This window comes from Hyperolius riggenbachi, chromosome 10 (genome assembly GCF_040937935.1).
Source record: "Hyperolius riggenbachi isolate aHypRig1 chromosome 10, aHypRig1.pri, whole genome shotgun sequence".
Lineage (NCBI taxonomy): Eukaryota > Metazoa > Chordata > Amphibia > Anura > Hyperoliidae > Hyperolius > Hyperolius riggenbachi.
Window position 1 is genome coordinate 80,348,596 of NC_090655.1, and position 72,089 is coordinate 80,420,684.

General features: G+C 45.6%; 1 long non-coding RNA gene across 2 annotated transcripts; it reads left to right on the forward strand.

The window, feature by feature from the left end:
- Nucleotides 1-17,745: 17,745 nt before the first annotated feature.
- Nucleotides 17,746-40,896, forward strand: LOC137533868 (uncharacterized). Of its 2 annotated transcripts, none has more exons than XR_011024241.1 (3): nucleotides 17,746-17,829; nucleotides 28,315-28,373; nucleotides 40,119-40,896. It is a non-coding gene; the product is annotated as an uncharacterized lncRNA (long non-coding RNA). The 2 variants fall into 2 exon arrangements; XR_011024242.1 differs by lacking the exon at nucleotides 17,746-17,829 and adding an exon at nucleotides 18,056-18,215.
- Nucleotides 40,897-72,089: the final 31,193 nt, after the last annotated feature.

The following is a 72,089-nucleotide window of genomic DNA, read 5'->3' on the forward strand; positions in this document are numbered from 1 at the left end:
AGTATTTAACACAGAACAACTCATCTCCCACAGCCACCAGCACTACAACAAGCACCACATCTGCTGCATTTGACACTTCGCAGGAGTTATTTGGTGGTGGTGGTGAAATCACTGATTCACAGCTACTACTGCAACAACAAGAAGAAGGCGCAGGTACACCACCTCATACGTCTGAGTTAGGTGGTGATAGTATGGACGTAACGTGTGAGGAGGGGGATGATGAACTACCTAAAGTTGGTGCAGTTGAGGAGGTGTCTGAGGAAAGCGAAGCTGGGCAGGAGGATGATGATGATTATACGGATGCCACGTATGTTCCCGGTAGAGGAGATGACCAGAGGGACAGTTCAGAGGGGGAGTCAGAGAGGAGTAGGAGGAGACGAATCCATGATAGAAGCAGAGGGAGCTCGTCCTCAGAAACAGCTGGGGGCAGTGTCCGGTGCCATGTAGCGCCAGCCAGCCAGCATGCCCCTCAACGTCAGCTGCTGATGCCACCGTAGTGCCATCACCCCAGGGGGGCTCAGCGGTTTGGAAATTTTTTACATGTGTGCCTCAGATCGGAGAAAAGCCATCTGTTGTCTCTGCCAGCAAAAATTGAGCCGTGGAAAGGCCGACTCTCACGTAGGGACAAGTGCCTTACGAAGGCACCTGGAGAGAAGGCACAAACAGCTATGGCAAGAACACCTGTGGTAAAGCAGCACACAAAAGACAAGCCACCCTCCTTCTCTTCCTACTTCAGGTGCATCGTCTTCATCCGCTTTCTCCCTTGCACCTTCACAGCCACCCTCCTCCACACCACCTCTTCCTTTCAGTGGTTCCTTCTCCTCTGCCCACAGCAGTACCCAGCTGTCCGTGAAGGAAGTATTTGAGCGTAAGAAGCAAATGTCTGCCAGTCACCCTCTTGCCCGGTGTCCGACAGCTGGCGTGGCAGAACTATTAGCTCGCCAGCTATTACCATACAAGCTGGTGGAGTCAGAGGCTTTCCGTAAGTTTGTGGCCATTGGTACACCGCAGTGGAAGATACCAGGCCGCATTTTTCACAAAAGGCCATACCCAAACTGTACCGTGCCGTTGAGAGGCAAGTGGTGTCATCTATTGCGAAGAGCGTTGGGTCAAGGGTCCACCTGACCACGGATGCCTGGTTTGCCAAGCACGGGGCAGGGCCACTACATTACATACACAGCCCATTGGGTCAACCTGGTGACCGATAGCAGCAAGCAGGGAGTACGTGGCTGTGCAGCGGACCGACTTGTCACACCTCCATGGCTTGCAGGCAGGCCTCCAGCCACCTCCTCTCCACCTCTTCACTGTCGTCATCCTCCTCCTCGGCTGGTGCCGCGATCTCCTCTCCAGCTACACAGCCCCAGCACCCCAGGGCCTATGCTGCATGCCAGGTACGACGGTGTCACGCAGTGTTAGACGTCTTGCCTGAAAGCGGAGAGTCACACTGGAGCAGCTCTCCTGGCTGCTCTTAAACAGGTGGAGCAATGGCTGACCCCGCACAAGCTTGAGATCGGCAACGTGGTGTGTGACAACGGCATCAATCTCATTTCTGCTTTGAATTTGGAAAAGCTGACACATACCCTGCATGGCACATGTGCTGAATCTGGTCGTGCAAAGATTTGTGTCCAAGTACCCAAGCTTAGAGGATGTCCTGAAGCAGGCCAGGAAGTTGTGTGGGCATTTCAGGCGCTCTTACAAGGCCATGGCACGCTTTGCGGACATTCAGCGTAGAAACAACTTGCCGGTGAGACGCACAATTTGCGATAGCCCGACTTGCTGGAATTCCACCCTGCTGATGTTCTCTCGCTTGCTAGACCAGGAGAAAGCCGTCACCCAGTACCTGTATCATTACAGTGCAAGGACACAATCTGGGAGGATGGGGATGTTGTGGCCCAACAACTGGACACTGATGCGAAATGCATGCAGGGTCATGGAGCCCTTTGAGGAGGTGACCAAAAAGGTGAGTCGCGCTGAGGGCACCATCAGCGACTTGATCCCCTACGCCTACTTCCTGGAGCGTGCCGTGCGTAGAGTGGTGGATACAGCTGTGGAGGAGCGTGAACGAGAACAGTTACGGCAGCAGGAGTCGTGGGAGCGATTTACATCCGAACCCGATGTTTCCACAACACCTGAGGCAGCACAGAGGGGGGGGGAGGAGGAGGAGGAAGAGGAGGAGTCATGTGGGGAAGGAGAGGAGTCAGACTCTGATGTTGATGAAGAAGGCGTTTCTGGTGAGGAGGAAGAGGCGGCGGAAGAAGAACAACCGCGGCAGCCGTCACAGGGGGCTTCTGCTGCTCCACGTTCCCGTGGTATTGTTCGTGGCTGGGGGAAGGAAGAGGAGTTGCGTCCCGTCACTTAGGAAGAGCAAGAGGAGATGGAGAGTACGTTTGCATCCAGCTGATGTCCTCTTTCATGGTTGTCCAGCCTGTTGAGGGACCCCCGTATCAAAAAACTCAAGGCGAATGACCTGTACTGGGTGGCCACGCTACTAGACCCTCGGTACAGGCACAAAGTGGCGGACCTGTTACCAACTCAACAGAAGGCGGAAAGGATGCAGCACTTGCAGAACAAACTGTTGATGATGCTATACAATGCATTTAAGGGTGATGTGGCTGCACAACGCAATCAAGGTACCACTGGCAGTAACCCTCCTCCTCCCAAGTCCATGCAGGCAAGGACAGGACGCTCCAGTGATCTCAGGGTGATGTCGGACATGCGGACATTCTTTAGTCCAACTCCTCGCCATAGTCCTTCCGGATCCACCCTCCACCAACGCCTGGATCGGCAGGTAGCCGACTACCTGGCCTTGAGTGTGGATGTAGACACTGCGAAAAGCGACGATGAACCCTTGGAATACTGGTTGCGTAGGCTTGACCTGTGGCCAGAGCTGTCCCAATTTGCCATACAACTTCTCTCTTGCCCTGCCGCAAGCGTCCTGTCAGAAAGGACCTTCAGTGCAGCTGGCGGCATAGTCACTGAGAAGAGCAGTCGCCTAAATCACAACAGTGTTCAGTACCTTACCTTTATCAAAATGAATGAGGAATGGATCATGGAGGGCTACTGCACGACAGAAGACTAATGCTACGTACACACATGCGACAACGATCGTTCGTTGAGAACGACGAACGAACTTTTAATTGATGAAAGAACGACCTAAGTAAAGTTAGTTTTAAAATGTGTGTAACGATCTGATCGTTAGAACGAACGTTACATCACGTAAAGCAACTATTGCGCCTGCGCATAAAAATGAGTAGTTTCACAGAGAAATAGTGAAATGCGCATGTCAAGCCTAGTACGAACGACCGTTTCCAACGATGTACTACTTTTGCAAACGATCGTCGTTGGTTAAAATCCGCCGAGACAGAACTTTCTTTTGTAGCGATTTGGCTCGTTCGTCGTTTGCCTTAATAGTCGGTGGTTCATTTTTGTAACGCCACTGCCTACACTCTGGCCACGGTGCGCACCAGTCTAGCACGGCCGTCACTACGCAAACAGCTGTTTGCGGTGCGTTACCCAGTGAGTTTGGTGTGTCAGTGTGAAGCAGAACTCTAATTAATCTCCCTGATTGATGTATACCAATGCAAGATGTTTGAATGCACTTTAGGCCTGCAATTTAGCATTCAATGGGCCTGATTCACAAAGCGGTGCTAACAGTTAGCACGCTGGTGAAAAGCCCTTTATCACACCTAAACTCTGTTTAGGCATGATACGTTTAGGCATGATAAGTTTAGGTGTGATAAGTTTTTAGGCGTGATAAGTTTAAGCACCAACTGGGTTAGCACCGCAGTGCACAGCTGATCGAAAGTTTTGCGCTAGCAAAGTCTTGTGCACTTTGCATAGAGTTTAATGGCGCTGCTTTGCTTGCGGGACTTTGCGCGCGATCTAAACTTATGCCTAAACTGAGTTAAAATGGTTATCACGCCTAAAGTCTTTAACTGGGTTATCACCACTTTGTGAATCGAGCCCAATGTGATTTAAGCCCTTAAAACGCTGCTTTGCGTCAAATCCAGATTTTTCCCCGGGACTTTTGGCATGTATCCCACTCCGCCATGCCCCCCTCCAGGTGTTAGACCCCTTGAAACATCTTTTCCATCACTTTTGTGGCCAGCATAATGTTTTCTATTTTTCAAAGTTCGCATCTCCATTGAAGTCTATTGCGGTTCGCAAACTTTTCCGCGAACCGAACCTTCCGCGAAGGAGGTTCTCAGAGAGCAAACGGTCAGGACCATGGCCCTGACATTACACTGTGGGAGGGGTTTCACCACAATATCAGCCATACAGACTCCCCTGATGATGTATTAGAGAAAAGGCAAAGATTTCTCATAGGAAAGGGGGGGTATCGGCTACTGACTGGAATGGAGTTCATTCCTAGGTTAACGTTCCTCTTTAAAGAGACTCTGAAGAGAGTCTAAATTCACGTTTTTAAACTGCTATTTATGTTAAGCACTATAGCTAGTGCTAAAAGGCTGCATCCCCACGGCAAAATGAGGGGTTTATACCCCCCAAATCACAGGGCAAAATCCACAACTTTCGTGGTTGTGGATTTTGCTGCTCCTGGAGGCAGAGCTTTGAGCTGCAGCTCTGCCTCCATTCACGTCTATCAGCCCGCGGATCTCCACCTCCCCTCAGTCCCTCTCAGTGAAGGAAGATTGAGAGGGGCGGGAGAGGCGGCAATCAGTGGGGATTGACGCGTGAAGCTACAGCCCTAAGCTCTGCCTCACGCAGGAAGTGCTCCTCGCAATTAGACAAGAGGATTGGGGGTATAAACCCCTTGTTTTGCCACAGGGATGCAGCGTTTAAGCACTAGCTATAGTGCTTAACAAACATCAGTTAAAAACACGGATTTAGACTCGCTTCAGAGTCTTTAAGTGACAAGACAATGTACAGTTCTGCGCAAGGTGTTGGAGCTACATACATACTAAATAGTAATAATAAAAACTTTATACCTGAATTGGTTTACTTTTGATTACACGCAAATTATAATAGGCGTCAGAGTCAGAAATAGATTCAAAATTTAAACGCTGTTATGATCTGAACCCATAACTCGGTAGCCATGACCCTGATCTGAACCCACGACTCGGTAGCCATGACCCTGATCTGTACCCACGACTCGGTAGCCATGACCCTGATCTGTACCCACGACTCGGTAGCCATGACCCTGATCTGAACCCACGACTCGGTAGCCATGACCATGATCTGAACCCACGACTCGGTAGCCATGACCCTGATCTGAACCCACGACTCGGTAGCCATGACCCTGATCTGAACCCACGACTCGGTAGCCATGACCCTGATCTGAACCCACGACTCGGTAGCCATGACCCTGATCTGAACCCACGACTCGGTAGCCATGACCCTGATCTGAACCCACGACTCAACAGCATGACTGATCTGAGCCATTGACTGGAGCCCTGACCCTGATCGGAGACCATGAACCTGATCTGAACCTATCACTTTGAAGCCAAGATCCTGATATAGCGGCCTCCGACAGGTTCACAAAGGGATCTGTTTACAAAGTGAAGTGTCGACTGGCTCCACATGGTTATTAACATCAGCAACATTTCTCACCATTGTCTATTGTTATGAAAATAACGTACCTAGATGTGGATCCAGAAGGTGGGGCTGCTCCTGAGAATTGTCCATAATAACTATAAAGAAAGAAGAGAAGATGGTGAGACTCAGACAAGGGACATACAGGCTTCTCTTCTCCTACCCCTGCCTAATCCCAAAGCACAGAGTTCAATGTATTACCCCAGCAATCCCCCCTCCACCTCTACCCCCAGATTCTGGATCAGCAGGACTCACTATGTCCCGCAGTCACACACATATGGATCTAGTGGTTCTCTCACCTATAAACCTCTGTGCGCACACCTCTCTGCTCATGTAGGACATCTGCAGGTTCACAATCAGGTCTCGTGCCTCTTTGTGCTCTGTAATAGATCCCAAGATGTTACCGCTCCATACAATCTCCGGACTGCCATCTTCCTCTTGCTCAGCGCTGTCTGCCGCCATAGTGATGATTCTGCACTAGAGGCGCTCACGGCTCCCACCTAAACACGCAGAACTAGGCTTTCCTGAGCCTCCATTATGTTGCTAGTTACAGCTAAATGACCTCTGTATGAGCACAGCACCATCGCAGGAATAAAATGTGTTTTTTTAAAGGACACCCGAGGTGACATGATGAGATAGACATGTGTATGTACAGTACCAAGCACACAAATAACTGGGCTATGTTCCTTTTTTACTTTCTCTGTCTGAAAGAGTTAATCAGGTATGCAAGTGACAGTTTGTCTGGCTTGGGACCGGGTCGGACTATAGCGTAACCCTCACTGTTAAGGAATTACAGCCATAAACCACTTTCCTGGCAGAAAATGGCTTCTGAGAGCAGAAGAGATTTTTTTTTGGGGGGGGGGGGGGGGGGGGGAGAGAGAAAGGATAGATTAAATTGTTTAGCTCATTTTTTTCACATTGATGTCCTTAAAAGTCAGAAAAATGACATTCTGCAGCAGCATTCAGAATGTCATTGCTCTGGGGCTTGCTATACTTAGTCCAGAGCAGAGAATGGGATTGAGATGTGTGGCGCTCTGTTCGTCAAATATCAAGAGGATATGGCCTGGACCATTTCCGAGGATACTCGAGTCTAATGGAAGTTAGGAAAGGCAAGTAATTTATGGTTAATTAAAGCACTTTTCCGTGGTTGCAGTTTTATTGAATTTTAACTCTTTGTGGAAATGTTCAGAGTGTGGGAAATATTTTAATGATAAAGAAAACCTTGTCAAACAAGAGATAACTCATACTGGTGAGAAACCACATTCATGTGCTGAGTGTGGGAAATGTTTTGTTTATATATCACTTCTTGTCAGGCCTGAGACCTCACACTAGTGAGAATCACTTATTCATCTGCTGAGTGGGGGAAATGGTTTTGTACAGAAATCAGTTCTTCTCAGCACATGGATAGGGCTTCTCACAAGTGGGAGGTCTCATGTATGAATGTGGGAAATGTTGTGGGAGTAAATCAAATTTTCTCATGCATAAGAAATCTCTCACTGGTAAAAAGCCCTATTCATGTTGTGAGTATGGGAAATGTTTTGCCCCAAAATCAGACCTTGTCACACACTCCGATCACACACTGGTGAGACGTCCTATCCATGTGCCGAGTGTGGGAAATGTTTTGCACAGAAATAAGACCTTGCCAAATATAAGAGCACATGGATAGGGCTTCCCACTAGTGTGCGATTTCTGTGCAAAACATTAAACCACATACACACACACTACATTAATTGACACACACACACACACACAAATAGAGCTTCTAAACAGAGTGTGAGTGTGAGTGTGTGTGTGTATGGCAGGGGGGAGGAATCTCTTATGAACAACAAAAGCTGATTTTGAAACAGCATTTCCCACACTCAGATCACACACTGCTGAGAAGCCCTATCCATGTGCTGAGTGTGGGAAATGCTTTGTTTCAAAATCAGCTCTACATGTTCATAAGAGATCCCACACTGGCAAGAAGCCATATTCATGTGCTGGGTGTGGTAAGAGGTTTTTTTTCTGAAATCCCAGCTTCACACAGATTTCACACTGGTAAAAAGCACCATTCATGTACTGAATGTGGCAAATGTTTGCTGTGTAAGTCACTGCTTAGAAGACACTTGTGTTCAATGTGGGAAATTTATTGGCTGTAAGTAAGTATTCTTACACACTTTTCTCAGAAGGAAGCAGATTTAAATCCTTAGGACTCTTTCATGCTACTAAGTGTATTGGTTAGTAAAGTGGTATAGTCCCTGAATGGAGGTGACATGATGGGATAAACATGGATACATACAGTGCTGTCCATAATTATTCATACCCCTGACAAATTTTGACTTAAAGTTACTTTCATTCAACCAGCAAGTAATTTTTTGACAGGAAAGGACATAGGTGTCTCCAAAAAGATAAGATGGCGATGTACTAGAAGCTTTGTTGTGGGAAAAAACATCTCAGCTTTACATTTGTCCAGTCCAAAATTATTCATACCCTTCTCAATAATCAATAGAAAAGCCTTCATTGACTATTACAGCAAACATTTTCTATAAGTGCAGACCAGCCTTTTGCATGTCTCCACAGGTATGTTTGCCCATTGATCATCTTTAGCAATAAGCTCCAAATCTTTCAGGTTGGAGGGTCTTGCAATCATTCTGATCTTTAGCTCCCTACACAGATTCTCAATTGGATTCAAGTCAGGACTCTGGCTGGGCCACTCCAAAACATTAATGTCATCTGTTAATCATTTCTTCACCACTTTTGCTGTGTGTTTTGGGTCATTGTCATGGACTGAAATGCCCAAGGCCAAGTTTCTCTGCAGACTGCCTGATATGGTCGTTGAGAATTCTCATGCATTTCTCTTTTTATGGTGCTGTTTACTGTGATTAGGTTCCCTGATCCATTGGCTAAACAACACCCCCAAAGCATTAGGTTCCAACCACCATGTTTGCTTAACAGTGGGGATGGTCTTTGTGTTGAAGGCTTCTCCTTTTTGATGCTAAATGAAAGAACCAAATTGTGACTGAACGACTGAATTTTTTGTTTCATCTGACCATAACACAGAAGACCAGAAGTCTTCATCTTTGTCCAGATGAGCATTTGCAAAGGCCAAGCAAGCTTTTCTGTGCCTTATCTGGAGGAGAAGTAGCATCCTCCTTGGTCTGCATCTGTGGAAGCCAGCAGTGTGCAGTGTCCTTTGGATTGTCTGCCTTGAGACATTGCCACCAGCAGAGCCCAGATTGACCAGGATGGCCTTGGTGGTGATCCTTGGATTGTTTATCACCATTCTATCCTCCTGGTCAGCACAGGCGTCACTTTTGGCTTCCGACCACATCCTCTGAGATTTTCTGGAACATCTTGTATGTTTTAATAATACTTTGCACTGTAGCCACTGGAGCTTGAAAACATTTAGAAATGGCCTTGTAGCTCTTGTGAACAGCCACAATGTGCAGCCGCAGGTCCTCACTGAGCTCCTTTGTCTTAGCCATGACTGTCCACAAACCAACTGCAGAGAGCCACTGTTTTCACCTGTTGAGTAGATTACACGGTGGCGTAGTGGGGGTAGCACAGTGGCGTAGTGGTTAGCTCTCTCGCCTTGCAGCGCTGGGTCCCTGGTTCGAATCCCAGCCAGGGCACTATCTGCAAAGAGTTTGTATGTTCTCTCCGTGTCTGTGTGGGTTTCCTCCGGGCACTCCGGTTTCCTCCCACATTCCAAAATACATATACACACATATACATATATAGTTATAGACTGTACAGCGCTGCACAATATGTCGGCGCTATATAAATACTAAATAATAATAATAATAATATTATTATTATTATAATTATTATTATCAACAACAACAACAACAACAGCTGTTGCAAATGCTTTAACCAGTTGAGGACCACAGGCTTTAACCCCCCTCGTGACCAGGCAATTTTTCACAATTCTGCACTCTGCAGCTTTAACAGCTCACTACAGGGCCATACAACTTAGCACACAAATGAATCTTACATCCATTTTTTCACACGAATAGGCCTGTCTTTTGATGGTCTCTGATAGGTCTCTCATAGGCATCAAAACACAGGGGAGCGGTGATTATCATTCTATTGAATGGGACTCACATTACAGTAAAAATGAACCACAAAAATTGATTCACGATTTCTGCTCCCAGTCCCATAGTGAACTAGCCCTTACAGAGCTGGCCGCTGCTGCCATGCGTTTCAGTGAGTCAGGCTGTAATTAATACTAATTTGCTAATATGACCGTGCCGTACTAACTGTCAACAATGTGACGGACTTTGGCCCACTGGAGCATGGTTAGAGGCGATTTGTAGAACTGAGAGATTGAGAGGTGAGAACCAATGGTGACATGCAGTGGAGACTGGGAAGCAAAGGTTTCGTTTAAAGAGACACACAGCACAAAATAGCCTTTTTTATGGACTGCCTCTCTACTCTACAGCACTCCAAGAGTTCAGAAAGCAAACTGCAGGTGTTCACATTCTTTTAGAATGCTTAAAAACCAACTCAAAATCCGGAGGCCTGGGGCCCCCGACGCAGCGGACCGCGGGACGGGTCCTGCAAGGGGCCTCCAGGCCTTGCTGTTAATTTATTTACCTAGAAGTCTTGTCTTGTCTTGTCTTGTCTTGTCTTGTCTTGTCTTGTCTTGTCTTGTCTTGTCTTGTCTTGTCTTGTCTTGTCTTGTCTTGTCTTGTCTTGTCTTGTCTTGTCTTGTCTTGTCTTGTCTTGTCTTGTCTTGTCTTGTCTTGTCTTGTCTTGTCTTGTCTTGTCTTGTCTTGTCTTGTCTTGTCTTGTCTTGTCTTGTCTTGTCTTGTCTTGTCTTGTCTTGTCTTGTCTTGTCTTGTCTTGTCTTGTCTTGTCTTGTCTTGTCTTGTCTTGTCTTGTCTTGTCTTGTCTTGTCTTGTCTTGTCTTGTCTTGTCTTGTCTTGTCTTGTCTTGTCTTGTCTTGTCTTGTCTTGTCTTGTCTTGTCTTGTCTTGTCTTGTCTTGTCTTGTCTTGTCTTGTCTTGTCTTGTCTTGTCTTGTCTTGTCTTGTCTTGTCTTGTCTTGTCTTGTCTTGTCTTGTCTTGTCTTGTCTTGTCTTGTCTTGTCTTGTCTTGTCTTGTCTTGTCTTGTCTTGTCTTGTCTTGTCTTGTCTTGTCTTGTCTTGTCTTGTCTTGTCTTGTCTTGTCTTGTCTTGTCTTGTCTTGTCTTGTCTTGTCTTGTCTTGTCTTGTCTTGTCTTGTCTTGTCTTGTCTTGTCTTGTCTTGTCTTGTCTTGTCTTGTCTTGTCTTGTCTTGTCTTGTCTTGTCTTGTCTTGTCTTGTCTTGTCTTGTCTTGTCTTGTCTTGTCTTGTCTTGTCTTGTCTTGTCTTGTCTTGTCTTGTCTTGTCTTGTCTTGTCTTGTCTTGTCTTGTCTTGTCTTGTCTTGTCTTGTCTTGTCTTGTCTTGTCTTGTCTTGTCTTGTCTTGTCTTGTCTTGTCTTGTCTTGTCTTGTCTTGTCTTGTCTTGTCTTGTCTTGTCTTGTCTTGTCTTGTCTTGTCTTGTCTTGTCTTGTCTTGTCTTGTCTTGTCTTGTCTTGTCTTGTCTTGTCTTGTCTTGTCTTGTCTTGTCTTGTCTTGTCTTGTCTTGTCTTGTCTTGTCTTGTCTTGTCTTGTCTTGTCTTGTCTTGTCTTGTCTTGTCTTGTCTTGTCTTGTCTTGTCTTGTCTTGTCTTGTCTTGTCTTGTCTTGTCTTGTCTTGTCTTGTCTTGTCTTGTCTTGTCTTGTCTTGTCTTGTCTTGTCTTGTCTTGTCTTGTCTTGTCTTGTCTTGTCTTGTCTTGTCTTGTCTTGTCTTGTCTTGTCTTGTCTTGTCTTGTCTTGTCTTGTCTTGTCTTGTCTTGTCTTGTCTTGTCTTGTCTTGTCTTGTCTTGTCTTGTCTTGTCTTGTCTTGTCTTGTCTTGTCTTGTCTTGTCTTGTCTTGTCTTGTCTTGTCTTGTCTTGTCTTGTCTTGTCTTGTCTTGTCTTGTCTTGTCTTGTCTTGTCTTGTCTTGTCTTGTCTTGTCTTGTCTTGTCTTGTCTTGTCTTGTCTTGTCTTGTCTTGTCGTGTCGTGTCGTGTCGTGTCGTGTCGTGTCGTGTCGTGTCGTGTCGTGTCGTGTCGTGTCGTGTCGTGTCGTGTCGTGTCGTGTCGTGTCGTGTCGTGTCGTGTCGTGTCGTGTCGTGTCGTGTCGTGTCGTGTCGTGTCGTGTCGTGTCGTGTCGTGTCGTGTCGTGTCGTGTCGTGTCGTGTCGTGTCGTGTCGTGTCGTGTCGTGTCGTGTCGTGTCGTGTCGTGTCGTGTCGTGTCGTGTCGTGTCGTGTCGTGTCGTGTCGTGTCGTGTCGTGTTGTGTTGTCAAAAACCAAACCTCTCTGGTGTGCACCAGCTCACTTTCATTAGCCAAGCGGTTTCCCCCTGCATGAGTTGTAAAAACGCTTCAGAACCGCTCTGGTGTGCACCAGGTGTTATTCAGACACCACTGCAGCCATATAGATCAGCAGGGCTACCAAGCAACTGGTATTGGCCTCCATATCCTTCTTACTTCAGCTGCCCTTTAAGACTCACCTTGTGTATCCTGTTAAAACATAATATTAATGGAGGGGAAGCTCCATTGCACATTACATGCAGTGTGACATTTGGTGCAGTTAAAAGTATGCTTCAGTGTAAAACGTATCTGTCACAATGCCTTAGTGTGAGTAGCCTTGAGGCAGGGGACACAACTGTTTTCATGTGCGTTTTCTGAAAGACTTCTGAGGAACTTGGTAATCAATGGATAGTACACAAAGCATTTTTCACAAGTAGCGAAAAAAAACCCAAAAAAAAAACCCTGCAGTATGATTCTGAACTTTTTTTTTTAACAATTACATTAGTGGCTGTGAGAGGGAGAAAAAAAATCCTGCATAAAAAAAAACACACATGACATGCAGAAAAACCACACAGGAAAAACTGAAAGACAAGTGTGCCCCTTTCCTTATATTGTACCAGAGACTAACAAATAGAGCAAATCTATACTTACCTTGGCTTTCCCCCAACCAAACCAAAATACATGTCAAATTGTGCACTGGAAACATTCCTACCCCAATTGGATGGGGTGTAACTAGGAGACAAAAAAGAAAAAAAAAACACCTCAAAATGGGAACATTGGCTAGCAAGTCTTTAAAAAGGTGACCAATAATGGTATAATTTGGGAGAGAAAACACTTTTTCAGTTTCCACATGACAAATGCCACAGTTTGGCCCTTACCCGATTACAATGATACCTTATTTCACTATTAGCTGGGCATGCTGGAAACCATTACCCCCAGCCTGCATGTCAGTAGTGATCAGATGCTATTGCTAGGGCAACAGGTCAGGGGCCCCAGTGCTGTACAGATGCATCACTAGGTAATGACAAAGCAATGCATCTGTACAGCACTGGGCCTCAAAACTATTGCCTTAGCAATAACGACTCATCCCTACAGGCGGCAGTCATTAAAGGTTTAATAACAAATATAGATATTACAAGGGGTAAAACAAAAAACAAACTGCACCAACTCAAAATAATTTGCATCTGAATGACCACTCCTAATTAGCAGCTCTGCCAAGCAACTGGTATTAACAAAAAAAAAAAAAACACAATGTATATATATTTTTTTTTATATTTATTTTTCTTAATAATCCTTACTTCATGTTCTCTTTAATTATGTACACCTTTCATGTAAAAGTCTTTCATGCTAGTTCACATCTGATATTGTGTTCCCATTCCTACAGCAAACAGAAAAGCAGTGCCACACAGGACCCCCACGCTGCGTCACATACAGTCAATGAAAAGTATGCTTCACTGTCACAGCTATGCTGCCACACATTATTATACCACAACACACCGCATATATGTCACATGGTGCATTACAGAGTGGCCATTACAAACACAAAAAATAAAAGTTTCAACATGCTCCCTGGGTTACCCTTGATATACAGCGTACATTTGAATACGGCGCTGGTAGACTTGGGCGCAGGATCCAGCTGTTAAATGGCTGGTCCTGCTTCTGCACAAGTCCGGGGCGTTTTAATTACTATTCCCCCTCCAGGCCGACATGGATAGTGGGGGAATGAAATAATTCGGCTTCCAGCGATTGCTGGAGGCCGAATTATTGTGTTTTTTAAGCAACTTCGGCTCCGTCTTCTGACGGAGCCGACCTTCCTCACTGAGCGCCGCTATAGACTGATTCCTATTACAGTCTATGGCGGCGCTGGCTGCGCCCAAAGCTAGCAGCGCTGAAAAGCACTGCTCCGGATATACAGACCAAAGTTGGTGTCAAATGAGTAAATGTATTGCAATCACAACAATCAGCCCCACCCCATAGACTTCAATACAAGAGGAGGAAAAAAATAAATAAATAAAAATAAATAAATAAACACCACCACAAACAACCCCACACACCTTACAAAATCAAATTACAGAATGTTGCCTGCTCATCCCTATGCAAGCCTGGAACATCTACAACCAATAGAAAGCGGATTACATATCTACACACACACCTCTAATACTGACCTGTGGTTATCCACCATGTATACTTGATAACCTACCCCCTCCAAAAAAATACCAAGAACTTACACCCAAGCCTTCCGGAATGCACTTCACACCAGGCTGATGGTCTGTGGTCAGAAAACAGCTTACAGGCTGAGCTAAGGAGCCCACCTACCAGTGTGCAGGGGGCAGGAACTCCCACAATGCAGTAGTAGGGATGGGCAATGAGATGCAAATACTACCAAGTTAATGCAGAATCATGCAAATATATGCAGCTTGGAAATGGGACAAATTAATTCTGCCAAGGTGATGGGCCATTTTCAAGCGTCATACATTTGTGTGTAAAACTTGCATAATCCTGCACCAGCTGGGAATGATTTGCTTATCATTGATGATCCCTAGTCAGGGGCTCTACAACAAACTGGCTAGATTTTATTGTTCCAATCCTAAGCAGCAAACATTGCATACAATTAGAATAAAATTGACATCAGGGAATGGTTACCATTTCATTGACCAGGGGAGTTGTTAGGGTCCTGGGAGATCAGGAGCCCCTCTGCAGCAGGTTACCACAAAAGAGCAGCAGTTGTGTTACCACACAAATACCATAAACGGCCAGAATTTTACAATAACAGGCAGAGTTCCTGTGTTGGCCAGGGTGCTGGCCTGGCCTGGCAGTCATGTGAGCTGGGTTGGCTGGTGGGGATGCTCTGCTGGCATAACGAGCTGGTGGTACTGAGCTGAATTGCTTAAAGGGAACCAGAGAGGAATGTTGTTAAAAAAAAATAGAACAGGCTTTTATACATCCCTGGGGCTTCTTCTAGCCCCATAAGCCTGGATCGCTCCCACGCCACCATTCTCCGCTTCCTGTATCGGCGGTACCGGGTCCCATCACTTTTGGCGGACGCGGCCAATTGTCCACATCACAGGGGCTCCCTCCATACCGGTACATACCGGTACGCATGAGGCTGCGCAGTAAGCAGCCTCATGCGTACGTATATGGAGGAAGCCCCGTGTGATGCGGACAATTGGCCGACTGGCAGCAATGATGGTACCCGGTACCGGCGGATCCAGGCAGCAGAGGACGGCGGCGTGGGAGCGATCCGTGCGTATGGGGCGGGAGGAAGCCCCAGGTATGTATAAAAGCTCCCCCCCCCCCCCCCAACGTCTCTGGTTCCCATTAACAGCCTGGTGATAATGACTGTATTGTGCCAGCCGAGTGACCAGCTGACCTGGGGATGCTATGCTGGGTGACCTGCTGTGCTGCAGGATGGCTGGCTGTTACAGACTGGGCCTGCAGCTCCTTGAGGCCTCTTTCAGACAGGCGTTTCATTCACTGCCTGTCAGCTGCTCTACGGCACCAGCTGGGCACCTGTTAGTGCCTCTGCTGTCTGAAAGTGGCCTAAAGGAAACCAAAGAACTACAAGCATTTATGCTTACCTGAGTACTTCCTCCTGGGGGCCTGTAGGCTGCAACAAGAGATATGGGGGCTGCAAAACATAATTTCCCTTAAACAATATCATTTGTTTTGCTATACAGCTGATTTGGTTGCAGTAGTGACTGAATCACACCAGAAACAAACATCAGATAATCTTGTCAGAAGTGACAATGTCAGAAGCACCTGATATGCTACATGCTTGTTCAGGGTCAATAGCTAAAAAGATTACAGGCAGATGATAAGCAGGATAGCCAAGAAACTGGTATTGTTTAAAGGGAACCTAAACTGAGAAGGATATAGATTTTTTCTTTTAAAATAATACCAGTTGCCCAACTCTCCTGACGATCCTGTGTATCCAATACTGTTAGCCACAGCCCCTCAACAACCATGCAGATCAGGTGTTCTGACTGAAGTCAGACTGGATTAGCTGCTTGCTTGTTTCTGGTGTGATTAAGCCACTACTGCAGTCAAAGAGATCAGTAGGACTGCCAGGCAACTGGTATTGTTTAAAAGGAAACATTCATATCCCTCTCAGTTGAGTTTCCCTTTAAAAGCAAGTGGGTGAGCTCAGCTACTTACCGTGAGGACAACTGCGGCACGAGGCCGGCTTCTGCTGCTGTACATAGTGGAGGAGGAGGCATGAGGCCGGCTTCAGCTGCTGGAAGAGGCACGAGGCCGGCTTCTGCTGCTGTACATGGTGGAGGAGGAGGCACGAGGCCGGCTTCAGCTGCTGCTGGAGGAGGCACGAGGCCGGCTTCAGCTGCTGCTGGAGGAGGCACGAGGCCGGCTTCAGCTGCTGCAGGAGGCCCGAGGCCGGCTTCAGCTGCTGCAGGAGGCCCGAGGCCGGCTTCAGCTGCTGCAGGAGGCACGAGGCCGGCTTCAGCTGCTGCAGGAGGCACGAGGCCGGCTTCAGCTGCTGCAGGAGGCACGAGGCCGGCTTCAGCTGCTGCAGGAGGCACGAGGCCGGCTTCAGCTGCTGCAGGAGGCACGAGGCCGGCTTCAGCTGCTGCAGGAGGCACGAGGCCGGCTTCAGCTGCTGCAGGAGGCACGAGGCCGGCTTCAGCTGCTGCAGGAGGCACGAGGCCGGCTTCTGCTGCAGGAGGCACGAGGCCGGCTTCTGCTGCAGGAGGCACGAGGCCGGCTTCTGCTGCAGGAGGCACGAGGCCGGCTTCTGCTGCAGGAGGCACGAGGCCAGCTTCTGCTGCAGGAGGCACGAGGCTGGCTTCTGCTGGAGGAGGCATGAGGCTGGCTGCTGCTGCTGGAGGAGGCATGAGGCCGGCTTCTGCTGCTGCTGGAAGAGGCATGAGGCTGGCTTCTGCTGGAGGAGGAGGCATGAGGCTGGCTTCTGCTGGAGGAGGAGGCATGAGGCTGGCTTCTGCTGGAGGAGGAGGCATGAGGCTGGCTGCTGCTGCTGGAGGAGGCATGAGGCTGGCTGCTGCTGCTGGAGGAGGCATGAGGCTGGCTTCTGCTGAAGGAGGAGGCATGAGGCTGGCTTCTGCTGAAGGAGGAGGCATGAGGCTGGCTTCTGCTGAAGGAGGAGGCATGAGGCTGGCTTCTGCTGAAGGAGGAGGCATGAGGCTGGCTTCTGCTGAAGGAGGAGGCATGAGGCCGGCTTCTGCTGAAGGAGGAGGCATGAGGCCGGCTTCTGCTGAAGGAGGAGGCATGAGGCCGGCTTCTGCTGAAGGAGGAGGCATGAGGCTGGCTTCTGCTGAAGGAGGAGGCATGAGGCTGGCTTCTGCTGAAGGAGGAGGCATGAGGCTGGCTTCTGCTGAAGGAGGAGGCATGAGGTTGGCTTCTGCTGTTGGAGGACTCATAGGATGACAGGCAGGCTGTGAGCACTACACGCCAGACTATATCAGCTGATCCCCATGCACACTACAGAAGTACTACTCAAACCTCCCACCTTTTCACATCAAATCCACGCCCCCTGCCAGTGATTGGCCAGGGGGCGATGGGGTTTCGTGTGACAGACTCAGCCTCAGCCCATAAGGATAGCTGCAGGCTGAGCTAGATGATGATGATGTAAACACCAAACCCCGCCCACAACACATTGCCAACCATGTCAATTAACAAACTTTCTATAAATAGTGTTACTTTTTTGTATCCGGGATTTCAGTATAAATCGCTGCAATGTCCATAAATATGTGTTTCCTGCTGAGCCTGCAGACAAGAGTCCCGCCCCTCAGCTCTGCTAAACCAATCAGCGCAGCTTAGCCTCAGCCTTTGTTCCCCCCCCCCTGCCTTGGCCAATGATGTCGCCAGTTTCTTTTTCCCCTCCGTCTTGGCCCCGCCCCCACATAGACAATCTCCTGCAAGCAGCCAGAGAGAAGTGAATGAACGACAAGTGTGTGAAACATGAGGATGTGATGTGAGTGACTGGCATGCACAGGGTCAGGGCTGGATTTCTGGGAAGCCAACATAGGACGGTGCCTGGGGTGGGAAATTGCTAAGGGCGGATGGGGAGCTGCACACGTTGCCACAGACACACTGCAGCCCGTCCTGAGACAGGAACACAGGAGAGAGTTTGCTGAGCTGATGCAAGCCTGCAGCGGCTGGACGGAGGCCGCAGGGCGACATCTCCCTGCACAGTTTAGGATGCTCTCTACCACCGGGATAGCATAGTAACCCCTTCACTGGACAGTGGAGAGGGCCCTTCAGTGCAGCCTCTCCTGTGCAGATAAGAGAGGAGATATCACGCTGCCTGGAGGAGCAGATGTGCCTGCTGGGAATACCTTCTGCTGCTTTACAGCCCGAGTATGTGGTGACCTGGGTCCCCTTCTGGTTGAATAGGCTTGTTCGGTGCACAAGGGCGGTGTACCGACGAAATAACCTACCCGTGGAATCAGCTTACATTCACTATCAAACGTATAGCAGGAGGGTTAGGGCGGCCGTGGGTGAGCACATTTGTACTGGGTATGTGACAATGGGCAGAAAACGAGCGGAAGGAGCGGCCGAGGTGACGAGCGGGGATCAATCCAGGCGCCGGTGCTCCAACACTTAATCCTACACGTCGAACTAACCTACATCCCATAGACTTTTACTATCCCTTCCCCAACCCTAACCCTCCTGGTATACGTTTGATAGTGGATGTAGGCAAATTCGACGTGTAGGTTATCACGTTGGAACACCGGCGGGGACAAGCAGGGATGCGCCGGGATCGAGCCAGCGGCTCAATCCGGCGCAACTATCTAACCATGTATTCTCAGCATCAGTTCTACTCGGCATGCATGATCGATCCTTTGTTGCACATGCCCAGTACAGACATACTCACCCACGGCCATGGTTGCACAGTGAAGAAACATTGGACCAAAGAGGGGCCCACCACTGGAATGGTGCACAAACATTTCTGGAGTGACACACCTTGCCCGAGTGTTGGGTGCTGAACCTGGGTGCTAAGCCATGTCACCCAAATGTCAATAGTTGCAAATGAATTTAGCTCAGCACACCATCATCACAACGCAGTTTTTAATTTTATTTTATTGCATAAGTCAGCACAAGCTTGTGCGCGCCTGAAAACGCCATAAATCACCCCTAATCCCTTATGGCAAAATCCATGACTTTCTAGGTCGTGGATGTTGCTGCCCTAAGGAAGCAGAGCTTTCAGCTGCAGCTCTGCCTCCATGCGCGTCAATCCGCGCATATCTCTGCCGAGGCGGCGATCAGCGCTGATGGACGCGCATGGAGGCAGAGCTGCAGCTGGAAGTTCTTCCTCTATGCGGAGGGAGCCCCGTGATGTCCCCAAGGTAATTTGGGCTGATTTATGGCGTTTTCAGCCGCGGGGATGCAGCGTTTTAGGAGGGGCAATTAGGTTAAAGAGGTTTTTATAGTAAAAACCTTGTTTTAAGTAGACTTCAGATAAACTGGTCGTCTGCGGGTTACCATGGAAACGGCCGCTCGACCGAGCGGCCTTTCCATGTCAGTTCACGGAGGGTGTCTCCATGAACAGCCGGAGAGCCGCCGATCGCGGCTCGCCGGCAAAATGTAAACACGCGGGGAAGAAATCCCCGCTGTTTACATCATACGGCGCTGCTGCGCAGCAGCGCCGTGAGGCAGATCGGCGATCCCTTGCCTCCGATTGGCCGGGGATCGCCGACATCTGATAGGCGGAAGCTTCGGAGTTCCGTCCTGCGCATTACGGAGGGAGGGAGGTCAGGAGGCAGAGGGCGGAAATGGCTGCGGAGGGGGGCTTTGAGGAGCCCCCCTCCCCCCGCAAAACGCAGATGGCCGGCGGCGATCAGACCCCCCCGGCAGGACATCCCCCTAGTGGGGAAAAAAGGGGGGAAGTCTGATCGCCCTGGCATAATACTGATCTGTGCTGCGGGCTGGAGAGCCCACGCAGCACAGATCAGCCAATACAGCCCTGGTCGGCAAGTGGTTAAAAGGACAGTTGTGAGCTAAAAAAAAAAAGCGATCTGCGTGGAGGAGGCTGGAGGAAGCCCCAGGTATGAATAAAACTCCATGTGTGCTTGCATGTGGAATAATATGCGCTTTTTTTTTTTTTTTTTTTTACCTGCTAATGTAATTGATAGCAAAAACACACACAGTGCTGCACTCTGCTGTCAGTTATTTTCTGCATCTGGAAAACATGTTTAAAGTGTACCTGATACTGGGGAGGGGGAAAGATTCATACATACCTGAGGCTTCCTCACTGTCCTCCCGGGACACCTCGATCTGCTGCTAGGGTCCTCTGAAGTTCAGCTTTGCATTCACCGCCATTGCACTCCTAACTCCAGGAGCGTTCTGCACCTGTACAGTAGTACTGCGCAGGCACTGTATGCTCTTGGTGACGGGAGCATGATGGGGGCGGGAACGTGGCCGAGCCGCGCATGTGCAAAGGCCATAGCGGCAGATTGAGGCAGGTCAGGAGGACGGCAAAGGAGCCAAGGGGCTGGAGGGGGCTCCAGGTATGTATGACTTTTTTCCCCCACCACTGTCATGTTCCCTTTAAAGTGGACCTGAACTCTTGCACTTGACGGAAGAAAAACATATAGAAACTAGGCCTAAGGCCTGTTTACAGACGGGCGCTAGGCTCTTTCTGAATAAGCCGCCCGCCCCCCTGTCCTCCTCCTCCTGTTGGCTACACATGCGCAGTAGCCAGAAAACACGGACAGGAGGAGGATGACGCAAGGACGGTTAGGGTTTATTATATAGGATGCACCCTGTATGTATTAAGAGAGTTTAGCCTGACTTATTACCCCTCATTTGTGTCTACTCACAAGTTGTAATTTGATCTATCCCCTGTGTCACCTGACTGCCATGGCAGATAAGATCATTTGAAAGCACAGGATAATTACATGTCTGCTTCCATGAAAGCAGGAAGTAGAAACAGATTTATTGCAGGATGTGTATCAGCTGTAACAAAGAAATGTTTTTCTTTAAAAGTTATGCTGTTGTACATCGTTTAGAGCATAGAGGAAGTTCTGAGTTCAGGTCAGCCTTACAGGCACCCTTATCAGACGCTGTGGGTATGCATAGAAGCATACCCACGGCCATTTGGTTAAGAGGAGACACTCACTGGCCCCTTAAAGAGACTCTGAAGTCTCTAAAAAAAAGGTATTTTTATTTAAGAATTATGATTAATACCTTAGCCCTAACTAAACCGCCTCATCCCCGCCGCTTTAAACTATCTAAATCCCCCCTAACGTGCCCTCCCTCTCCCCTGCAAAATCAACGACTTTCTTGGTCGTGGATTGCCAGCATTAGCTTCCGTGTGAGGCAGGGGTATGAGCTGCAGCCCTCCCTCACACGCGTCTGTCAGCGGCGGATCTCCGCCTCTCCCCCGCCCCTCTCAGTGAAGGAAGGCTGAGAGGGGAGGGGGAGAGGCGGGGATCCGCCGCTGACAGACGCGTGTGAGGCAGGGCTGCAGCTCATAGCCCTGCCTCACATGGAAGCGCTTCCCGGATTGCCCCCCGGGGAGTTCGGGGGGATTTAGTTAGGACTAAAATATTAAAAACATTTATTCAATAAATATACATGGTTTTTTTTGAGACTTCAGAGTCTCTTTGAGGTGTGTACACACGTATTGTAACACGAGTCCGTCAGACCTTCCCGCTGGGCGGACCACAGATCCACTCAGCACTTACAAATGACAACAAATTTGTTTTATCAATATTTGGGCTCCTCCTTCCCCCATGTGTTTCTTTGTCACAGCTGATACAAATTCTACAATAAATCTTCAGTGTTTCTACTTCCTGCTTTCATGGAAGCGGAAATATTGTTAACATTCTGTGCTTTCAAATGACCTTATCTGCAGTGACAGTCAGCTGACCCAGGGGAGAGATCAAATTACAGTTATGATTAGACACAGATGAGGGGGAATTAGACAAGCTTACCTCTCTAAATACACACAGGGTGCATTTCTCTGTTTTATTTCTGTCCTGTTCAAGAGTTCTGGTCCACTTTAACCACTTGAGGACCACAGTGCTAAACCCCCCTAAAGACCAGGCCATTTTTTACTAAAAGGGCCACTGCAGCTTTAAGGGCTCGCTTCAAGGCCACACAACACAGCACACAAGTGATTCCCCCACCCCCTTTTTCTCCCCACCAACAGAGCTCTGTTGGTGGGGTCTGATCGCCCCTCAGATGTTTATTTTTTTTAACAAATATTTATTTTTAATAAAAAGGTGTATTTTTCTTTAATTTTTCCAACCTTCCCTCCCTCCCTCCCCCGGCCAGCCTATCACAGCGATTGGCTGTGATAGGCTTCAGCCTATAACTGCCCATCGCTCCTGTGTCCCACAGAGGGACAGTTGTTTCACACGGCTGTCCCCACTGCAGCGCTGCTCGAGGACTGAAGGCTGGGCGGAGCTCCGCCTTCCAAGCGGAGATGCATGGTTGTTAGGTTGTTAAACAATACTAGTTGCCTGGCAGTCCTGCTGATCCCTTTTGCTGCAGTAGTGTCTGAATCACACACCTGCAACAAGCATGTGGATAATCCAGTCAGAAAGACCTGATCTGCATGCTTGTTCAGGGTCTATGACTAAAAATATTAGATGCAGATGACCAGCAGGACAGCCTGGCAAATGGAAATAGGGAAATATTTTAAATGTTGCAATAACCGTGACAAATGGGCAAATAAAATGTGTGGCTTTTATCTACAGTAGAACGTTTTATTTTATGACTAGAAAACTGAAATATTTATTTTCCACTTTTTTATTATTATTCCCATTAAAATGCATTTAGAATAAAATAATTCTTAGCATAATGTACCACTCAAGATGTAGTTGATTTGTTGTGATAAGTAGTGATTAAGTTATTGGTGAAAGAAAAGGAGGAGCGCTGAAAGGTGAAAATTTCTCTGGCCCTAAAGGGGAAACACCCCGCAGTGGTCAAGTGGTTAAACACGTCCTTAACCCATTCAGGTTCCGTCGTTTTCACGTGAGAAATGTTCACCTCCCATTCATTAGCCTATAACTTTATCACTACTTATCACAATGCACTGATCTATATCTTATTTTTTTCCGCCACCAATTAGGCTTTCTTTGGGGGGTACATTTTGCTAAGAGCCACTTTACTGTAAATGCATTTTAACAAGAAGAATAAGAAAAAAATGGAAAAATTCATTATTTCTCAGTTTTCAGCCATTATAGTTTTAAAATAATACATGCCTCCATAATTAAAACTCGCGTATTGTATTTGTCCATATGTCCCGGTTATTACACCGTTAAAATTATGTCCCTATCACAATGTATGGCAACAATATTTTATTTGGAAATAAAGGTGCATTTTTTCTATTTTGCATCTATCACTATTTACAAGTTTAAAATAAAAAAAAAATAGAAATATTTCATCTTTACATTGATATTTAAAAAGTTTAGACCCTTAGGTAAATATTTACATGTTTTTTTTGTTTTTGTTTTTTTTAATTGAAATTTTTTTTTTTTTTTTTTTTTATACTAAACATTTTATTTGGGTACTTTTGGGAGGGTGGGAGGTAAACAATAGATTTATAATGTAAATGTGTCTTAATTCTTTTTTTTTTTTTCAGGTGTAGTATTACTTTTTGGCCACAAGATGGCAGCCATGAGTTTGTTTACATGACGTCACTCTAAGCGTAGCACGCGCTTAGAGTGACGCATCGGGAAGGAGACGGCCAGAAAAAGCTCAGCTTCCGAGAGAAGCTGTCGCTTTTTCAGCGGGGGAGAGGAATCAATGATCGGGCTCCGTAGCCCGATACATTGATTCCTTGGCTACCGAATCCGCGGCCGGGAGTGCACGTGCACGCGCACAATCGGCCGCGGGGGCGCGCTGTAGCGCGCATGGTTCCTGGACGTAGAAACTACGTCCAGGAACCAAAATAGGTTAAACAAAGCACTCCACTCTGGCCAAGAAGAGGATGTTTTTAATGCCAGAGAGGGTAGATCAGGCCTGAAGCCGCTATTATCTGTGTGAATAGTGAGATTCAAACAGACAAAAGGCCAGGATCCAATCAGCCGTCACTTGGTTGAGTGATAAAAATCACAGCAGTTCTTTTATATTGTAACAGCTTAATACTTGTATTAATTGCTCCTCCAGCTTTCATGAAAAACACAACGTGACCTTAAAGTGTACCCGAAGCAATAGCGCATACTTACCTAAGAAGGGTGAATCCTCTGGATCCTATAGAGCAATCATTTGCAAATTCTGACCCGGGGTCCACATATGGCCCGCCGAGCCATTTCTGGTGTCTCCCAAAGCTCTTTGCAGTTGTTAATTCCATGTGGCCCACAGGCTGTAGCTGCGGTGCCGCATGCAGGGGTGTACTTAGCAGCAATCAGGAAAAATGAGTTTAATTTTGCTAGTTCGGCCCCCTAGCACTCTCAAGAACAGCGATATGGCCCTAGGCCTCAAAAGTTTGGACATTCCTGCTGTAGAGGCTTCCCATTGCATCCTCCAGTCCCCTGTTGCCAAACGCAGGCTCTCGGAAGAGGGCTTTACGGTAGGAACATCAGGCCTGCGCACCTCTTCAGGCATAAGTGGGGGTGTACTGCGCCTATTGTTGCAGTACGGCCACACTCAAGCTAGAAGAGGAGGGCAGCCCAAATGTTAAGGAGGGTCCCGGCGAGCTGCGGCTGGAGCCAAGAGGATCCGGGAAGCCTCACTTTAAAGTGTCAATATACTTAAAGTGGAACTGCACTCTTACGCAGGGCAGAATGAAAACAGAGAAGAATGCACCCTGAGTGTTATTAGAGAAAAGAGCCCGCCTAATTTCCCCTCATTCAAGTGATCATAAGTGTAATTTCATCTCTCAGCTGTGTCAGCCCAGGAATTCGTCAATCTCCACAGACACTGCTAATATGTAAACACGGGATGTTAACCCTTTCTCCGCTTCCTTAAAAGCATGAAGTAGACACACTGCAGATTTATTGTAGGACCTCCGTAAGCTGTAATAAAGAATTGTTTTTCTTTAAAGGTTATTATGTTGTTGATTATCTTTTAGAGCAGAGAGGAAGTTCTGAGTGCAAGTCCGCTTTAAGTGTGTTTAACCACTTAAGGACTGTAGGCTTACACCCCCCTAGTGACCAGGCTATTTTTTTACAAATTAGGCCACTGCAGCTTTAAGGCCTTGCTGCAGGGCCGGACAGCTCAGCTCACAAGTGATTTTCACCTGCCCCCGCCTTTTCTGCCCACTAACAAAGATTTCTGTTGGTGGGCTCTGATCGCTGCCAGCATGTTTATTTTTTTTTTAATTTGTTTATACATTTTTTTTTATAAATGTTCCTATTTTTTTACCCCCCCACCCTCCCCCCGTCAGCCAGTGTCAGCGATCGGCTGTTATAAGCTTCAGCCTATGACAGCGGATCGCTCCTGAGCCTCATAGGGGGACAGCCGTGTGACACGGCTGTCCCCAGTACAGCGCTGCCGTACATCGCAGCGCTGCAACATGTAAATAGATGGCGGTTTTGCCGTCTAAAAGTCTCCTAGCGGCGATCTCATCGGCGCATGTGATCCCCTGCAATTTCCGCCCCCAGGACTTCATGCCAATTGCCGTTGAGCGGTCCTGGGGCTGCCGCTGCAATCACGCCCATTGACGTAAAGCAGTCGGCAAAAAGTTAAAATTAGCTGCATATCCTAGCTTGTAAAGGTGTGAGGTGGGGTCTGCATGGATGGGTCTTGTTTTCCCAGCATATCCCACAGATGTTCTGTTGGAATTTCAAAACCAAAGACCAAGTCACCATCTTCCATTGCTCTATGGTCCAGTTCTGACTCATGTGCCCATGGTAGGTGCTTTCAGTGGCCTACTGGGATCTTCCTCATAGGCAGCCCCATATTCAGCAAGCTGCAATGTCAGGATACTGTTGGCTCATGACCAGTTATACGTTTTCCAGCAGTCCGTGCTGCAGTGGTGGGATAAGGCCACAGGGGCTAGCTTCATTTCCCCACAAACCTTGTCAAGCCCTGGGCAGCCATGGCATGTTATCCGTTGACCAGCTGTCTTTCCTTGGACCACTTTTCATAGGCATCAACCAGTGGATACCAGGAACACCTTGCAAGACCTGCTGTGTTGGAGTTGCTGTGGCCCGGTCATGCTCTGGGGGTGCTTCTCTTTAGCAGGGACAGGGAAGCTGGTCAGAATTCATGGGAACCATTTCATGTAAAAAAGAAAACAGAAGATGTCTGGCACTGCAGCTTTAATGCATGACAGCAGGTGTACAGTGAAAATGGCATACAGTATACACAGGGACAATGTCCGTGAAGGTGGTAGTACTTATCGTGCTCTGCTGCAGGTGGAGAGGCGACTGTGGGCGCCAGTGGGTGCACGGCCTTACAGCCGTTTCGCAATGGGGTGAGCCTTGCTTCTTCGGAGGCTTCTCGTGCGCAAAGTGCTGGAGGGAAGCGGCCATTAAATCGCCTACTTCCGTGTAAGTCCCGCCTATCTGTAGGAAATGACATGGGGCTGTGCCATTGGCCAGTAAGGGCGCGTCACCAGCACTTTGCGCACGAGAAGCCTCCGAAGAAGCAAGGCTCACCCCATTGCGAAACGGCTGTAAGGCCGTGCACCCACTGGCGCCCACAGTCGCCTCTCCACCTGCAGCAGAGCACGATAAGTACTACCACCTTCACGGACATTGTCCCTGTGTATACTGTATGCCATTTTCACTGTACACCTGCTGTCATGCATTAAAGCTGCAGTGCCAGACATCTTCTGTTTTCTTTTTTACATGAAATGGTCACTATGTTTGAATCCTTTTTGTCGTGAGCACGTAGCTTCTGCTGAAGTTCTACACACTGCCTTTCAGCGAGACCTTTTCCATCTGCAGTTGCACTGAGTGCCTACCTACCTTCTCTCAAGTCTGAGAATTCATGGGAAGATGGATGGAGCCAAATACAGGGCAATCTTGGAAGAAAACTTCTTGGAGTCTGCAAAAGACTTGAGACTGGGGCGGAGGTTCACCTTCCAGCAGGACAACGACCCTAAACAAAGCCAGGGCAACAATGGAATGGTTTAAAACAAAACATAGCTATGTGTTAGAATGGCCCAGTCAAAGTCCAGATCTAAATCCAAACGAGAATCTGTGGCAAGATCTGAAAACTGCTGTTCACAAACGCTGTCCATCTAATCTGACTGAGCTGGAGCTGTTTTGCAAAGAAGAATGGGCAAGAATTTCAGTCTCTAAATGTGCAAAGCTTGTAGAGACATACCCTAAAAGACTGGCAGCTGTAATTGCAGCAAAAGGTGGTTCTACAAAGTATTGATTCAGGGGTCCGAATAATTACGCATACCCCCCACTTTGCAGTTATTTGTAAAAAATGTTTGGAATGATGTATGATTTTCGATCCACTTCTCACATTTACACCACTTTGTATTGGTCTTTCATGTGGAATTCCAATAAAATTGATGCATGTTTGTGGCAGTAATGTGAATACTTTTGCAACCCACTGTATACTGGACACATCTACCCCTGGCTACATATACTGGGCACATATACCCCTGGCTACATATACTGGGGACTACTATACTCATGGCTACTTATACTGGGGACACCTATAGACCTGGCTACCTATGCATGGGTACCTATTTTGGGGGAACTGCTGTCAGATTATCTGCATTTTTGTGGAACCGCTGTTATGTATTTTGGGTAACATCTGCCAGATTATGTGTATGTTAGGGGAACAGCTGCTGCCAGATTCAGCATATTTTGGGGAAATGCTGCCAGATTGTGTATGTTTGGGGGACCACTGCTGCCAGATTATATGTATTTTGGGTGTTGCGTGCATTTTGGGTGATCCGCTGCCAGGTTTCGCATATTTTGGGGAACTGCTTCCAAATTATGTGTATGTTGGGGGAACTGCTGCTGCCACATTGTCTATTTTGGGGGAACCACTGCCATATTATCTGTATTTTGGAGGAACTTCTACCAGACTATGTGTCTTTTTGGTGAAATGCTGTCAGATTACATCTATTTTGGGGGGATACACTACGGCAGAGCTCAAACTTCCCCGGCAGACCTTTTACATCACTGCTAAGGTCATGTATATTTGGCCCCACCCATGGCCACGCCCATTTTTGGCGCTACGCGTGGGTTTTCCAGGTGAGTCCACTCACCTCTTTTCCCAGGACTAGACTCCTGTGTGTAATGCTGGGTGCACACAATACAATTTCCTGTTAGAGCGACAGGTATCTGAAGGGGAGCTATATTATGTGGTGTACATGTCCAAACTACTCACCATTGATAACGGGAATGATTTTTCAGATCATTACTACATAAAATAGATCCTGTAATTGATCTGGAGCAGATCGGATAAGTCTGGTATAATCGGTGCGACCTCTCGATCTGATAGGAAGTGTGTCCCTAGCATTTCATGTTGGCTTTGTGTCTGTAACCCATCTTGACACATATTTTATTTATTCTGTTCTCTCTTTTCCTCCTAGCTGAGAGCGCCACCTTGTGTCTTGTAAAAATTGCTGTGAAGACCTTTGTGGTTCTGGGGGTGAGTGTAAAATTTTTTCTACTAGTGTTGCAAAGATAGAAATGCACACAAAGGCCTGGTGCACACCAAAAACCGCACGCAGATCCGCAAAACGCTAGCGTTTTTAGCTGCGTTTTTTCTTCTTATGTTTTTGTGCGGTTTTGTGCTGCGGTTTTTGGTACAGCAGATTACAGATTTTGTTACAGTAAAGCTGTTACTGAACAGCTTCTGTAACAAAAACCGCCTGGCAAACCGCTCTGATGTAGCATTTTTCAGAGCGGTTTGCGGTTTTCCTATACTTTACAATGAGGCAGAAACGCCTCCGCAATCCAAAATCTGTAGCAGCCCGGGAGTATGCGTTTCTGCAAAACGCCTCCCGCTCTGGTGTGCACCACCCCCATTGAAATACATTACCCTAGCATTTCCACATCCGCAATCAGATCTGAAAACGTGACCGAACCGCTCTGGTGTGTACTAGGCCAAAATACAGATTCCACATTGTCCAATAATGCAGGGGAAATCATGTGTAACGGGGTGGAAGAGCTTGATCAGCTGTGACTCATAATCAGAATGGTTCTAGGATTCCCCTCTGTCAGCATTGTATAACATGCACAACTTTCTCCATGAAAACAAGCCTACAGCTGGAATGCCGAGTCTGCTTTTGATATTGTGATAAAGCAGCCTCAGATTATTCCTTGCTCATAATTCCAATTAAAATTACTGATTCCTCCACAGAGAAGATGCGAGAACCCTGCGACTACTCTGACTTTGTGTTATATACCCATCTGCTGTGTATGGGTTGTTACATGACTAGTAGATCAGATATGATTGCTCTTTCCCGGCCATTGCCCCTCCTGCTTCCTGCACACAGACAGGAACAGGAAGTGATGTGCAGGAAGCACTGGTAAGGCAGAACTACAGATCTCAGATGTGAGTACAGCTTTTACATTGGGCTCGATTCACAAAGATGAAAAAATACCGCAAAATTTTACCGAAAAATTTCCGCCAGCGGTAAACTCCGCATATTTTCCACATTCACCAATATTTTCCGCATGTTTTCCGCATGCGGTAAAAAGATGCGTAAACAGCCATTAAACGTGCGGAAAACATGCGGTAAAAAGGTCGCATGAAAAAGTGTTTAAAAAAAAAATGTTTAAGTCCAGCAAGCACAGTCCATAAGCCTCCAGACTTCATTAAAGTCAATGGGATGCGGAATATATCACCTACTACTTGTAGGTGATAAAAAAAAAAAAATCGATAAATAATGACGAAATGATGCGCCTGAACAGTTTTGAGAATTTATTTTTTTTCCAGAAAATACCGACTTTTGCGGAAATTTTTCCGCATGAATCCCGCACTTTTTCCGCATGCAGAGAAAACATGCGGAAACCTTTGTGAATGTGAACTTGCCGATGTTTTGGTCGCAAACTTCCCGCATGTACTTTAACGCATGCGGGAAGTCATTGAGAATAGAGCCCAAAGTGTTGGGCAGTAGTGGGGATTGCTGGAAGAGGCATGGAGAATCTGGTAAGGTACACAGATATTACCACTAGTGTGCAGTGTACAGGCTGCAGTGGAGGTTCTAGTAAACTGTAGGTAGATGGGGAAGTTCAGTATTGCATTATTATGTTATTTCATTTGTAGAGACTTCATCTGGGGATGGTTTAGTACATATGTGCACACTCATCCTTTAGCTTTTGAAAAAGGTTACATGGTAGTTTTGAATGAGGGAAGGGTTTGAAGCTCTATAGGAAAGTTATTACTGTCTGTGTCCCTGTTGGCAGATATAATGCCTGATGCTTACAAGTGTAACAGGGACAGTCTATGCAGCAGAGGCAAAGACAGCTATAAATGTTATAACCTCCGTCTAGTTTTTATTACGGTCTCCCATGCTCTGTGCATGGACACAATGGTGTTCCGAATGTCAGTGGGACAGTATGGCCTAGTGCACACCAGAGCGGTTCCGCTGCGGTTTGCGATCCGCTTGCGGGTGCGGATCCGCTAGGGTAATGTATTTCAATGGGCTGGTGCACACGAGAGCGGGAGGCGTTTTGCAGAAATGCATACTCCCGGGCTGCTGCAGATTTTGGATTGCGGATGCCTTTCTGCCTCAGTGTTAAGTATAGGAAAAACGCAAACCGCTCTGAAAAACGGCACTTCAGAGCGGTTTGCCAGGCGGTTTTTGTTACAGTAGCTGTTCAGTAACAGCTTTACTGTAACAATACATGAAATCTACTACACCAAAAACGCTTCCCAAAACCGCAAAATGCTAGCTGAAACGCTACAGAAAAAGAAGAAAAAGCGTTTCAAAATCTGCTAGCATTTTGCGGATCTGCTAGCGGTTTTTGGTGTGCACAAGGCCAAAGTGAGGAAAAATCTATGGTATCTAAGTTTAGTTGCAAGGTACAGTAAAACCCCCATTATCCATAACTCGGTTAACCAGAAACATATCCTGGCCTTGCAGGATGCATAAATGACTTTTATACTTCTTTATACAGTAATAGACCTCCGTTACATTAAAGGGACCCTGAGCAGTAAGGAAAAAATGATATCCGGACGTACCTGGGGCTTCCTCCAACCCCCCATAGCCCGCAAGGTCCCCTGGTGTTTTCTTGGTCCCTTCCATGGTCCTGGTAATCCGGTGACTTCGGCTGAATGTGCGCACCGTACGCCTCATCACGCTGGTCACCGTTAGAGATGGGCCGAACGGTTCGCCGGCAAACGGTTCCCGGCGAACTTCGGTGGTTCGCGTTCGCCTCCCGCAGGCGAACGTTTCCGGAAGTTTGGTTCGCCCCACAATGCACTATGAGGGTCAACTTTGACCCTCTACATCACAGTCAGCAGGCCCAGTGTAGCCAATTAGGCTACACTAGCCCCTGGAGCCCCACCCCCCTTATATAAGGCAGGCAGCGGCGGCCATTACGGCCACTCGTGTGCCTGCATTAGAGAGAGTAGGGCGAGCTGCTGTCTGTCTCTCATAGGGAAAGATTAGTTAGGCTTAGCTTTTCCTGGCTGCATACCTGTTCAGTGATCCTGCCACTGCATACCTGTTCTGTGAACCCACCCACCACTGCATACCTGTTCAGTGATCCTGCCACTGCATTCCTGTTCTGTGAACCCACCCACCACTGCATACCTGTTCAGTGATCCTGCCACTGCATACCTGTTCTGTGAACCCACCACTGCATACCTGTTCTGTGATCCTGCCACTGCATACCTGTTCTGTGAACCCACCCACCACTGCATACCTGTTCAGTGATCCTGCCACTGCATACCTGTTCTGTGAACCCACCACTGCATACCTGTTCTGTGAACCCACCCACCACTGCATACCTGTTCAGTGATCCTGCCACTGCATACCTGTTCTGTGAACCCACCCACCACTGCATACCTGTTCAGTGATCCTGCCACTGCATACCTGTTCTGTGAACCCACCCACCACTGCATACCTGTTCAGTGATCCTGCCACTGCATACATGTTCTGTGAACCCACCACTGCATACCTGTTCTGTGAACCCACCCACCACTGCATACCTGTTCAGTGATCCTGCCACTGCATACCTGTTCTGTGAACCCACCCACCACTGCATACCTGTTCAGTGATCCTGCCACTGCATACCTGTTCTGTGAACCCACCACTGCATACCTGTTCTGTGAACCCACCACTGCATACCTGTTCTGTTCAGTGGACCCGCCACGGCATACCTGTTCTGTTCAGTGGACCCGCCACTGTATACCTGTTTAGTGAACCCGCCACTGCATACCTGTTCTGTTCAGTGAACAGTTTGGTGTGTCAGTGTGAAGCAGTACCTTAATTACACTACCTGATTGATGTATACACATGCAAGATGTTTTAAAGCACTTTAGGCCTGTCATTTAGCATTCAATATGATTTCTGTCCTTAAAACGCTGCTTTGCGTCAAATCCAGATTTTTCCTGGGGACTTTTGGCGTATATCCCACTCCGCCATGCCCCCCTCCAGGTGTTAGACCCCTTGAAACATCTTTTCCATCACTTTTGTGGCCAGCATAATTATTTTTTTTTTCAAAGTTCGCATCCCCATTGAAGTCTATTGCGGTTCGCGAACTTTAACGCGAACCGAACCTTCCGCGGAAGTTCGCGAACCTAAAATCGGAGGTTCGGCCCAACTCTAGTCACCGTAAGAGTCCTGCACATGCACGGTTCAGTCTTTAGTGAACTGCGCATGCGCAGGTCTCTTACGGCAACCAGCTTGATGACGCGAGGGTGCGCACCTTCAGCCGAAGTCACCGGATTACTGGAGCCGTAGCAGGACCATGACTGTCAAGGAACCGGAAACTACTTATCTGGCATCAGCTAATCCCTGTTGGTGCTGGATGATGGGGGTTTTACATGCAGAGATTTTAGAGTCAGCAGTCAGATTAGTAATTATTCCCAGAAAAACTATATTCCAGCACTTCAAATCAAAATAATACTTCATAAATAAAGAAAGCTTCCAGCAAGCTCATCCTGTTCCAGTAGCAGCCCCTTCTTTGGTTCCCCCGCTTCCTTTGAAGTGTGTTGCCCGAGGACAGCAGCTTCTTTATTTCGTTTTTTTTTTATAAAGGTTAAGGCCTCATTTCCAGTTAGTGTGCTTTTGTCCGCTTTTTATCAGCACATCAATGTTAGGCCTCGTTCACATCTATGTAGCGCAGATGGCCGTGTGATCAGAACGCAACGGGTGTGATCGCATGCCATCTGCGCTGCTACCCGCTGCTGATCCCATTTTTAACAGTGAATAGCTAAGCTCTGCGCTTGCGGGCAGAATGCATGCAGCAGTATGCAAGCGCATTGTACTGCTGCGCAGCACATATTTATTTTCTTTTAAACAACACCAGTTGCCTGGCAGTCCTGCTGGTCTATTTAGCTGCATGCTATTTTTTCTGGTGTTGTTATTCAGACACTACTGCAGCCAATCTTGTCAGCTCTGACAATAATGTCAAACACCTGATCTGCTGCATGCTTGTTCTAGTATTAGAGGCAGAGGATCAGCAGGATAGCCAGGCAGCTGGTATTGCTTAGAAGGAAATAAAGATGGCAGCCTCAATATACTTCTCACTTCAGTTGTCCTTTAACAGCAGATCTTTATTAAAAATCCCGATTCCTCACTGGAGATGCTTCTTCATCTCTAGAAATGCTTCAGTAACTCTTTTGGTGTTGATGATAATCTCTGTTTCTGTTTGACTTTTGACCACTTGTATGTTTGCGATAGACCATTGCTTCTTTGTTGTTCTCAGCATTTCTCACTTACCCCTCATTTGTTGCTGGTGTTGTACCTATTGCCACATTGACAAGGCAAATATATCTGTTTGTCAAAGCATCAAAAATACTTGTTGCTTAGGTTTGTTTTTTGTTGGTGTCTTCAGTAGAAGCCATTGAAGCTTCTGTTCACCATCACTTCATCTTTAGAGGTTTTCAGTGGGATTTATTGTCCACTTGTAGAGAAAAACATGGATATGGAAGCTGCAGAACAGATTTACATGTCATTTTACCACCTGTATAATGAGTATTGGGGTACTACGGTGGTGTAAAAGTAGTTTTCATATCCTTAGTTTAGTCGTGTACCCGGGTGTCTTGTCTGCCACAGAGATGGTGCGTACAAACCTTCTGCATTCACAGTGGTCAGTTGCATAATGCACCTGTTATGACTGAACTGCAATGGGGACTGGACATAAACTTAAATACAAAGCTTGCATGCAGCCAGTTAGGATAACAAGATCTGTTACAGCGCAGAGACGTGAACAGGCACATAGAATTGTATGGGCAATTAATTAACATGCAGAATTATTCTGCAACTGCACTGTGAACTAGCCCTTAAGGTGCATACACACATCAGACCATAGTCTCTAGAAAATGAAAGATCACAGACCAATTTTACCCCCTTCCATGTAGTATGAGAGCCATACCTACACAGTCTTTTCTATGGAGCTGAACTCCCCATCAGATAGAAATCTTTGCAAGATGCTGAACAGAAAGATGCTGCACACATTCAAAAGATCAGTATCTGCAAAAGATCCGTTCCTGCAAAATGCATTCATAGTCTATGATATCTGCAGATCCTCATGCACACCTTGTTTAACAGGCAATCATCTGCAGATCTGAAGATCCATCCTGGTGGATCTGATCTGCAGATGAATGTCTGTTAACCTCCCCACGCTGGGGGATTTCTCAGGCCCTGCTGGGCCGATTTTGATAAAAAAATTTTTGCAGCACGCAGCTAGCACGCAGCTAGCTGCGTGTGCCCTCTGATCTCCGCCGCTCCGCACTGATTACGCCCCTCCCCCCCAGACCCGGTGCGCTGCCTGGCCAATCAGTGCCAGGCAGCGCTGAGGGGTAGATCGGGTCTCCCAATGACGTCGGTGACGTCATGCCGCCCGTCGCCATGGCCATCTCCTGATCTCCGATCGCCAGTAGCGTTTTGCGTTTCGCGTTTTTATCCTGATTGGTCCTGTGAATTATTTTTAATTTTGTTACAGTGTGCGGAACCGCAAAACGCTAGCAAAACCGCTCAGTTTAGGTTTTGATGAGCGTTTCTGCTAGCGTTTCAATACTTTACATTGAAGCGCTAACGCTCCCAAAATGCTGCAGGTCCTGCGTTTGCGTTTCTGGGAAACGCAAACGCTCCTGTGGAAGTTGCCCCATCCATTAACATCAGCTGAGCGTTTTGGCAAAACGCTAGCGTATCGCAGCGCTGCCAAAATGCTCAAAAAAACGCTCTTGTGGGTTCCAGCCCTTAGTGTCACCAGGAAGGATAGAGGTTGATCATTCTCTGTGACTCTCCAATGGTGCATGTTTTGCAGACAACCTCACCTATGCACAGGTGGCATAATTAGTGTCTCAGCTACATGGAACCCACCTAGCGGAGACACTGATCACCCCACCTGTGCATAGGTGAGGTTGCCTGTAAAACATGCACCGTGGGGGAGTCATGAGGACAGGTTTGAGAAACACTGATCTACAGCTTTGCCTGGTCTAAGATCTATGTACTATTGTTATAGTGACAACTCTTTACAGACACCCTGGGATACTATAGAGGAAGGATGAGGACACCTTGGGGCTTGCTGGGACAGTGGGTAGGATCAAGAGAGGAGCTGTGTGCTCGCATGAGATGATCTGGCACCACAGATCTTTTAGGGCTCGTTTCCACTATAGCGAATCCGCATGCGGGCACTGCATGCGGATTCGCATAGTCAATGTAAGTGGATGGGGCTGTTTCCACTTGTGCGGCGGCGGGAGCGTTTTTCGGTGCAGCAGAAATCTGCACGGCAGAGCCGTCAGATTTCGCGTGCGGGAGGAATGCGGGCGAATCGCCGCTAATGCATTTAATAGGGAAATCGCATGTGGCTTTGTCATGCGGATTTCCCCGTGATTTCGCATGGTTTGCTATGGAGCTTTACTCAGGCAGTGACATGGTTAAATTCGCCTGGCTCCTTGCCATGCGAAATCGCGGCTAAATCCGCATGCGGAAATGCAGCCGCATGCGTTTTTTTTCTGCGGTGGAATCCAGGCGATTCCGCACCGCAACAGTGGAAACGAGCCCTGAGTGAGATATCGGTACAGCTGTACATGCTCTAGAGCAGTGCTTTTCAACCCTGTCCTCAAGTACCACCAACAGTGCATGTTTTGTGGAAATCCTCAGAGGCAGTTAATCAGCTCTGCTGAGACACTAATTACCTCATCTGTGAATGTGTGTGTGGTTTTCTGCAAAACATGCATTGGTAGGTCTAGTGCACACCAAAAACCGCTAGCAGATCCGCAAAATGCTAGCGTTTTTGAAGCGTTTTTTCTTATTATGAAGCGTTTTGCGGTTTTGTGTAGCATTTTTGTGTAGCAGATTACAGATATTGTTACAGTAAAGCTGTTACTTAACAGCTACTGTAACAAAAACGCCTGGAAAATCGCTCTGATCTGGCATTTTATCAAGCGTTTTTCCTATAGTTAACATTGGAGGCAGAAACACCTCCGAAATCCAAAAAATGCTGCAGTCTGGGAGTTTGCGTTTCAGCTAAAACCGACCCGCTCTGGTGTGCACCAGCCCATTGAAATACATTACCCAAGCGTTTCCTCCGCCGCAAGTGTTCCTAAAAACGCAACCGAACCACTCTGGTGTGCACTAGGCCGCAGTGGTACTTGAGGACAGGGTTGAAAAGCCCTGCTCTAGAGCAGTGATCTGCAAACTTAGCTCACCAGCTGTTAAGGAACTAGTCCCACAATGCATTTGCCTTAATGAGTCATGATTGTGGCTGTCAGACTCCTGCAATGCACTCCTGTGGGACTTGTAGTTTCTTAACAGCTGGAGAGCTACGTTTGCAGATCACTGCTGTACTCAAGGTCCACCAACAGTGCATGCTTTGCAGGAAACCACAAACATGCACAGGTGAGGTAATTAGTGTCTCAGCAGAGCTGATTAACTACCTCTGTGGCTTTCCACAAAACATGCACTGTTGGTGGGCCTTGAGGACAGGGTTAGGGAACACTGCAGTCTAGGGGATGATCAATGAGAATTTCTCTTTGCATTCAAATTTCATGTGCGTTATGCAGCTTGAACTTGGACCAATACAAATTGACAGGAAATGAATTCGGACTGGTTTAATTTCAAGCTGCATATAGTTTACATGAAAATTGAATGCAAGGAGAAATTTGCATCTCATTATTCATCCTAAAGGTGCGTACACACATGCGACTATAGTCGTTTGTAACGATCGTTCCCCGATCTTTACTAGCGACGATCGTTACAAAAAACGAACCACCGACTATTAAGGCAAACGACAAACGAGCCAAATCGCTACAAAAGAAAGTTCTGTCTCGGCGGATTTTAACCAACGACGATCGTTTGCAAAAGTAGTACATCGTTGGAAACGGTCGTTCGTACTAGGCTTGACATGCGCATTTCACTATTTCTCCCTGAAACTTCTCATTTTTATGCGCAGGCGCAATAGTTGCTTTACGTGATGTAACGTTCATTCTAACGATCAGATCGTTACACACATTTAAAAACTAACTTTACTCAGGTCGTTCTTTCATCAATTAAAAGCTCGTTCGTCGTTCTCAACGAACGATTGTTGTCGCATGTGTGTACGTAGCATAACTGTACACATCCCAACTCCCCCAGAGGCGGCGAGGTAATCCTCATGGTACCCACAGAAGATCTAATCCGATCATTTAATTGATATTATTCCTCTATGAAATGAAGACAATGATTCCAGTCTGTATACTGTGTATTAATGTATTTTCATACTGTAGATATAAACACAATATTAAGAATCTTAAGTATAGATGTGATTACAATATTTGGGACTTATCCGTTAGCCTGGCGCATCCGGCAGGTGGCGCTATTACTATTCCCCCTCCAGGCCGACATGGATAGTAGGGAAAGATGTAACTCTGGTGGAGTTTTGTCGCCACCTGCCGGATGCGCCCGGCTAACGGATAAGTACCCAATATTTATAGCAATCAGATCTGATAACATTTCAAAGTAAAATATAACACACAAGTGGTCTTCAGCGTATACAGCAACAATGCATCCTTTACCTTAACCCCCCTGGCGGTATGAAAAATTCCGCCAGGGGGCAGTGCAGCAGTTTTTTTTTTGTTTTTTTTTAAAGCATGTAGCGAGCCCCCCGCCCGCTTCGATCAGGAAATCCCGTTCAAAGAATGGGATTTCCTGGAGGGCTTCCCCCGTCGCCATGGCGATGGGGCGGGATGACGTCACCGACGTCAGCGACGTCGGGACGTCATTGGGAGTCCCGATCCACCCCTCGGCGCTGCCTGGCACTGATTGGCCAGGCAGCGCACGGGGTCTGGGGGGGGGGGGGCCACGCGCCGCAACAGATAGCGGCGATCGGGCGCTGGCCGGCGGCGATCAGAGTGCTGGCGCAGCAAGCAAAATGCTAGCTGCGTCCAGCAAAAAAAAAACATTATGAAAATCGGCCCAGCAGGGCCTGAGCGGCACCCTCCGGCGGCTGACCCCGTGTCCAGCACGGGGTTACCGCTAAGGAGGTTAATCAAAACTCATTTTTCCATTGGATAGAACAATGGGTTAGCTTTGAGTTTTTCAACTTTGAAGTTCAGATGTTCACATATTAGAAAGATGAACAAGCATCCTGCTCGGTGGACAGCGAGTGTTGCGTTTCTTTCCCTGTAAAAGTAGGAATGCAACGCAATGGAAAAGTCGGACACACTTTGAATGTCTCATAGGTGTTGCTTTGAAGGGTGACATTCCACGCTACAATGCAGCTTTTGCATCACACCACTATAAACAAAGCCTAAGGCCTGGCACCCACTTGCAGCGTTTTTGTTTTCAAAAAATCCTTTCCGCCAACTGTGCCACGACTCTCATTCAAGTGAATGAGAGTGTTTTTCAAAACAAAAACGCTGCAAGTGGGCCCCAGGCTAGGAGTTACATGGAAAACTAAGGGAATGGTCACACTTGAGGCCGCAGGAAAATGGCAGCGGTTTCCCACAGCTGAATCCGCATTCTTGGCCGGCAGCCAGCTGAGAACAGCTGACTGTATCGCACAACGCTTGCTATTACCCCATTGCAGACAAAGCAACAGTGTCTGCCTTTTCCCCCATCGCAGAAAATCGCACAATGCTACCAGTGCACTGCGATTGCACATTGGGAAGCATTATGCGCGTTATCGCATTGCAGAAAACGCCCACAATTTTAAGCAAGTGCTTTACATTAGTTCATGTACATAGAACATGTATATCTAATATTAACCATTTACCGCCATCCTAACGTATTAAAACGTCATGCTTACCGCTATTAACAGCAACATGACGTTTTAATACGTCGCGCATTCCCGCCGCTGCTACCGCCGTGTGTCCGCCGCTACCGCCGCCATTACCGTCGGGATCCCGTGCTGGGCGATTGGGGAAGAGGACTGAACAGTCCTCTACCCAATCGCAGTGCCTGGAGTGAATGGACGTGACCGCGAACAGCGGCTACGTCCTTTCACATAAACAGGAAATGTAACAGTTTAATAAAGTGTGTAAAAAAAAAAAAAAAAAAAAGTGAACACGTCCTATGAGTGTTCATCAGCGCCATCTTGTGGCCAAAAAGTATATTACACTTACAAAATACATACATTTTCAAGTATATACACATCATTAATAAAATTACACTTCCAACCCTCCCCCCAAAAAAAAACACTTGTAAAAAAAAAAATCAGCTTAAAAAAAAAAAAAATAGTTGCCTTAGGGACTCAGCTTTTTTTATTCTATATTTTATGGGGGAAAATTAATTTTAATTTATTACATAGGGGCTTGTAATTATGGCCAGAACAAACAGAAAAATAACCACTTATATTTCAAAATAATATACTGTCGCCATACATTGTGGTAGGGACATAATCTAAACGGTTTAATTATCGGGACCACTGGGCAAATACAACGTGTTTGTTTTATCCACAGGAGAATGTTTAATTTTAAAACTATAAAGGCTGAACACTGAGAAATAATGATTTTTTTCTTTTTTTTCTGTTTTTCTCATTAAAATGCATTTAGAATAAAAAAATTCTTAGCAAAATGTACTATCCACAGAAAGCCTAATTGGTGGCGAAAAAAACGAGGTATAGATCATTTTCTTGTGATAAGTAGTAATAAAGTTATTAGGGAATAAAAGGGAGGAGCGCTGACAACTGAAAATTGCTCTGGTCCGTTAGGATAAAAACCCTTGGGGGTGAACTGGTTAAAAATAATGGTAATATTTTAAAATATCATCTGACTTCTCCCCTTCCTCTTTAGGTCTTTCAGGTCTCCAGAGAAAACCGCAACAACGTTCTGGAGCTGAGCAGCACATTCCTACCTCAGAGCAACCGCCGCAAACTCCTGGAGTTCGTCAACTTCATGGCTCTGAAGACGCTGCACGGCAGTCGCTGGCTCCGCCCTCTTCCCGCTGCTGGGCGTGGCACTGTTGTCAAACCACGGCTGGAATTTCTGCACAGAAAAAAAAAAAAAGTGCCTACCATGACCGACCGGAGACTCCCAGCGACTCTTTACTGTGGCCATCGATTGCGTCCGACCGTTTCACTTTTATAGAAAAAAAAACTTACAACAGGCGACCTGCGGACACAAGAAAAATGACTTGTTTTCTACAAAAGTAAAATTCTATTTATAGACAATGCTGCCATTCTCACAGATTACGGCATTCTGAGGATTTTCAAAAACAATATATATTTTTTTCTATCGTAATTAACGGTACTTGCTTTGCTTCTAATTATCTAACATTTTATTTTTCTGCCTATCCTGAAGGCTGAATTATTACTATTTTTTTTTGTTTTTGCATCAGTTGAAATACATATGCAGTATATTTGTATGCAGCCGGGGCCATTTTTCCCTGCTGCTGCTCTGGTTGTTTTCGTTTTGTTTTTTTTACGTCCCCCGTGATTTGCAGTAAATATGGTTCCCAGCTGACACAATACAACCTGTACAAGAGGTAACAAGTTAATGTCTAATCACACAGAGAGAATATTCTAAAGGGCTGTTAATAACATTCAATATAAAAGCATTATGTTAAAGCACACCTGCATGCGGGAATTGAACTTATATGTAGTTTTAGCGGCATTGCTAGTTGTTGCCTGCATTTGCTATGGGCATTTATGGTTAAAAAAAAACGACAACCCCTGGCTGGCCCCCTAAGCATGAGATTGTAAAATATGTGACTATTTAGGAGACGCAGAGTAAAGTCATGGCGTACCACAAGTACTAGGATTTTAGAGTACATTGAAAATGGCCAGGGCCAAATTTCGGAGCAGGGTGATATGGAAAGACGCGTCACCCTATGCCGGCTGAAACTTCTGGTGTTAATGTCATTCGGAGTTGTCGCAATTTCTGAACACGTAATTCAGAAACCGGCTATTGCCAGCAGCCAAATTACTTCATTTATTGGGGATTTTGTAAGAGACTAAAAACCTCTTTACCAAGCATATACAGCTATCCTAGTTAGCTGGAACTCAAGTAACCAGCAGCCTCAACCAATCAGCTGGCAGTACTCGCAGTGATGAAGGTCAACTTCTAAGGCTGTTTGAAGACTATGCAGTGCTTAAAGTGAAATCGAGGTGAGAATAACAGGAAATAAATCTGGCAGCATCCAGGTCAAACAATACCAGTTGCCGTCGGCCTTGCTGGTCTATTTGGCTTCAATAGTGTCTAAATAACACCAGAAACAAGCATGGAGCTAATCTTGTCAGATTGTACAATATTGTCAAACACCAGATTTGCTAAAAAGTATTAGAGGCAGAGGATCAGCAGGGGTGCCAGGCAACTGGCATTGCTTAAAGGGACCCTGAACAGGTTTAAAAATAATGCTTTCCACTTACATGGAGCTTCCTCCAGCCCACCATAGGCCCCCGAGGTCCCCCAATGTCTTCCTAGCTCCTTTCCCAGTCCCACTGGCGGCTCCATAAATCAGCGACTTTCTCCTGAAAGTCGCCAGTCTTCTTCCTGGCCGAGCACGCGTCACCAAGTTGGCCGGCGTGAGATTCCTGCGCATGCGCAGCTCTCTAATTCTGAACCACACATGCACAGGACTCTCACGCCGGGCGACTTGATGACCTGTGCCGGCCAGGAAGAAGACTGGCGACTTTCAGGAGGAAGTTGCTGAATAACTGAGCTGACAGCATGACCGCGAGAGGAGCCAGGAGGATGCCGGGGGACCCCGCGGCCTATGGTGGGCTGGATGAAGCCCCAGGTAAGTGGAAATTGTCATTTTTAAAATTGTTCAGGGTCCCTTTAAAAGGAAATAAATATGGCAGCCTCCATATAACTCACCTCGGGGGCACTTTAAAGACTGGGTTCCAAGTTGTATCTGCAGAGCCATATTAATCCATGCCTTGCACTGATGAAGGCCAATTTAGCCTGAAACAGCTTTTGTTTGCAAGTTGGATTAGAATGGTTGTGTAAAATAACAGGTACACTTCACATCAGCCACTCTGGACTTGTGTCTAGCGTACAGGGACATTAGGGAATATTTTGCATATTTACTACTGAGCAGAAGTGATGCATTATGAAACTACAACCCTGCTTAGGCTCCTCTCTCTGCTCAAGGGGTTTATGGAAACAAAATGACATGACAGCTATGCACCCTGTATTTTGTTGTCTGAGACTATCACCAGAGAGATCTGCTGAACTATAGCATAAAACAATTTGTACTTTCACTATGACAGGGTTGAAATGGTAGTTTTACATGCAGTGTCATTTCTGTGACTGCAGTCCTACTTAGTGTTGGGCGAACAGTGTTCGCCACTGTTCGGGTTCTGCAGAACATCACCCTGTTCGGGTGATGTTCGAGTTCGGCCGAACACCTGATGGTGTTCGGCCAAACTGTTCGGCCATATGGCCGAACTAAGAGCGCATGGCCGAACGTTACCCGAACGTTCGGCTAGCGCTGTGATTGGCCGAACGGGTCACATGGTTCGGACCCGAACGCGCTCTGATTGGCCGAACGGGTCACGTGGTTCGGGTAAATAAATACCCGATCCACGTCATTTCTCCGCCATTTGTCTGTGGGTTTAGCTTTGGGTAGGCAGGCAGGGTAGTTCTCTCTCCAGCCAGGCTAGCCAGGGTCCCCCGGTCATTGTGTCGCTGCTGGGAATAGTAGTACACCGCTCAGCCACACTATATAGCATTGTGTTTACTGCCACTCTGTGTGTCTGCTGGGAACAGTAGTACACCGCTCACCCTGTATAGCATTGTGCTCTGTGTCGCTGCTGGGAATAGTAGTACACCGCTCACCCACACTATATAGCATTGTGTTTACTGCCACTCTGTGTGTCTGCTGGAAACAGTAGTACACCGCTCACCCTGTATAGCATTGTGCTCTGTGTCGCTGCTGGGAATAGTAGTACACCGCTCAGCCACACTATATAGCATTGTGTTTACTGCCACTCTGTGTCTCTGCTGGGAACAGTAGTACACCGCTCACCCTGTATAGCATTGTGCTCTGTGTCGCTGCTGGGAATAGTAGTACACCGCTCAGCCACACTATATAGCATTGTGTTTACTGCCACTCTGTGTCTCTGCTGGGAACAGTAGTACACCGCTCACCCTGTATAGCATTGTGCTCTGTGTCGCTGCTGGGAATAGTAGTACACCGCTCACCCACACTATATAGCATTGTGCTTACTGCCACTCTGTGTGTCTGCTGGGAACAGTAGTACACCGCTCACCCTGTATAGCATTGTGCTCTGTGTCGCTGCTGGGAACAGTAGTACACCGCTCACCCACACTATATAGCATTGTGTTTACTGCCACTCTGTGTCGCTGCTGGGAACAGTAGTACACCGCTCACCCACCACTGTATAGCATTGTGTTTACTGCCACTCTGTGTCTCTGCTGGGAACAGTAGTACACCGCTCACCCACCACTGTATAGCATTGTGCTCTGTGTCGCTGCTGGGAACAGTAGTACACCGCTCAGCCACACTATATAGCATTGTGTTTACTGCCACCCTGCGCCTCCTCCTGCTCCATCACGTGTGCTGCTGCTGGGTTAGCGTTGCCGGTCCCTGTTTATGGAACCTCTTATCTTTATTACATTTATGACTGCATGGCGGCAAAATGCATGCTATCCGCACGCTTCTTGTCCTCATGCAAGGCCTGGGTTGTTGTGTCTGAAAGCGTGGCCTTCTCCTCCTGCGCCTCCTCCTGTTCCATCACGTGTGCTGCTGCTGGGTTAGCGTTGCCGGTCCCTGTTTATGGAACCTCTTATCTTTATTACATTTATGACTGCATGGCGGCAAAAAGCATGCTATCCGCACGCTTCTTGTCCTCATGCAAGGCCTGGGTTGTTGTGTCTCAAAGCGTGGCCTTCTCCTCCTGCGCCTCCTCCTGTTCCATCACGTGTGCTGCTGCTGGGTTAGCGTTGCCAGTCCCTGTTTATGGAACCTCTTATCTTTATTACATTTATGACTGCATGGCGGCAAAATGCATGCTACCTGTGCAAAGAAAACAGACATTTCCCGCATTTTAAAGACAGTTTTCCCTTTGAAACTTTAAAATCGATTTTCTCAAAAACTATAAGCTCTTTTTGCTAATTTTTTTTCTCTCTTGTACCCACTCCCAAGCTGCACATACCCTGTAAATTTGGGGTATGTAGCATGTAAGGAGGCTTTACAAAGCACGAAAGTTCGGGTCCCCATTGACTTCCATTATGTTCGGAGTTCGGCGCGAACACCCGAACATCGCGGCCATGTTCGGCGAACGTTCGCGAACCCGAACATCCAGGTGTTCGCACAACACTAGTCCTACTGTCCTTTCACCCCCCACAACCCGGGTGAAGGTACAGCTGCTATGAAAATCTATGTTGTGTCTAACATAACAGTGCAAATTACAGATGTATTAGCATTGGTCTCACAGCCAGTATATCTCACTTAATCTGAAGCTTGATGGTGTATGGGGGCTGCCATATTTATTTTCTTTTAGGCAATACCAGTTTCATGGCTTTCTGCTGATCTTCTGTCTCTAATACTTTAACCCATAGACCATGAACAAGCATGCAGCAGATCAGATGTTTCTAACAAAAATTTGACACGATCAGCCACATGCATGTTTCAGGTGTGTGATTCAGACATTACTGCAGCCAAAGGGATCAGCAGGACTGCCAGGCAACACCTAAGGAAATAAATATGGCAGCCTCCATATTCCTCTCACTTCAGGTTCCCTTTAAAGAAAATCTGTAATGAAAAAAACTCCCCTGGAGGGCACTCACCTCGGGTGGGGGAAGCCTCCGGATCCTATTGAGGCTTCCCCCGTCCTCCTCGATCCCACGGCGGCAGAGAAAATCCTCCTGGAGCGGCGGCGATGTAAATATTTACCTCCGTGGCTCCAGCGCAAACGCAGTATCCGCTCTTCCCATGGAGATAGGCGAAAATAGCCGATCTCCGTTGGGCCGCTCTACTGCGCAGGCGCAAGTATCCTGCGTCTGCGCAGTAGAGCGGACCCGACGGAAATCGGCTATTTTCGCCTATCTCCGTCAGAAGAGCCGCAACAGCACCCCCGCTGGAGCCCGAAAAGGTAAATATTGCACAGGCTGTCGGATTTGTCACCTGTGCGTACCGGGGGCTGCAGCGGGACCGCCGTGGGACACAGGAGGACGAGGAAAGCCTCGATAGGGTCCAGAGGCTTCCCCCTACTGAGTGGAGCACCCCCCAGGGTAACTTTTTTCAGTACAGGTTTTCTTTAAAGAGAACCCGAGGTGTGTTTAAAGAATGTTATCTGCATACAGAGGCTGGATCTGCCTATACAGCCCAGCCTCTGTTGCTATCCCAAACCCCACTAAGGTCTACCTGCACTCTGCAATCCCTCATAAATCACAGCCATGCTGTGAGGCTGTGTTTACATCTGTAGTGTCAGTCTCAGCTGCTCCCCCGCCTACTGCATAGCTCTGGTCCCTGCCCCCGTCCCTACCCTCCAATCAGCAGGGAGGGAGGGGATGCAGGCGGGGCCTGGAGTTCTGTAGAGCAGCAGACTGACACTATAGAGATAAACACAGCCAGCTCTGACAAGCTGTTTGTCAGCAGCGTGGCTGTGATTTATGAGGGATTGCAGAGTGCAGGGGGACCTTAGGGGGGTTTGGGATAGCAACAGAGGCTGGGCTGTATAGGCAGATTCAGCCTCTGTATGCAGATAATATTCTTCAAACCCACCTCGGGTTCTCTTTAAGGGTTTTTTTTTTTTTTCAGTTTTTTTTAACATGGTCACAAGACATGAAATGGGAGTGACTTCTCTATACAAATGATGGCAATCTTCCCTGTTATAAACTTGATTTTGCAAGTAATTGACCAGTCGCATAGTTACAACGGAATTCTACAGATTAGATACTAATCATGGCTTTGTTGGATCTTATGTGTTAAAATAATTAACGGAATTCCAGAATGAGAGGGAATTGTAACTAGGGAAGTCAGACTCTTCCATTTTAATTTATATGGAATCTTTAATCCGTTGGCGTTATCTTCTGTTTTTTGAAAATGTGGTTTTGATAGAAATAATGCGATAACTGGACTGACCACAACTTTGTTTTTTGCTGCTTATTTTAACTACCGTACTTTAGGACATCGCTAGTTGAAATCTACGCACTGTTTTGATGCTGATCTGGCTGCCAGGGTGTAGATTTCAACTCACTGCCGCCATGCATTCCTGCTGTCCATCCGCCGCAGCTCACTCACCCTGCCATCTCTATGAAGGCAGAGCTCTGTGAGCTGGACAGGGGCAGATCTCATTGGCTTCTGGCCCTGTCTATCAGCGTAAGCAACTCCCATTGGCTTACATTGATAGACAGGGTCAGGAGCCAACGAAAGTGACTCCTGACTGGCTCATAACACTCTGCCATCATAGAGACAGCAGAGTGGGTGGCCTGAGGTTCGTGGCATGCGGCGTGGTCGGCAGTTGCAGCGGGTATTTGCGGCGATTTGTTGGTGTTTTGCCATTTCTGGTACCAGCGGTCTCTGGTCCTTAAGGGGGCAGAGACCGCTGTTACTTAAGTGGTTAAAAGCCTAAAACGGTGGAACTGCAGAGAAAAGGATGCAGCAGCAAGCCTTGATGATAAAAACAGTCAGCTGCTACTTTCTCCAGGCACTAGCGGGCCTTCTTTTTGGACAACAGATAGGCTCTCTTATTATGAATGAGCAGTCTGTTATGCGACAGTGACCTCTAGTGCCCTGGAGGGGACTAAACAGACTCCTATCAGCAAGCTGCTGCCTGCTGCAGGGCACCATTCTCTCGAGTTCTGCTACTTATGTTTAAAATAACAGGACTGGGTTATTTTTTTTTTTTTATAGCTGCTGCATCAGAGTTGGAGATAAAGAAACCTCGATGCTCACCAAGATAATAGAAACTTGGAGTCATGTGATAAACTGCATCATCACAGATTACATACTGTGACATTCTCAGTAGTTCCAGAGACGTAATACAACAACAAAAAATCTAAGGACTTGTTCACACTACGAGCGACTTCGCTCTTTTTTTTTTTTTTTTTTTAGCGATAGCAGATTTTTTAAATCGCTGTGCAACAGTCGCTTCTGTGAGTGTTCTCACATAAGCAATAACCTTTCTATCCAGTCGCAAATGCGGCTCCTGCACCAGTTTCTGAGCATTTGCGATTTCCCTATACTTTCTATTGACTCGCAAAGTGCTTGCAAACTGTTCGAATTGCGATTTCCCGAGCACTTTCAGGAATACATTCCATTTATTAATTTCCGGGTCATAGTTCACTTCGTCAGGAAGTAAAAAAAAGAGTGACAATCGCTCAGAAAGCACTTAGAAAAACGCTTCAAAAAAACCCTATAAAATTGCTCAGCGCTTGCGCCAGCTCTGGCGGTTTTATACTGTAAACAAAGCCTAAGAGTAGGATGTGCTGAACTTCCCTATTGATCAGTGCAAGCCAATCGATTGATTTAACTAGTTGAGAGGCTTAAAAAGGGGAAGTATTTCCTCCTGACAGTGTTAGTGGTAGTTCTAATTTGCATATTACTCTCCTGAGCTTATCTCTGGAACAAAAATAGATTTTGTGATGTAGTTTTCAATGAAGATAACGTCTGAACGTGGAGTTTATTTTCTCAGGCTCTGCTTGTGCTGCTCGGGACCAAGTCAGGGTCACTTAAATGAGTAATAAAGAAAAAAAAAAACTAATGTTTTACAGCTGATAATTTGGCATGGTTATTATTCAACATGCAGCCTTATGGTATAAGTATAGCATTAATTGGATCCGCTATAATCAGAAAAGGATTACGATGAACTGGGGTCCTAGCTAGACGAGATAGCATTTTTTTTGCCCCCTGCTGATGATCACCTGGCTTTTTTAGTAAGCTTTGCTGGGGGCTAACATCCACCAAGCCCCTAGACTCTCTCCAGGCCCTAGGCAGCTGCTTAGGCTTGCCTTGTGGAGGATCCATCTTTGGCTATAATGGCAGGAGCTGAACTCTGTACTGTAATTGTACAAAGCTTTGCTTGTAAGAAATTAGCTGGAATGCCATGAAAGGAAAATGAACAAAAAGGAGGAACAGACACCTAGAATGTAAAAAGAATGTTTGCAGTATTTTGGATCCTCCCGATAATCCCCATCTCTGAGCAAACTGCTCCCCATCACCTTCAGCCTTGATGGATGGCTGCATAGTAATGACTGTAATAGTCAGTAACTGCAGGATTTCATAAACTGCACTTTGTTTCTGAGATCTGGGAAATAATGTTCAAAGATACAGCTAGCAATAAACTCACATTTACTCCTTCAAGTCTCCTTACTTCACTTGTAATTGCAGTGTGTATAATACTTTCACAAGAACCGTGTGGTTCGAATGTCCGTGTGAACTAGTGCTTTCTAGAAGCTCTAAAGCTTCTGCCTTGTCCCGACTCCTCACTCAGGTTCCTTCCCCAGCAACAAAGTGTGCTGTCAGTGAGTTCCTGGTGTTCAGGCTTGATTTATTAGCTGCAGTAAAGAAGGGATCACACTTGCATCTGCGGAAATCATAGACAATTCCCCACAAGCATTTTGGGGTGCGTTTTAAAGGGAACCCGAGGTGAGAGGGTTATGGAGACTGCCACATTGATTTCCTTTTAAAACAATACCAGTTGCCTTGCAGACTTCCTGATTCTGTGTCTGATACTTTAGCCATAGACTCTGAACAAGCATGCAGCAGATTAGGTACTAGGACTCGGCAGACTCAGGTTATACTGAATTAGCCATATTCTTGTTCCAGGACTTTGACTCGAACTACTTATGCCAGAAGATCAACAGGTCTGCCAGGCAACTCACATTGTTTACAAAGAAATACCTATGGCAGCCTCCATATCCTTCTCACCTCAAAGCATGCCTTAAGGGGAATTTTATTTTTTTAACCACTATGCACAATTGTGCATAGTGCAGCGTTTTTCAAGCGTGACCCCTGCTTAAAGGTTCTGGACTAGCTGTGTTATAAGTAATACACTTGCCTTGGTGAGCTGGTAGTTCATAATTAACAGGGTAAGTGGCTGACACAAAACACAACATCGGCACTACTAACAACAGTAAAGGGAAAATTGCAGAAATTTGGCATAAAGCGCCCTTCCAGGTCATCTCATTCCCTATCCCTACTCGCCAGTAGTCCTCAGCTGTCCCTTCACATCCCCTCCCCTGACCACTTCCTACACAATGTCTCTCTACCCTCAGCTATCCCTATACCTTGCATCTGACCTTTTCTAATTACCAGTGACATACCTACCCAACCCTCACAGTATTATTATTATTATTATTGATTTATAAAGTGCCAACATATTCCGTGGCGCTGTACAAAGTAAGAAACAAACATGGGTACACAATACAGACAATGGTGTACACTAATATACAAGATACATAATTAGTGACAAAATACAAAAAATGATACAGCATACAGAGTACAAAATACAGAAGTGGTAATGACATTGATAAAAGTAACATGATGAATAAAATGTATAATGATTTCCAAGACACAAAAGGGGGAGAGAGCCCTGCCCTTGCGAGCTTACAATCTAAAGGGAATGGGGGGGAACAAGAGGAGGGGTAGTATACGATAAAATATATAAAGGCAGTGTGTTTTAGGATACCTAGTAGGAGTGCAATTTGGTCTTAGGACAAAGGGAAGTGGCCTAGGGTAGCGCATATGCTTGTCGGAACAAATGAGTTTTTAGAGAGAGTTTAAAAGTAACAAAGGTTGGCGAGTGACGGATGTGTTGTGGGAGGGGATTCCAGAGAAGGGGTGAAGCGCGTGTAAAATCTTGTAAGCGGGAATGTGAGGAGGTGATTCTAGAGGAGGACAACAGAAGATCGTGTGCAGATCTGAGATTGCGATTGGGTTTGTATCTGGAAATGAGTGATGATATGTACCGGGGAGAGAGATTGTGGAGAGCTTTGTAGATTAGGGTTAGGAGTTTGAACTGGATCCTCTGGTTAATTGGCAGTCAGTGAAGAGCTTGACAGAGAGGGTCAGCTGAGGAAGATCGAGAAGAAAGATGAATGAGACGAGCAGCTGAGTTCAGTACTGACTGGAGCGGGGCCAGTTTGTTAGAAGGTAGTCCACAAAGTAGTACATTGCAGTAGTCCAGACGAGAAATTATAAGAGCATGTATTAACATTTTGGTTGTGTCTTGAGTGAGAAAGGGACGGATGCGAGATATATTTTTGAGTTGGAGATGGCAGGAGCTGGTTATGGAGTTAAGATGAAGAATAAAAGAGAGAGAAGAGTCTAATATTACCCCCAAGCACCGTGCTTTGGGAACTGAAGTGATGGGAGTGTTATTAACATTTATAGTTACTTCAGGCAGAGAGGTGGCCAGAGACGGTGGAAAAATTATTAGTTCCGTTTTACTCATATTAAGTTTTAGGAAGCGAGAGGACATGAAGGAGGATATAGCAGACAAGCAGTCAGGAACACGTCACCTTCCTGTCCCTCACCCTTGTATCAATTCTGTATTATCTCATTAATCATCCCTACTACACTCCATACTCGCCACTCAGTATTCTAATTTAGTGTTTGGGTTCAAAGCTCTGATAATTCCTCCTTCCAGCTTGGAATCAGGAAGAACTGGCGCTAAATAGAAAAAACGCACCCCATCCTGCTGTCTGGTGCTAAATGCAGCTATTTGGGAAACACTAACTGTATTCTACTCCCTGCACACTTCAACCTACACTCCACTCTATACACCAAACCTACAGCCTTACACACGGACCTCTACATTCCACACCCATATAACATCTCTGTCCTGGCATCCTACACTTTACACACTACATTCAGTACCACAAATCCCTGCATCCTACACTGTACGTACTGCAGGCCAGATTCTACACCTCACATTCAGTACCGCAAATCCCTGCATCCTACACTGTACATACTGCAGGCCAGACTCTACACCTCACATTCTTTACATTCAGTACCACAAATCCCTGCATCCTACACTGTACATACTGCAGGCCAGACTCTACACCTCACATTCAGTACCGCAAATCCCTGCATCCTACACTGTACATACTGCAGGCCAGACTCTACACCTCACATTCTTTACATTCAGTACCACAAATCCCTGCATCCTACACTGTACATACTGCAGGCCAGACTCTACACCTCACATTCTTTACATTCAGTACCACAAATCCCTGCATCCTACACTGTACATACTGCAGGCCAGACTCTACACCTCACATTCTTTACATTCAGTACCACAAATCCCTGCATCCTACACTGTACATACTGCAGGCCAGACTCTACACCTCACATTCAGTACCGCAAATCACTGCATCCTACACTGTACATACTGCAGGCCAGACTCTACACCTCACATTCTTTACATTCAGTACCGCAAATCCCTGCATGATCCTACACTGTACATACTGCAGGCCAGACTCTACACCTCACATTCTTTACATTCAGTACCGCAAATCCCTGTATCCTACACTGTACATACTGCAGGCCAGACTCTACACCTCACATTCAGTACCGCAAATCACTGCATCCTACACTGTACATACTACAGGCCAGACTCTACACCTCACATTCTTTACATTCAGTACCGCAAATCCCTGCATCCTACACTGTACATACTGCAGGCCAGACTCTACACCTCACATTCAGTACCGCAAATCCCTGCATCCTACACTGTACATACTGCAGGCCAGACTCTACACCTCACATTCTTTACATTCAGTACCGCAAATCCCTGCATCCTACACTGTACATACTGCAGGCCAGACTCTACACCTCACATTCAGTACCACAAATCCCTGCATCCTACACTGTACATACTGCAGGCCAGACTACACCTCACATTCATTACATTCAGTACCACAAATCCCTGCATCATACAATGTACATACTGCAGGCCAGACTCTACACCTCACATTCAGTACTGCAAATCACTGCATCCTACACTGTACATACTGCAGGCCAGACTCTACACCTCACATTCAGTACCGCAAATCACTGCATCCTACACTGTACATACTGCAGGCCAGACTCTACACCTCACATTCTTTACATTCAGTACCACAAATCACTGCATCCTACACTGTACATACTGCAGGCCAGACTCTACACCTCACATTCAGTACCGCAAATCCCTGCATCCTACACTGTACATACTGCAGGCCAGACTCTACACCTCACATTCAGTACCGCAAATCCCTGCATCCTACACTGTACATACTGCAGGCCAGACTCTACACCTCACATTCTTTACATTCAGTACCGCAAATCCCTGCATCCTACACTGTACATACTGCAGGCCAGACGCTACACCCCACATTCAGTACCTCAAATCCCTGCATCCTGCACTGTACATACTGCAGGCCAGACTCTACACCTCACATTCTTTACATTCAGTACCACAAATCCCTGCATCCTACACTGTACATACTGCAGGCCAGACTCTACACCTCACATTCTTTACATTCAGTACCGCAAATCCCTGCATCCTACACTGTACATACTGCAGGCCAGACGCTACACCTCACACTTTGTTCCGCAAATCCCTGCATCCTACACTGTACATACTGCAGGCCAGACTCTACACCTCACATTCTTTACATTCAGTACCACAAATCCCTGCATCCTACACTGTACATACTGCAGGCCAGACTCTACACCTCACATTCTTTACATTCAGTACCGCAAATCCCTGCATCCTACACTGTACATACTGCAGGCCAGACGCTACACCCCACATTCAGTACCTCAAATCCCTGCATCCTACACTGTACATACTGCAGGCCAGACTACACCTCACATTCATTACATTCAGTACCACAAATCCCTGCATCATACACTGTACATACTGCAGGCCAGACTCTACACCTCACATTCTTTACATTCAGTACCACAAATCCCTGCATCCTACACTGTACATACTGCAGGCCAGACTCTACACCTCCCATTCTTTACATTCAGTACCACAAATCCCTGCATCCTACACTGTACATACTACAGGCCAGACTCTACATCTCACATTCTATACACTCCATCCTAAATCTTATGTGCCATAATTCTACACACCATATACCCTCCACCTTACACTGAACATGCCACAATCTACACTTCACTCCCTGAATTGTATGCTCCATACACCCTCCTACATTATACAGAATATATCCTACACTTTACTACCTGACGTAGGAGTCAGAGAAGGGATGCGGCTGAGAAGAGATCCTGGAGCCGATAGGTGATACATTTCTCTAGCATGTTCCACTCGGGACTTTTCATTGGGCAAGAGCAGGGTGGGAGGAATGGCTAACTGATATTAGTTAGCATCCCATCCCCAGTATTAGATAGTCAAGTGTGCCACCAGTATTAGGGGCGGATCTGCCTATCTCTACTGGTGGATGGGAACCTACCTCATACTGGGTGCACATCTGGCTATACTGGGTGGGGGGAGGCTACCCAATATTGGGTGCAACATCTGGCTATCTATACTGGGAAGGCCAACTAATATTGAGGGCACTTTGAAATATCCGCCTCTAGTGCTGGAATCCTGGTCCTGCCCACATCCTACACTCCACCCCCTTCTAACACCTGCACACTACTCTGCACCACCTACACTCTGTTGGACGAGATACAGTAGCAGTCAGTTTTTATTGTTACCTGTGTCCCAGTTGAAGATATTTCCCCTCATTTATGGTAGTGTCATCACTGAATGCCAATCATGAGCAGTGACCCAATGAGAATGCAGCAATAAAGACCTAACAATCTTTCCTCAAAAGCTCAGAAAAAGACCCAATACAAAACCACTCCCAAGGGGTAACTTTGCCTTGTACAAATAGCTAGACTATTAAAGAAAAAAAAAAAACAACAACAGAGAAAACATCTTAAAACAAGTAGTGTTTACATCAAACACCGTTCCTAAATCTGTACATTCCTACATAACAACAATAATCACAAAAAAAGTAAAATTTGAAATGCATGAAAAGACATGAAAAGCACATTTCACCCAAGGTAAAATGTGCTATAAATTACTTTTCTCATATGTTAGAAAACTGACAGAGCTGACAGGTTTTGGATTAGCCCATCTCCTCATGGGGGATTCTCTGGCTTTTCTTTATTTTTAAAAAGTGCTTAATGACTGGCAGTTGCTCAGTCCAACTGCCAAAACAGTGTGTAAACAGGTGGGTGGGGGCAGCCGGCATCTTTATATAGATCCTTTCCAGGGAGTGCATTAGTAAAGAATAAATTAAATACTGAGAATCCCCCATGATGAGATGGATTAGCCAAAAACCTGTCAGATCTGGCAAATTTCTAACTACTGTAAGTGACAGCAACATAGGAGAAAAATGGATTTTACACTTTTTTTGTGATAGTGCTTTAAGAATTAACAATGAAAAGCGCTGTGAAGGAAACTCAAGTTTCAAGTGAATAACGTGCATACACCTTGTTACGGTACTTACATGCAATTAAACAGTACTGAGTAAAATATTCAGTACATTATATAAAAAAACCCTCAAAGGCAGTATATGTGTAGGAATTATGGCTCCCTATTATTATCATATTAAATGTATGGAACGCAAACTGAAAGGGTATCCGCAATACAAAGAACGTGGAGGTGTACGCATGCCTCCTAACAGGAAGAGCGGAAACTGAGAGGCCTTTTCAACACCAACATATCTGCATCAAAGACAATCCGCCACTTCAGCGCCTTTCTGAGCGTTTGCATTTGATCAGCGCTTTGAGCGCAAAAAAAAAAATACATTAAAAAAATACTTTCTCCCTTTCACTTGCAGCAAAATCACATAAAAATTACTGCGATCACATACAATCGCGGACATGTAAAAACGTATGCGATCGCAGTGATTTTTATGCAAATGAATGAGAGCGATTTTTTTTAAAGCGCTGATCAATCACAAGCGCTCAGAAAAGCGCTTATATAGTGTGTCTGAGCCCTTATTAATGCTTGTTTTCAAGATGCTTTAAAGAACAACTGAAGCGAGAGGGATATGGAGGCTTCCATATTTATTTCCTTTTAAGCAACACCAGTTGCCTGGCAGCCCTGCTGATTTACTAGGCTGCAGTAGTGTCTGAATAACACCAGAAACAAGCATGCTGCTAATCTAAAGGCGCCAGGTGTGACTGACATTTTGCTGTGTACTCCTATCTCCACTGCCTGATGAAGCGGGTATTGACCTGCGAAATGCGTTGTATAAAAACTTGGAGTGTACTAATAAATCTTTCATTATTGAACTACACAGTTTTTGTGTCTGCTTGAGGGAGGTAAGTCCACCACTGCCTCCTTAGCAATTTTTAAACATTTTAAATACTGTTTTTATCCTTTTGGCGCCTCTGTTCAATTTACAATATGCTGCTAATCTTGTCAGATCTGACAATGTCAGAAACGCCTGATCTGCCGCATGCTTGTTCAGGGTCTATGGCTAAAAGTATAAAGGCTCATACACACATCAGACCATAGTCTTTTGAAAATGAAAGATCACAGACCAATTTTACCCCCTTCCATGTAGTATGAGAGCCATACCAACACAGTCTATTCTATGGAGCTGAGCTCCCCATCAGACAGAAATCTTTGCAAGATGCTGCACACAAAGATGCTGAAGATAATCAAAAGATCAGTACGGTGGCGTAGTGGTTAGCCCTCTCGCCTTGCAGCGCTGGGTCCCTGGTTAGAATCCCAGCCAGGGCACTATCTGCAAAGAGTTTGTATGTTCTCTCCGTGTCTGCGTGGGTTTCCTCCGGGCACTCCGGTGTCTTCCCACATTCCAAAAACATACGGATAAGTTAATTGGCTCCCCCTAAAAATTGGCCCTAGACTACAGTACTTACACTACATATTATAGACATATGCAATGGTAGGGATTAGATTGTGAGCTCCTTTGAGGGACAGTTAGTGACAAGATATATATATACACTGTACAGCGCTGCGTAATATGTCGGCGCTATATAAATACTAAATAATAATAATAATATCTGCAAAAGATCTGTTCCTGCAAGAAATCCGTTCCTGCAAAATGCATTCATAGTCTAGGATATCTGCAGATCATCATACACACCTTGTTTAAAAGACATTCATCTGCAGATAAGATCCACCAGGATGGATTTTCAGATCTGCAGATGATTGTCTGATCTGCAGATGAATGTCAGTTAAACAAGGTGTGTATGATGATCTGCAGATCTCATAGACTATGAATGTAATTTGCAGAAACTGATCTTTGGCAGGAACAGATCTTTTGTGTCTGTACAGCATCTGTGTGTGCAGCTTCTTGCAAAGATTTTTTTCTGATGGGAATTCAGCTCCATAGAAAAGACTGTGACGGTATGGCTCTCATACTACATGGAAGGGGGTAAAATTGGTCTGTGATCTTTCATTTTCAAAAGACTATGGTCTGATGTGTGTATGTGGCCTTAGAAGCAAAGCATAGCCAGTCAATTGTTACTGCTTAAAGCAGACCTGAACTCAGAACTTCCTCTCTGCTCTAAAAAGGTAAGCAACAGCATAATAAACTTTAAAGAAAAAAAATATTTGTTACAGCAGATTAGGGATGGGCCTGCTTAGGAGAACTCATGGAGAAGCATGTGATCAGTTTGATCAGCTGATAGATTTGTAAGGTTCTGATTTGCTGTGATGACTTCCTGGTTTAACACATGATCAGGACCAGCAAATCAGAACCTTACAAATCTATCAGCTGATCAAACTGATCACATGCTTCTCCATCAGTTCTCCAAAGCAGTGCTATCCCTACAGCAGAATACAAATCCTGCAATAAATCAGCTATGTGTCTACTGCCTGCTTACATGGAAGCAAACATATTGTGAACATCCTGTGCATCAATTACCTGCTCTGCCATGGCAGAGGAGATTCCTGAGCTGACACAGCTGAGAGATCAAATTGCAACTTGTGCTTAGTCACAGATGAGTGGTAATTAGACAGGCTAAACTCTCTAAATACTGTATATAGCACGCATTTCTATTTTCCATCTGTTCTGTGCATGAGTTCAGGTCCATTTTAATCACTTAATGACAAGCTGACTTATAAAAATGTTCTGGAGCCATTAAGAGGCTCTAGCAGGACGTTTTTATAAGTCTACCAGTGCTGCTGCCGCCCTGCGTGTGCATTCCATGCACGTTAAAATTGTGCAAAAAAAAAATTTATTGACAAAAAACTATATTGTCACCATACTTTGTACTAGGGACATAAAATCTTGTGATAACAAGGACAAATAGACAGATAAAATGTCTGGGTGTTATGCACAGTAGCAGTGTTTATATTAAAACTATAGGGGATGAAATTGGAGAAATAGTGTATTTTTCATTTTTTTCCTTGTTTTTCCCATTAAAATGCATAGAAAATAAAGTAATTACTGAAAACAAATATCAACCCCAAAAAGCCCAATTGGTGGTGAAAAAAACAAGGTATAGATCATTTCATTGTGATTAGTAGTAATTAAGCTATTGGCAAATGAAAGGGATGAGTATTGAAAGGTGAAAAATCGCTCTTGTCCGTTAGGGTAAAAAGCCCTTTGGGGTGAAGTGGTTAAAAAGAGCCCGAGGTGGGCTCAAAAAAAAAAAAAAAAAAAAAAAAAAGATAGGCTACTTGATCCGGGGGGCTGAGTGGATCAAGCTTCAAAAACTGCCACTCCTGTGGGCCGCGCTGGCCCACTTTCACTTTCGTGACCTCATTCTCTCATCCAGCGTGCAGGGAGGCAGGGAGCAGCTTTCTCTGCCCCTCAGGGCTGGAACCCACAAGAGCGTTTTTTTGAGCATTTTGGCAGCGCTGCGATACGCTAGCGTTTTGCCAAAACGCTCAGCTGATGTTAATGGATGGGGCAACTTCCACAGGAGCGTTTGCGTTTCCCAGAAACGCAAACGCAGGACATGCAGCATTTTGGGAGCGTTAGCGCTTCAATGTAAAGTATTGAAACGCTAGCAGAAACGCTCAGCAAAACTTAAACTGAGCGGTTTTGCTAGCGTTTTGCGGTTCAGCACACTGTAACAAAATTAAAAATAATTCACAGGACCAATCAGGATAAAAACGCAAAACGCAAAACGCTACACAACCGCTGAGCAAAAAAATACAATGTTGCAAAACGCGACCGCAAACGCGCATGAATCCGCTTGCAAACCGCTCAGACAAAACTCTAGCGGTAGCGTTTTGCGTTTGCTGTTTTCAGTGGGTTCCAGGCCTTAGACAGGATGTGCGATCATCTCCAGTACCAGAAATAGCAAGGGCTGAACCCGACAACACTACGTCGTTCTACAAAGGCAATTACATGTTGGCAGTGCACTGTGTGTGCAGGCTGTCTCATGCCCTCTCCCAACCCCTCCAGCGTTACCCAAACTCTGGAAAACATGCTTGCTATGTGACTTGGGAGCTACCTTACCTGGAGGGCGCTCCAGGCCTCTGAAAAGGGAAACATTACAGCCAGTGCCCTAAGCACTCCCACTGCCTGGGAACGTCAACCACAAATTCACCCCAGGTGGTGGTGGTGGTGGGGGGAACAGCACACGTAACGCCCCACATGCTCTCCGCAACTTTTCCCCAGGGTGGGGGGGAGGCAGTGCATGCAGCACTCCACTTGGGAAAGCCACCCACTCCTCACAGGAAAAGAAAGCGTTGCAGGTTGTGTTGTGCACCCTGAAAAACAGAAAAGTGTGAAAATAGCCTTAAAGAGGGACTATAATATATTTTTTTTAAACCAATCGACGGAAAAAAAGAGCGTGTGTTATGAGGAGAAGAAGAGATAAGCAAAAGAGAAGAAATCCTCTTATTTGATCAGTGTCGAGTAGTATAAGTGCTTCATGCAGTATGGGGGAAATCATGTTTAGGCCGGTTACACACTGAAAGCGTGCAGGAGAACGGCTCCTGCACGCGTTGCGGCGTGTCATCGGGAAACTCCAGTGCAACGCTGAGTAGCGGCGGTAGTAGTTAATTAACCCGAAGGGGAAACGGCGATTCCCGACGATAAAATGCGCCGGGACGCGTCGTACCGCAACGTATCGAAACGCAGCGTCGGGTGTGAAAGGTATAAGGAAAGTCTATGGACTTTCCTTTTACCTTGGTTAACGCAAAGTATAGACTTTGTGTTAAAACACCAAAAGAGGGCTCTGGTGTGAAAGAGCCCTTACTACTGGTGCGCAGGGCTAGTAGTTTTTTTTTTTCTAAATTCCTTTAGTCATGCCCCTTTTTTCCTTATAAGATCACAGCTATTTTGCCACAATTCTGATTCAGGGAGTGATCATCACTCCCTGAACAAGAATTGCAAACACAATTGTGGGAAAAAAAAAACTTTGCCATGCTTTTTCAGTATGAAACAGACTGCTTTTCACACTGATATTTTCTGCCATTTCTCTGCTCTCCACTAAGCCGCTATGCTGGAGCTGTGTGATCCTGTGCTGCTACCATTTCTCTGCTCTCCACTAGGCTGCTATGCCGAAACTGTGACTGATCCTGTGCTGCTACCATTTCTCTGCTCTCCACTAGGCTGCTATGCCGGAGCTGTGACTGATCCTGTGCTGCTACCATTTCTCTGCTCTCCACTAAGCTGCTATGCTGGAGCTGTGTGATCCTGTGCTGCTACCATTTCTCTGCTTTCCACTAGGCTGCTATGCTGGAGCTGTGTGACCCTGTGCTGCTACCATTTCTCTGCTCTCCACTAGGCTGCTATGCCGGAGCTGTGTGATCCTGTGCTGCTACCATTTCTCTGCTCTCCACTAGGCTGCTATGCCGGAGCTGTGACTGATCCTGTGCTGCTACCATTTCTCTGCTCTCCACTAGGCTGCTATGCCGGAGCTGTGTGATCCTGTGCTGCTACCATTTCTCTGCTCTCCACTAGGCTGCTATGCCGGAGCTGTGACTGACCCTGTGCTGCTACCATTTCTCTGCTCTCCACTAGGCTGCTATGCCAGAGCTGTGTGATCCTGTGCTGCTACCATTCCTCTGCTCTCCACTAGGCTGCTATGCCGGAGCTGTGTGATCCTGTGCTGCTACCATTTCTCTGCTCTCCACTAGGCTGCTATGCCGGAGCTGTGACTGATCCTGTGCTGCTACCATTTCTCTGCTCTCCACTAGGCTGCTATGCCGGAGCTGTGTGATCCTGTGCTGCTACCATTTCTCTGCTCTCCACTAGGCTGCTATGCCAGAGCTGTGTGATCCTGTGCTGCTACCATTTCTCTGCTCTCCACTAGGCTGCTATGCCGGAGCTGTGACTGACCCTGTGCTGCTGCCATTTCTCTGCTCTCCACTAGGCTGCTATGCCGGAGCTGTGTGATCCTGTGCTGCTACCATTTCTCTGCTCTCCACTAGGCTGCTATGCCGGAGCTGTGTGATCCTGTGCTGCTACCATTTCTCTGCTTTCCACTAGGCTGCTATGCCGGAGCTGTGATTGATCCTGTGCTGCTGCCATTTCTCTGTAGGGTGTGTGTATGTAGGGTGTGTGTGTGTAGTGTGTGGGTGTGTGTGTAGTGTGTGTGTGTGTGTGTGTGTGTGTAGTGTGTGTGTAGGGTGTGTAGGTGTGTAGTGTGTGTGTGTGTGTAGGTGTGTAGGTGTGTAGGGTGTGTGTGTAGGTGTGTGTGTAGGTGTGTGTGTGTGTGTGTGTGTGTGTGTGTGTGTGTGTGTGTGTGTGTGTGTGTGTGTGTGTGTGTGTGTGTAGGGTGTGTGTGTGTGGTGTGTAGGGTGTGTGTGTGTGTGTGTGTAGGGTGTGTGTGTGTGTGTGTGTAGGGTGTGTGTGTGTGTGTGTGCGTGTAGGGTGTGTGTGTAGGGTATGTAGGGTGTGTGTGTGTAGGGTATGTAGGGTGTGTGTGTGTGTAGGGTATGTAGGGTGTGTGTGTGTGTGTGTGTGTGTAGGTGTGTGGGGGGTTGTGGTGGGTAGTTGAGGTGTGTGTGTGTGTGTGTGGGGGGGGGGGGGGTAGTTGAGGTGTGTGTGTGTGTGTGGGGGGGGGGTAGTTGAGGTGTGTGTGCGTGGGGGGGGGGGGTAGTTGAGGTGTGCGTGTTCCATTTTCAGGCTGCAGAGATTTGTTTAGAAATGAACATAAAAATCAACTTGTGTTATTTGCATCTCATTGATCATTTCTAGTGGGCATCAGCTTCAGTTATCACCAGGGCTGAGAATGTTATCCAGCACTAGAGACTAGTATAGCCCGCTGTGCTCCAGCATTAGGTAGCCCCCTCCCCAGTATAGTCAGATGTATCTCCAGTATTAGGCAGCCCCCCATATGCAGAATATGTGGAGCAATCCGGAACAGTTAGCTGTCTGGGTGATGCCAGGTTCCCTCCAGCTAGGGATGATCAATGAGATGCAAATATTTCTAAGTTGATGCTAATTGTTATGCAAATATATGCAGTTTGAAAATGGACCAATCATTTTAAATCCAGGTTTAAACAGATTTATCCATTTTGAAGATGCATATATTTGCATAAACTTAGAAATATTTGCATTTCATTGATCACCCCTACCCTCTACACTCTGTCACACAGTCACAGCATCCCCTTTTTGCACTCCACCAGTGGCGCACATAATGAGAGGATGCCATAAAGAGGGGACATTGTGACTGCGCAACAGGATGAAGAGGGGTCCCAGCAGACAGACAAGTAACGATCCCAACTCACTCCATATACTCTGTATACAGCTGGGCGGAGGGGGAAAAGGCATGCACTTAGGGCTCTGCACCCAGAGGATAGTGCCTCCCCCTTCCCTGGTCATAGCGCTTCCAGAGAGAGAGAGAGAGAGAGAGATAGCGGTAGCCCAGCACCTCATGTGGGAAGTATTTGTGCTGCCATAGCAACCAGTCTCATTTCTCACTGCAGCTATATAGGGAAGTAGGACAGGTTGTATACAATGCAGCCTTAAGCTACACTCACTTCAGATTTGGTCACCCAAGATAATTTATGTTGGTCTAAGCAAACAGGCTAGTGGCCTCCGCATCCCCTCCAGTGATCAGTTCAGTAAATCATTTCAGCCGATCACTGGTCAAAAGCATTGTGCTACCCACTCACCTGGCTGTCATATTATGACGTCATTCGAGAGCTGCTCTATTGGCCCTCCCCCCCCACATAGCAACAGAGCACAGGCTAGCAACATATCTACACAGCTTCGGGGACATGCCTCGTGTGCACAGGGCTTTATCCTCCTCTGTAAAGAGTGAAGCAGGCTGCTCCCCCAGGTGCCAAGCAGCGTCTCTGTACACCGATCCTTCCATATCAATCAACCGTTTCAGGCAACAATGACCCAAAGTTTGAGCATAGCTTCACCTTCAGCAGACACTTTACCAAATGCCATACAGGTTTACTTTAAAGTATCTCAGATCAATAATATGCATTTGCCTTGTATTCGAATACTGGCTTGACACCCCCAGTATACACAGTAGGGGCCCTTTTACACCAAAATCACAATTGCATTAGCATGCTTTTTTATTTTATTTTTTTGTTGTTTAAATTTTTGTTCCCCTAATTCTAAATTAGCTGAAACATGGAAAAATGCAGCAAAGGCACGATTTGGATTTGAATAAAAGAAATGCTCTGGTGAAAAATATCTGCCGCAATTTCTATTTTGCTAAGGAATCTGCTATTCGTATGGGAACACAGATGGTGTAAAATAGCACTAAAAGCGGATACTCTGCTTATACAGATACAGCAGAGCCTCTATTATGCTGCACAGGTGGGGATTGCCTGAGGCCGGATATGTGTAATACTGGTTGCTTATGCATTCCAGTAATCGGGGGTCTCAGTGCGACACTACCCCCCCTCCCCCCCATACCTCTCTCCCACTAATGCAGAGCGGTACGCAGTGGAAACATACCAGATCTCCAGGCACTGGTCTACTGCATCCTCTGTAAGGCTCCCGATGCTGCATGTGACCCAATGTGCCAATCCTTCCTGAGAGGTTCAGGGTCATCTCTCTTATACACAGCCTGGGGGAAACAAAAAGACATATACACAGCCTGGGGGAAACAAAAAGACATATAGATGTTAATCAACTGGAGAATTGTTCATCAGACGTGTCGGCACTGAACAAATATCTACATGAAAAGTGTGCAGAGGGGTTGGAATAGCTGTGCTGGGAGGTAAAGGGTTACACGGATTGGGTGACTTTATATGTAAAAGCACTATTTCAGGACAGGAGTGGTGATGGGTTACTGTTCCAGAAATGTGACTAAGTTGATGGAATTGCTGCTCAGTACAGCGCTAGGCTGCTGGCGAGCTGCTGCTCTCACACTACTTAGAAGCCCCTATGTGCATTCTCATTATCCTGTACCACTTGCTATCAGGCTATCTCTGACATGACCACATATTATGCTGTGTGGGAATGTTCTGAAGGTAAAGCAAATCTTGTCATATACAAGTATCTCACACTGCTGAAAGGCCCTATTTATGTGCTGAGTGTGGGAAATGTTTTAGAGGTTAAGCAAACCTTATCATACCTGAGTGATCGTATACTACTGAGAGGCCCTGTTTATGTGCTGAGTGTGGGAAATGTTTTAGAGGTAAAGCAAACCTTGTCAAATAAGAGAGCGCACACACTACTGAAAAGCTCTATTTATGTGCCGAGTGTGGAAAATGTTTTGGGCATAACTCTCTGCTTATCAGACATTTGATTTGAGTATGGGTAGAGTATTGTGCCCGTCATTGTGATATCCATCATATATGACTATTTCTTTACCTCCAAAACATTTCCCTAACTCCTCACATAAATAGAGCTTTTCAATAGTTTAAGATCACTCATATATGACAAGGTTTGCTTTTCCTCTGACATATTTCCAACACTCAGGACATAAATAGGGACACTCAGTGGTGTAAGATCACTAATGTATGGGCAAGGGTTGCTTTATCTCAAAAACATTTCCCACACACTCAGCACATACAGCAGGCTTCTCAATTGTGTGAGATCTCTTGTGTAAGACAAGGTTTGCTTTAGAGGTTAAGCACACCTTGTCATACATGTGAGATGTCACACAATTGAGACACCATATTTATGTCATGAGTGTGGGAAATGTTTTAGGGGTAACACAAACTGTCATACCTGAATGATCACACACTACTGAGAGTTTATGTGCCGAGTGTGGGAAAGGTTTTGGGGGTAAAGCAAACCTTATACATGTGTGAGCACACACTATTGAAATCTCTATTTATGTGATGTGTTGGAAATATTTTGGCATAAATCTCCACTTGTTAGACATTTGCAATGAGTATGAGTCGAGTGTCATGTCTGTCATTGTGAGATCTCTCATATATGACAAGATTTTCTTTACCTCCAAAACATTTCCCTCACTCATCACATAAATAGAGCTTTTCTATCGTTTAAGATCACTCATATATGACAAGATTTGCTTTACCTCTGAAACATTTCCCACACTCCGCACACAATTGAGAAGCCTGGTATATGTGCTCTCTCTCATGTATGACTAGGTTTGCTTTACCTCAAACATTTCCCACACTCATGACATAAATAGGGCTTCTTAATTATGCGAGATCGCTCATGCATAACAAGGTTTGCTTTACCTCTAACATTTCCCACACTCAGCACATACAACGGGCTTCTCAATTATGCGAGATCGCTCATGCATGACAAGGTTTGCTTTACCTCTGTAACATTTCCAACACTCAGGACATAAACAGGGCCACTCAGTAGTGCAAGATCACTCATGTATGGCAAGGTTTCAGAAGTAAATCAACCATTTTATTACACTCAAAGCACAGCTTCTCCTTGGTGTGAGGACTCGGAGTCTTATGTGTGAGAAAATGAAATTTCTGTATAAAAACATTTCGCACACTAAGCACAGAATAAGGTTTGTCACCAGTATGAGATCGCTCGTGCATATCAAGTTTTGCTTAAGGCCTCATTTCTACAGACAGTAGATAAGCAGTGAAATGCCTCTCAAACTCTCACAACTGCTTGCTGCCGCCTGGTAACTGCTTGCTGCTGCTGCCTGGTAGCTGCTTGCTGCTGCCTGGTAACTGCTTGCTGCTGCTGCCTGGTAACTGCTTGCTGCTGCTGCCTGGTAACTGCTTGCTGCTGCCTGGTAACTGCTTGCTGCTGCTGCCTGGTAACTGCTTGCTGCCGCCTGGTAACTGCTTGCTGCCGCCTGGTAACTGCTTGCTGCCGCCTGGTAACTGCTTGCTGCCGCCTGGTAACTAGTGAAAGGAAGTGGTCACTTTACAGACCCACTGGACCTTCAGTGATGACCTAGAAAACCTAGAAATAATACTCTGTGATTTCTATACCAGTACTGGCATTGAATCAGCTGGTCAGCCACAATAAGAGACACACAGACAGGTTGTGGTTGCCAAACAGATTAATTATTGCCTTTGAATCATTATATTTATACAGTAATTTGTACATCCTGCGCAAACTCAGTAGACATAGAAATTCCAGCAATATTTACATAATACATGATTTAAATGAGAGAATTTTCCCAGCAAAAACTCATGACATTTCTCTGCAGGTGCTGGGTGACAGTTTTAGGGTGGCAAATAAGAAGTTTCCTGTAAGTAGAAGAGATGAACAAAGATAGAACAGAATTGGGGAAGTGAGAATGCAGTGTAGCATGACAGGTTCAGTCTTCAAGATCTGGCTAAACTAAAAGCTTGCTACAATATATATATGGATCCTAAGATGGCTGCTGAGAAGACAAAATGGATGCTGACAGTGTATATACTTATGCATAAAATTCCTTACAATTCCCTCCTTTTTAGACATTTTCCGAAGGAAAAATGGCTACACAGACTATGCTAGTATCGTCCCCCAAGGATTAGTATCCTGGGGGATGCCAATCTAATTGTATCTTTATGAAAAAAGATAATCATATCAATGTCACTTATTTAGTCTTATACAGAGCTACCATATCAGTGGGCAAAATTCTGGTCACAGTCCTCCGATGCGATAACGGACATAACATGAGAAGTTGTCTGCACTTCTCTTTCCTGATGTAATCTAACAAAAATCTTATGCATACTGCATGTGAGGGTACACTCATGTGTATAAATTAGCCTGCAGCAGGAATGTTTCTCTCAGATCAATACAAGAAAGAAACTGTCTTATATCAGCACTTACTCCAAGAGAAGTTTCCATCTGCTCCTGTCTAAAAAAGGGCTTGTCTAAATACTAGGCTTTTAGGTAGGCCAAGGTCAAAAACACCCTTATGATAGCAACTAGCGCATGCATAAGGTGGCTATATTTGTGAGAGGGTGGTCTTGACTTTACAATTTAGTTTACAACCCATTTGTGAGGCATGGCAGACCTCCGACCCTCCATCAGCCACTGTACTCCAAACTATCTTTGTATCCTTTACTCTAGGTCACACACTCCTGTTAACCCAGGGAGTGGACATCAACCCAACTACAATCATACTCAGGCCTTAATGCCCAGAGTACAGAGACTGAGATCAGAAATACAGGAGTACTGCCAGAACTCACCAAGCAGGTCAAAACGTAGCTACAGGCCTCAGTCCAGGACACATTTGTGAAAGGGAATACAGATCACAGCAGAAATCTAGGGAATAAGGCTACATGAGATCCTCAACATCTCTGGCCTTCCAATTATCCCATACTAAATATACCAATCCGGTTGCCCAAGGCAACTGTGTTGCTGTGAAATTGTAGTCCATTGCACCAATCATACTGACCAAAATCCTGTTATGCTTTATTCAGACAAACAGATATAACTCTGATTTAACAAGGAAAGGGAATGTTAGCCAATTGGCGTTTTACCACAGTAGTGGTAAATATCTATACAGACACACTACAAACCAAAGCAGACAAAGATGTAACTAATAGCAACCGCTGCCATAGATACTCTTTCAAGATCAGGACTAACAGGACAACTGTAATGATGGCTACCTTCAGATTTGACCATACTAGAAGGACTCTGCTAATCAAACATATGGGCACTCATCAGTTATATTCACAATCAGGATAGGACAAAATATAATACTCTAGCAAAACTTAGCAAGACAACTATGGCCAACTTGAATCTACTAAAGACCAAGGTACCAAAAATAGGAGACTTGTACCCTGAAAATTGCCCACTGAGATCAGGTCTGCTGAATTATATGTGTAGCAACACGTATGCGTGGGTATGTAGATATATATATTCTACTGTCTGATAAATATACAATTTTATAGTTATCTGGGTTGAAGAAAGATGTGTGTACATAAAGTTTAACCAAAAACAAAGTACCACACCGGCCCATTTCACTGCTGGTCCAGAGGAAGGCGAAAAACCCTTGTAAGGCATAGTGTATTTAGCCCCAAAAAGGGAAAATTCCTTCCTGACCCCAAAATGGCGATCAGAAAAAATCCCTGGATTTATCAGCATTTGGCCTTATTTAGTAATTGAGATATCTGCTCATTACATGTCAACCCATTATATAACTTACAAAAACCCTAATTCTAATTTTTACTTGAAAAATGATATAGCAAAATAAAGGCTTTTACTCTTCAGAAAGCATTAACCCATAATGTGACTTACAACTAGCTCTCTTTCTATCATATCCTTAATATAGTGACCCACCCCTCATGGCAGCTGATTCAATCATTGATCTAAGATCGGCATTAAAAATATCCAATCCTTGATCAGACAAGTGAACCCTATCCGGGCGGAATAAGTTAGGCCGGGAACCCTCAAGCTTATTATGCCAATAAGAAAAACCCCTTATAGCTGGCAGGGATCTAGATAAGGCCCTATTAATGAATGTCTTAATGGTCCTCAATCTATCTTGAGGAAAAATCCACACCCGTCTGGGAATGATTTCAGAAAAAACCAACACACATTGGGGAATGATCTCATGAATGCGCATAAAATCATATTTCATGCGGTGTAACAAATCAATAGTGTTAACTTTACCCACGTCGTTCCCACCCAAGTGACAAATAAGAATGTCTGGCATAGGAAATCTCCGCATTAAAGAAGTAACCCTACCAAAAAACATATTCCAAATCATCCCTCTAATACTGAACCAATAGATCATGAAGTTATTTCTAGATAACCCAAGGTTTTCCCCATAGTCACTATTAGTAGCTTTCCTACGAGCCCAATACACATAAGAATGTCCCACAATCCATACAATCTTCCTGGGTCTGAGATCCAGATCTTGTTCCATTCTTCAACAGATGACACACGCAACTATGGAACTGATGAAAAAGTCTCTTTTTGGAATTCAGACCTTAGTCGAACTATTTCACCCAAAACAGCGGATCCAGTAAGAAATCCTTCTGTAAAGATAGACTCAGGATAGCCTCAGACTCCCTCTGGATGGATGACTTCCGGATGGACTCCGGTCAGGCTGTCTTATCCTCCTCAGGATAGATGTCTGGCAAGTTGTTTCTGAAAGAATAAAGAGACATGTGCGAGCATCAGGTTTTTCCCAAAAATCCAATAAGTCATTTATTTTTCCTAGTAGTTGTAATACTAATAGGATTCATACTCTCCACCATGAACTTCAAAACATACTTAGCGGATCTTTCTATGATCCTAACGGATCTCTCGCAATACCCCGTTCGCATGACGTCGTGTCGCTGTACCCGTGCGAGTATGTGACTCCATACATGGCAGAGAGGATAAATTCCCAATGAATTTTTACACCATAATGAATTCCCATTTCTCCATTCTTTGATTACAAGTCACACTCTCATTCCATCATACCTTCCACAATCATACCAAACCCTAAATAGTGATGTATTTAAAGACCTTAGGTGGCCCTAGGCAGGGCTCTTTCCCCTCTTTGACCATACATTAAAGTTATTTTAATGTCTGGTCAGAGTCAGAGTTAGCAAAAAGGCTATATGGCAGGGTTTACAGTAAAGTGAAACAGTGGCCAGCACTGTCTCCCTGTAGTAGGGTTGGGTCCCCTTTTAGATTTAAAGCTACAGACATACAAAGAACATCTATAGTGTCCTTTTCCCCATAGTGCGCTTAAGGTACTATACCTATGGTTGTCCCCGAGACACACTTCTATAGGCACACATACAAAGAACAGCACTACAGAGACTAGGCTAAGGCCTCCTTACTAAACAGACACTGAACTACAGATCAAGCAGAACTGAAATTACAATTCTGCCAGAGGTAAAGCTTCTAATCATTACACTATAAAATTAAACAGTGTATTTTTTCCTAGAGTCTTCAGAACAGTGAAAAATTCAGTCAAAAATCCAAAAATCTATCCAAATAATTGTCATATCAACATCAAATGATTCTGCAGTTTGTCAAAAAAGTTCAAGCATTAAACTAAGCTATTTTCCTAAGGCTAAGAAAAATGTACTTATTTTCCTATGCTGAGTGGATTTTGGGCTTACAAAAAAAAACCATATACGGTATTCTCACTAAAAATATGAGTGACATAGAGTAAGAGCTTTAAACAGCTCTCTGCTAATATATGTCATTAATTACATACACACAAAGATATTGTGCCACCCGGAGAGGAGATATTAATGTAAAGGAGATGGATTTATGAACAGGAAGAGGGGTTATTAAGGTCAAAAAAACCCCACTATTGGAAAAGAATTCCCATAATCTAAAGGGTGACATGAAATAAACAGCAAGTGTGACCCAGAACTACACACGTGATCTTAATTGACCTAAAACTATATACCTGTCCTGACTATTTAATATGTCCTCAATGTTTTCCATAAATATTCCCAAATGAATATGGCTTTCACAGTTTCACAATATCCACTAAAATATAGTACAAACAGTATACAATACATCATTATCTTTCAAGAGTTGCATGACATTTAGAAATATTGAAGTTACAATAACTGTGCTTTATCAGAGTGGCTTTGGAGGAGGAGCAAGCTGAGAGAATTCGTTCAACTGGGTGACCAGGCCAGTGAAGAATTAAATTAGACACAGTTTAGTTACAATAGCATGTAACACTTCAACAATGAGTTGCAAACATCATTAAATGCCTTTTCTGCTGCGATTGATATAAAAATACAGCCTACCAACTATGATACAATATTCAAGAAGGATTTTATCTATGGAGAACTATTGAGTAAATTATTTGAATCTATATGCTTCAAAGTTACAAGCTATATAAATTCCGTTCAAATATGAACATTATTCTAACAAACTTATGGCAAACTACCATGCCATGGGGAAATGATTTAACTCTACTCACTTGTATAAGTCTGGGTGACAAAACGCCATTACTCAACTAACCCACTTCAGACCAAGGGAATTTAGGTTGTACTAAAACTCAATTCTCTTTACACTATGAAACTAAGGTAACATGGAGACGTAGCAGCCAGTGCTATCGCCGTGCAATGCTATGTAAATCACTGCCTGGTTAACATCTGCCAGGAGTCTGCATGTCCTCCTCATGCCTGCATGGGTTTCCCCCAGACATTCAGCTTCCTCATCAAAAAAAAAAACCCAGACAAATCTATTCTGTAATATGGGAAACTTCATTTACATACATATAAACCTGGGTGACAATTGGTATCAGTGAAATCTAAGGACACTAAGTTTCAGGAGAAAAATCATTCTTCTTAACACTTCCTATACTAGACGGGTGGACTGCCACGTGTGTAGTGAATACAGAGGCAGGTATATTAAAGAAAGATAGGAACAAGAATTATTAGGTCATTATATACTAACCTCTACATCTAACTAAGAGAAAACCCTAAAATGTGGTTTAGATAAATATGACAATTAAATTACATTCTCACACAGTACGTATTCAGAAAAGGTTTTGCACTTTCACTTTCTTTAGCAGGGGAAAAAATGACAGCTAGTACGTTTAAATTACTTCCTCATTTTACTCTTGGTGTCGTAGCTTCTCAGAGAAGAGAAAAAAAAATCACTTTTGAAGAATGACATTTAACCCTTGTTTTTCCAGACTCTGCCACTAAAAAAAAACACATCCGTATATATGCAGAAATACCTGATATTTCTCCACATCTACGGACATATGTGTTTCTTAATTAATCTGTTTTAATGTTAGACCCCATTAGATTTAAAAGCAATAAACTTTTTACTTCCTCACCACACAGATGTTGGCGGGCGCAGATTAGATCCCTTAAAAATTGACGTGTGCTAATTTTTAACCCTCTCAAACTTAAAGGGGAATTCTAACTACGGGCCCTGGTGTAGATTTTACATCAGCCCCCCCCCCCCCCCCAAGAACTCTATACAGGGCAATTGATACAGCGTGCCAAAACTTACCAAAGACATTTAGAGTGTCAGGGGTGCAAGGAGGGGATTGGGACACACTGGGAACAGTGTGTTAAAGACTACTATTGTTCAGGACCAATAGAGAGCTAATACTGTGATAGAGGGTGGACCCTTCGGGGCCCTTGTGGACCAAAGGCATGGGTACGGTCAGTCCTTCTGTACCCCTCCCCCCTTTTGTTATGTCCCTGCAGTTATCACCTCTCTATCATACATATCACATACATGTACTCAATACAATCTACCAATTTACACACATATGTGTCACGTTGTACACAATACATATATGAATACATTATGATACATATTATTGCATACTTAGATCCTAATTTACAGGAAACTGATTACATTATTATATTTCTGAGATGTTTCTTTTTACAGAAAAGCTTATTTTACATGACCCATGGATAATTCAGATAATTTTAATGATCGGTCATCACAAAAACCCAGTACAAACAGACCTTTTCCAAAGGTGGCGTCTGAAACCAGTTTGTACGTACATAGAATTTATACTGGCGATTTCAGTAAATGACCGCTCTTATCCGAATCCCATGTGTGTTCTTAATATTAATTTTACTAACCTTCTCTCAGAAATACAGTAAGAATCTTATAGCAATTTATATC